The 57,110-nt window shown below is 40.3% G+C and overlaps 3 protein-coding genes and 1 long non-coding RNA gene across 4 annotated transcripts; all 4 read right to left on the bottom strand.

Moving 5' to 3' along the window:
* Positions 1-5,249: 5,249 nt before the first annotated feature.
* Positions 5,250-17,995, bottom strand: crbn (cereblon). The gene is made up of 11 exons (XM_056404003.1): positions 17,855-17,995; positions 17,466-17,578; positions 17,100-17,302; positions 16,411-16,560; positions 14,609-14,771; positions 13,682-13,744; positions 13,488-13,572; positions 13,225-13,340; positions 11,726-11,790; positions 9,262-9,393; positions 5,250-7,656 (listed from the first exon to the last, which is right to left on the bottom strand). Exons 1-11 carry the CDS (start codon positions 17,925-17,927, stop codon positions 7,473-7,475), a joined length of 1,347 nt encoding a protein of 448 aa, XP_056259978.1. The 5' UTR covers positions 17,928-17,995; the 3' UTR covers positions 5,250-7,472.
* A 1,772-nt stretch (positions 17,996-19,767) lies between these two features.
* Positions 19,768-22,664, bottom strand: LOC130161560 (uncharacterized). The gene is made up of 4 exons (XR_008826178.1): positions 22,595-22,664; positions 22,468-22,494; positions 20,943-20,965; positions 19,768-20,095 (listed from the first exon to the last, which is right to left on the bottom strand). It is a non-coding gene; the product is annotated as an uncharacterized LOC130161560 (long non-coding RNA).
* A 991-nt stretch (positions 22,665-23,655) lies between these two features.
* On the bottom strand, positions 23,656-31,157 carry pa2g4a (proliferation-associated 2G4, a). The gene is made up of 13 exons (XM_056403588.1): positions 30,960-31,157; positions 29,539-29,667; positions 29,139-29,244; positions 28,191-28,260; positions 27,985-28,077; positions 27,577-27,640; positions 27,264-27,342; positions 26,287-26,365; positions 26,026-26,159; positions 25,789-25,883; positions 25,565-25,692; positions 25,400-25,453; positions 23,656-25,203 (listed from the first exon to the last, which is right to left on the bottom strand). The coding sequence occupies exons 1-13, from the start codon at positions 31,039-31,041 to the stop codon at positions 25,141-25,143; spliced, it is 1,176 nt and encodes a 391-aa protein (XP_056259563.1). The 5' UTR covers positions 31,042-31,157; the 3' UTR covers positions 23,656-25,140.
* A 1,567-nt stretch (positions 31,158-32,724) lies between these two features.
* On the bottom strand, positions 32,725-52,172 carry erbb3a (erb-b2 receptor tyrosine kinase 3a). The gene is made up of 29 exons (XM_056405587.1): positions 51,796-52,172; positions 44,274-44,431; positions 43,706-43,892; positions 43,197-43,322; positions 42,800-42,865; positions 42,092-42,210; positions 41,703-41,844; positions 41,435-41,548; positions 40,974-41,091; positions 40,758-40,831; positions 40,554-40,644; positions 40,355-40,369; positions 39,267-39,487; positions 39,044-39,176; positions 38,788-38,881; positions 38,394-38,548; positions 38,256-38,309; positions 37,964-38,105; positions 37,760-37,879; positions 37,567-37,665; positions 36,766-36,951; positions 36,493-36,648; positions 36,233-36,308; positions 35,968-36,114; positions 35,355-35,452; positions 35,065-35,268; positions 34,892-34,957; positions 34,446-34,707; positions 32,725-33,931 (listed from the first exon to the last, which is right to left on the bottom strand). Exons 1-29 carry the CDS (start codon positions 51,890-51,892, stop codon positions 33,156-33,158), a joined length of 4,296 nt encoding a protein of 1,431 aa, XP_056261562.1. The 5' UTR covers positions 51,893-52,172; the 3' UTR covers positions 32,725-33,155.
* Between the last annotated feature and the right edge of the window lie 4,938 nt (positions 52,173-57,110).

The following is a 57,110-nucleotide window of genomic DNA, read 5'->3' as shown; positions in this document are numbered from 1 at the left end:
TATATATATAACAGTATGTAATGAACCGATATTAGCCAGATTCAAACCTGGTGTATATCACATATGGTGTTTGCAGTAACTGCAGGGCGACACTTAGTCTGAGCATGAAGGATTTTCACATCGAAGGAGCAGCATACCAAAGACTGACACAGCCTGAAAAATGTTACACAAGCACACAGCACATATACAGGGAACATGGCCTTTTTATTTTCAGCTCCATCCAGGTGAGTACAAATGAGGATAAAAATGCTTTTATCAATGTAAAAATGATTGTGATCAGGGCTTTAGGTCAAACCTGAAAATTAGTCAATGGCCATCATTTTCTTTCAGCTGTTATTTTGTCCAATTAGGAAACTAATGCTGTGTCATTAGATCAGATTGGAGGCAGGTCATTAGTATCTGTTGCCTTTGTGATAGTGTGAATATGTCCCACAGCAGCGAACAGATCAGTCTGCAACAAGCTTATGGGATGGTTTTTGTTAGTGTCACTGGGGCAGCTTCAGTTTCATCCAAGAAAGTTAATGTGGCTCATTATTTTGACCTTCGTGACCAGCAGTTATATAATCTCCTTACTGTGTGCAGTGCTATTGTTATTTTTGTCACTGCTATTGTTACGTGTCACCTGTTTTAGGTGCCACTTAGGATTTGTTTCATAAAGGAATGTTTCAACATCTTTATGATTATTAATAATCAAAATGTCAAAATAATCTGCAGCATATTACAACATGTTGTGCAGATGTAGCTTTTAGCTTCCTCCTGGTGAGGAATCCTTCTGATACCTTCTACACATGCAAGTCAGCGCTCTCGACTGGTTTTAGTACTAGAGAGGCAAAAAAATTGTTGAGCAGTCCTGAGGTTTGTCATTATAAAGGGCTTGAACCGAGATTGTGTTGCTGAAGAGCAGTCTACCCACAAACTACATTACTCTGCCAACATCAGTCTAATCTGTCTCCAGTTGCAGGGACACTGAACAGGAGAGGAACTGCTGACCTCTTGTAAATCAAATGAAGTCAAGCATTTCAGTGTTCCACTCCAGCGAAGTCAGGCACTTGTTGTAAGGAAAACTTGAACACCCACTGAGAACATGGATGGGTTATGAGAAAAATCAGCCCCTAGGCACAGACAGGCAAGAGACCCCAGAGCCCTCCTCCAGAGAACCCCCAGACTGATGAGGTTTTTGTCGTCCTTTTGTGTTTCTTTGTTGTTGTTTTGTGTCTTTCAATTGAGCTCTGTGACTTTCAAACACACCTGTTTGGTATCCATCCATGTTTGAGAGTAACTCCAGTCTCGATGATTTTGGTGGTTTGACATGGTTGAGGTAAACTTGCAGGATATGATTCACACAGGTCTGCACACAGGTAGTATGTGAGGTTTTGAAACTGTCCCTCTCTACAGTTCATAAGCACGTTCTGCATATATACTGTATATGTGGTACTGTGCAAATGTTTTAGTCACTTGAGATGAATATAACATTTATCTTATTTTGACTAAACTTTTTAGCTGTAGACTGGTTGGTTTCTGGGTATCTGGGGAAATAATGACACTGCCATGTCTAGTGGGGCCTTAACAATGGGGCCCCTTGACCAGAATGTTAATCCAGGCCATGCACCGACTGACCGGAGCTGCATCACTCTGTTGTTTCCCACACTTTGTTTTGATCTGTACGGTGTTGACTTTGCACAAGAAAAAGGTGAGAGCCTGGCAGTTTTGAAACCTAGTTTCAGAAGATAAAAGTTGAACATGGCCTTTTACCGGCTCCAAATAACACTCCAGTTACAGCCATGAACAAAACACACACTCCAGCATCCACTCACCATCTCCAGCGCTATCTTCTTCTTCATCCTCCTCTTCATTATCTGATGAAAGTCACGAGGAAGGTCCTACTTCTGCCGTGCTCGTCCTGCTCCTTTTTGTCTGCAGGGGCAAGGAGAGGATGCTGAAGACGTGAGACAGTTTCATTTAAAGACCTTACATCATGGCAAAAGTGAGTGTCGCAACATGACACAAGCTGGTCAGCCACCATCAGCGAGGTCTCTCACAGGTAGAAATCTCGCAGCAGACAGGTGTTTCCAGATGTGACATTCAAGCTGTTCTCCAGAATCACAAAGAGACAGGAAAGGTTGAGCAGATGAGAGACACATCAAGCTGACTTCTACAAGGATAAGAGTCTGTAGGCAACAGTGATGCACATGTGGAGGTTCCTTTGGGGCTGTATTTCTGTGAATGGAGGTGGGGGTCTAGTCAGAATTAGTGGCCTCCTCAAGGAGAACAGGTAGCTTCTTATCCATCACACAATCCCATCAGGGAGACGTATGATCCAAACACACAGCCAGAGTGATAGAGAGCTATCTTCAGAGACAAGAAGAACAAGGAGTCCTGCAACAGATGGTCTGGCCCTCACAGAGTCCTGATCTCAGCATCTCGGAGTCAGTCTGGGATACATGAGGAGACAGAAGACACTGAGACAGCACCATCCTAAGTTTGTGAATAGATGTCTCTGCCGTGTTCACTGTTCACTTTTCAAATGATTTTTTAAAAGAAACTTTGACGAAAACCTTTCCCCTTACTTTATTTTTTTTGTTTTTGTTAAAAGTCAGATTAAAGAATTATTAAATTTGAAAGTGACAAGTTTGTGTCTTTGTTGAGCTGCTTGCTGAACTGCTTACTGAGAGGTTTGTGTTGTCCACTGCCACCGTTTACTGTTGTCTTGACCACACAGAGAGACCATAAACAGCTGATTGTGCTTTTTTCACATTATTATTATCCTCATCAGACCCATGTGGTCACAATCAACTGCACATTCAACTAATTATATGTCAAACAAGCAGGAAATGTGACTGGATATACGTTTCATAATCAACAGGTCCAACAGACTTCTAATCCCTATTTCAATTTACTGCTCTGGATTGAGTCACGTTGTAAAGATAATTGGCCTTTTCCCCATGTGGATCCCTTTTTTTACATGGGCTGCTACCATTACCTGATTTCCCCACAGACATCAGTAATGTTTCATCTTTCATCTTTAAATAGCTGCTTTAAATAGCTAGGTTCAATCTGATTAATGAAATAATACAATTCAGCCTTGTGTCCAATTACTGGTAACCCCACACTCATAAAAAACACAAAGCTGAATAATGTTGTGTGGAGAAGAGAGCAGACAAGTCGACTATGTAAAGGATATTTCTCTAACTATTTGATCTCATTCCAGACATAAAACAGCATGTATTACTCAAGTTTGTTTCGCTGTATTAGACACATAGACATCTTTAGTTGGGATTAAATTGACAAGAACATTACATAAGCCCAAATAATTGTATCAGCCTGGCTTAAGACATTTTCTACAACATGCTCACTGGCTGTAATTGAAAATAATGATGCCTAATATGTGCTTGCATCACTTAAACACACGCACATGTTCACATGGACTGGTACAAATAAATGAATACAGTGACAAACATCTTACATCACACATAAATGAGCTTGTTAGAGCACACATCATCTTTATCAGCAGATGGAGTTTGCTCAGTTGTCACTGAGCTAAATATAGTCAGAGCACTTTTTGGATGTCTCCACCGTGCAGGGGGACATATTAAACTTGCTGTGTGATATGACCGAGGGCTTAAAGTGCGCAGAGAAACAGAGAGGTCGGTCATCTAAACTGCTCCATGACCGCTGAGGGAACTCTATCTGCTCGTGAAGACTATGAGATACAGTTGAGGGCTCCACAACAGGTGAGGAAGCGGATCTTGAATGTTGTTTTTGTTTTTGTTTCGCAAGGACAAGAAGGAACAGTTAAAGGGGAACTGCAACAATTTTACACATCAAAGTTTGATTCTTGGGGAGTACCACTGCATATGTGAAAAGAAGTAGTGTAAAGCCTCCAGTGTCTCCAGAGCTACATTGGATAGTACATACATAATACATTTTAATATCGCATCTGAATCTCTGACCAAACTGTCAGAGCTTGAGTTGCATTATGGGTAATGTAGGCACCATGTTGTCACAAAGTAGAAAAACGTGTCTGCTGCAGATATCTCTGCCTACCTCTGCGTCCAACACCCACCCCCCTTTGTTTTTTTTTTGTTTTTTTAAATGGTCAATGTTAGAGAAATGCAATGTTAAATCTGTGGAGTGGGCCCACTATTTTAAACCCAACATATACTGTATGTTGTTCTGGTTCTCCTGGCTTTTGTTGTTTAAGCCTCTAGAGCCATGACAGAAAAAAGTGTCACACTGGCCTAAGGAATAAAAATAAGCAAGCAGCTGTGGTAATGGTTAACACAGAATTGATCCTAAAATGTAAAATTACTATAGTTAGACCTGAGAAGACCAACATCAAAGAAGATCAAAAGTAGATCTTGAACAATTAGTCAGTTAAGTTAAGTCATCATTAAAATCATAGTTTGAGTAGGCTGTACAAGGCGCAGACACGTACCTGTCAAAAGCGGACGCTGAAGGAGAAGAGCAATGGCAGTGACACTGTTCGGGAAATTTACTCCATGGAAAAAATGATGGATCTGCTGAGAGTTAAAAGAAATGTTTTTGACCGGGAAATTGGAAAAGCGGGTAATTTGCATGAAACGTGATGCCAAACAAGTCACAGTTTAACTGTGGAATACCTGGAAAAGGGCTCTCTAATAGTTCAAGGTAAAGCACTAATTTAACAGCAAAAACACATACAAACTGTTTCATAAAGCAAGAAACTTTACTCGAGAGAAACAGATACAAAGACCGCTGAAGCCACAAAACAAGTCAAGATTATTATTGAGATATGAGAAATCACGTGTTGCACGTCTCAGACATTATCTAACTCTTTACTATAAATCCTCTTCTTTGAGGGACCCTCACGTTCAAGTCATCAGTGAAGCACAGTGGTCGACATGTCTCCTCTCCCACTCACAGAGTCTGATTAGACTCTCACTGTGTGAGCATACAAATGATCCTCCATCAACGTGTACCTGCACGAGAGATTAATACACTGCAAGCACATCGTATGCAAACACATGGAAGCACACAAGCACACTGAAGGCACATGTTGATTTGTTTGTAGATGCGAAGATTTACAAATTGTGAAAAGACATCACAGATCTCTGTTTACCTGCTTGTTAAAGCTCAATTCATCAGCTGGACAAGGGCTCTGACTTTACACACACACACACACACATACACATATTGCACTCCCTGCTCTGAGTGCCCTGCTGAAATATATTGAACATCTCTGGTGACAAACACATGAGATCAGAGGAGGGTCACAGGATAACTGCATGTTTATTTTACTCTGTGGTACAATGAGGGTCATGGAAAAACAAGCAAAGGCCTTCTTTGGAACCGGCCCACTGATTTTCCTCAGTGAAGCGTATATTTTATTGTTGGGGATGAATGAAAGTCTGACAGCCTGGCTAACACTGGCTCAGTGATATGACAGAGAATATAATTAACAGAGGCATTACACAAGATTTTAGATTTTACAAGTTATTCTTATGGCGAAAACCTCTCCTTTATGAAACAAAATGGTGTGATGATATGACAGTGAAGTGAAAGTGATTTAAAGAAAAGAGAGAACGATATCTGTTCTGAGGAAGCTCACAGTCTGATTACTGAGGTACTACCACGAGAACATGTAGATCAGTGAAAAGATTAAATCCAAACAAAATGCTTGAGATGACAAAGTGAATTATATTCTTATTGAGCATCTATTGAGTGCAACTCAAAAAACTGTAGACCTACTGTATGTGACACTGAGCTTAAGCCGCAACAACAACACATGAGATTTTCTAAATGGGTTCTCTTTAAAAGGAATAGGTTGACATTTTTGGAAATATACTTTGATGCAGAGAGTTAGATGAGATGTCTGTTGCAGCCAGCAGACAGTTAGTTTCATATTCATCCTAAAGATAAGAGTGGGACCAATCTTCTCATCAGCTCTCCCAAACAGCCTTAAATTTACCAAAATGTCAAACTTTTCCTTTAAGAAAATATCCAGACACATTTCATTAGACAGATTCAAGACGTTTTCTTATTGCGTTCAATTACTCTGCTCACTGATGACAAGATTTTTGTCCAATAATTCCCTGTGTCATGATGAGATATAAGAAATAAGAGTCAGATTCTACCAACAGTAGAACGCCAGTTATATTACGCAACAAATGCTATAATTGCCTCTTATTTACAGTTACATTTATACAAACGTGAGCCAGCACCTTGCAACAAAATCGCAAGAAGTAGAATCCTGAAAACTTTGAGACTACAAGCCAAAGAGAATCCTAAAAAACGAAATCCTAAAAAAATGAATTCAAAGCCTCATCACCACTTTGCCATTCACAATCTTTCATTCACGTCTGCGCTTCACTGCTTCCTCAAACTTGTCAGAAGACACAGAGCCGGAGTGTATAGGCACACCATTTTAAAATGCCACACAATGTGAACAAACCAAACGACAAAGGGTAAACTTCTCTTCTCACTCTCTCACCGTTTTCATTCGCTTTGACCTTTAAAACAAGCAGTCTGCCATGAGGCACCAAGACATCTCAAATTTTCACTTCACAGAGATAACACTTGTTTCTTAAAGGACATCATCTAAAAAGACAATGAGCTTTAGTTGAATACAAAACAGACACGCCTATATCAAGTATAGTACACATTATCATTATTTTCACCTCAGTTTTTTTTTATTAAACAAAAACTGATGTGATAATAAATTTAAAAAAAAAAGCACTATTTCTCCACACTTGAATGAGTATGTTGAATTAATCCTCAATCTTCTTGCATACAAAAATACATCCAATTAAATTCAAAGATTCAAAATATCTCCCATCACGACAGATCGACACATACTACATGAGTGCAACTCTCATTCAACCAGCTTCCTCTACTGACCTACGGCAGCTGAAGACACAGAAAACATATCTGATAAACCGCACACACGATCTGAATGCTAAGTGAATTCACTGTATGTTTTTACAACAAATTAAAGTAGGGTAACGGAGCCTACTTGTCGATGATATGTCTATCTCAACTACATGCAGTCACACTCTGCATTATATGGAGAAAAGGAGTTGAGGGGAAATTATACATCAAGCATAGCGTTTGTGTGTGTTTGTGTGTGAGTGTCTGCAGCTACCAAGAAAACAGCTGGACAGGGGAGCTGCATGCTAGGATGTTACCACGTGTCATGGAATCAATCTGTTATTCTTCATCTCTTTCCCACTTTATCACAACGCACAGAGTCGTCTCACCACTGCCTCCACAATTAAGGAACCTTTAAGAACAATCACTGCCTCCATCCTGTTCTAATTTACTCATAGAGTGCCATTTAGAGGCCGCATGACCTTTTCACTAATATGATGGATTTGCTGCCAGGGGTGACAGGTAGGGTGTGATGCATTGATTACTAGAAGTAATCATGGCCAGAGAGTGGCTGAAGATCCAGGCTTTGGGGGCGGGGGGGGGGGGGGGGGGTTGATGGTTGGACATCACAGGCAGAAGAGGCGAGAGCCCTCCCTCCCCTCCTCCCCCTCACCCTGGGGAATGCGGGGGAGCATCGCTGAACGGGTCAGACCCCAGAAACGAGGTGGAGACAAGTCCTTCTTGGTGGCAGTGAACTTCCAACCCATGTGAGACCCACAGGTTCGGCACTGAGCGATTGTCCACGCGTATCTGAGAGCAAAGGAAGAGGACAACATTTTTCACAATCTCATCCCAACACGTTTTAATAAACATAAAATCAAATTAAATTAATTTGGAATAATTTGGAATAATCACTTGTGATTGATTTTTTTTTTCCCACAAAAAACCTTTGTTAAGAAAACCACTGATCAGTGAGGCTAACCGATAAAAAAGGCTTCAATTTGCTAGGGAGCATAAAGATTGGACTCTGGAGCAATGGAGAAGGTCATGTGGTCTGATGAGTCCAGATTTACCCTGTTCCAGAGTGATGGGCGCATCAGGGTAAGAAGAGAGGCAGATGAAGTGATGCACCCATCATGCCTAGTGCCTACTGTACAAGCCTGTGGGGGCAGTGCTATGATCTGGGGTTGCTGCAGTTGGTCAGGTCTAGGTTCAGCAACAGTATGTGCTCAAAGAATGAGGTCAGCTGACCACCTGAATATACTGAATGACCAGGTTATTCCATCAATGGATTTTTTCTTCCCTGATGGCACAGGCATATTCCAAGATGACAATGCCAGGATTCATCGGGCTCAAATTGTGAAAGAGTGGTTCAGGGAGCATGAGACATCATTTTCACACATGGATTGGCCACCACAGAGTCCAGACCTTAACCCCATTGAGAATCTTTGGGATGTGCTGGAGAAGGCTTTGCGCAGCGGTCAGACTCTACCATCATCAATGCAAGACTGGATGGAAATAAATCTTGAGATATTGCAGACGCTTATCGAAACAATGCCACAGCGAATGCGTGCCGTAATCAAAGCTAAAGGCGGTCCAACGAAATATTAGAGTGTGTGACCTTTTTTTTTGGTGGCGACTTTTTTTTGGGCAGGCAGTTTATATATATATATATATATATATATATACTCAATGCGCTCTTTGCACTAGTACTTTATAAATGCAATAAGCTACTGAGAGTGTTCCATGATTTCACAGCCTCTGATAGCTTACTAATGACATGAAGATGTAAAAGTCTGAAGCAAACATTCTCAAGGTGCTTGATCTACATGTTGATCCACACAGGTCAGTTTAATTCACATTTATTCTCTAATTATAAACTAAATATCTCACAAATTTATCAGAATCCTCTCAGGTCTCTTGAATCTTCCACTAGTGAGGGAAACTAATCTTTACACAGTCACAACTGCCTTAAATAACAAGAAACTGCTACCATTTTATTAGATGAGCAGTTTAATTTGATCCAGAGCGCAGGGAGGTCTCTGTCCCCTGCTGCTCTCTACAGAAACCCGGCGTTGTACATTGACCCCAGACCACTAACAAGCTGGCCACAGACGCCCGATTGATGAAAAAAAATTGTTTATGACAAAACACAGTAAGGCCAAAGGCTTTTCATTTCCGGACAGTGTCACAATGGATTACAGCTAAACCAAATATGGTATTAAAGCATCTTTATGACCTTCGGTGCAACGTGTCAGAGGTATAGCTCTCATTTAAAAAGATGTATTTATAAAAGCACTGAAAAGCACAGAGAGGGGTCTAAGTCAATATATCTACTGCGTGTGTTATGTGTTGTATTGTTCATTAGTCTGAGGTGGGAATGTGAGCTAAATGCCATGAGTATCGCAGCGTTACCCTGGAAACCAGCTATGCAGTGTGGATGGCCTGCCGACCAGGTTGAGGTTGTTGGCTTTGTAGACAGTCAGGGTTTCATGGACGTAACCGTGAGGGTTGACGTACGCAGCCATGGGGCCGTACAGAGACAAGCTGCGGAGGGAGAAAAGGCAGGTGGAGAATGTCATCAGCAGCGATTACGACATTATTAAACAGTGTGGCCAAAAACAAAACGCCAGAATGATCCTGTGGGAGAGACTGAATGGAGACTGCATAAAAGGTAGAACGGCAGCAAAACCGCCTTAAAATGCCTAAAATGTAAATTCAACTTCTGCAGCCACTCTGAACCCACCGCTGAGTTCATCATAACTAACTGTTATAACTAAAAATGTTGTAACATAGCATTCATGGCCACTCTGGAGACGAAGAAATATCTGATGTTAGCACACAGCCTGGGAATCTTTTTTTAAATTTAAAGCGCTTAAATCGATATCTTTATATTAACAATGACCAAATGACTTGTTACAGGTGTCGCTGATAAACCCACAGAAAACAATCACTCTACAGTTCCTTCAGCTCCTTATTTTGGCTTTAAATCACCTCTTCTGTTTTGGTTCACTCTCACTGCTCATCAGCACCGTTGTCAAGTTTTCATGAACCCACTGTACATTATCTTCTCAGCACCAACAGCAAATAAACAAACTGAACTGTGGAGCATTTTGCAGCTAAAGCACAAGATGTTTCTTTAAGGAGTTAGTGGCTCAAAGGGGAACAAAATGTGTAAATAGGCACCTGTTTGTCAAGATATTTTCCACATTAACTTAATACAGTTACTGTTGAAGTAAAAACTCTTGGTCCAAGTAAACTTTAAAACAAATCTGACACATCAATACATACTTTTCATCAACTTAGAAGAACAAGTCTAGTCTTCAATGACTGTTGTAATTATGGGAATAAAACAACTACAAGGGTGAAAATTTTAGATTTCACTTCTTTAAAATAATGATCTAACCCCAGAGGTCCTTGCAGACAACACAACCACACATAAGAAAAACATAACTTCAAAATATACAGTTTTGAATATACAGGTGGACTCTGATCACGGTGTAGAAACATTTCAAAGATGATCAAGATAAATGAGAGGCACCTGAGCTAAATTTCAAGTGTAATAGCAAATGGTCTGTATACTCATGTCAATGTGAGATTTCAGTTTTTACTTTTAAATAAATTTGCCAAAAAATTGTCTAAAATTGTGTTTTTGTTTAGTCTTTTTTTGTCATTATTGAGTGTAGATTAATGAGACAAAAAAATGAATTCAAAAGATTTCGGCTAAATGTGTGAAAAGTGAAGGAGTCTGAATACTTTCTGAATCTGCACCAGAAACTTTATTCTGAGTCATCTTCTCAAGTCGTAATTTACCGTATTCCAGATGTCATTTCAGTCCAAAATATAAAATGCATTAGCTACGTACGGAGTTTATTAGTCAGAGAATGAATGTCTCTTAGAAATCATATTAAACACATAATGACTCATTCACTTACATTATCTGGATCTCAGACAAAACCGTTAATGCGCTTTTCACATAAAATACTCAACAGTGAAGATCAGGCCAATTTCATGGGTGTTAGGGGTTTTGTTTGTCACTCATGGACAAACACATTAACCACCACACATCACAGACAGTTAGAAAATTACATTACATAACAGTGTGTGAGTGTGTGAGTCTAGAGCCACTTATCTTCATGATGTAACCCCAAACTTGATGCAATTTCCAGACTAAATCTTCGTCGATTTTGACATGTTAATAATTAGAGTGATTACAGTGATGAAGGCAAACACAGAAATACAAAAACGCAATCATGAATGGGTAGCAGTTGTGTTCCTGGTAGAGTAACCAGCCTCAGACTGTTTAAATTTGTTGTTGGTTTTTTTTTTTTACATTACTCCAACTGCTGCAGGAACAGTTTTTTTCCTAAAAATAAAAAAATAAATAAACTAAAAAGGTAAAATGCAGCCTAAAATTTAACATATCTGTCCTTCAGTAAAATAAAAAAAAGGTGCCTCTTCATTGCATTAACATTAAAATTAGGACTAACAAATACTTCATAGATAGACTGTTGTGAATGAGTCTAAAAAAGCTACATGAAGTTATTTTCGATATCACTAAATCAAATGACTCCCTGTGTGAATTGAAAGGCTGCTCGTGCTGCTCTTAGACCTTTTCAGCTCTTTGTTTTGGTCGCCTGCCAGATGGGGGAAGAAAGTGCAATATATAGTGCACAATAAGTGTAATATTCCTAGTAATAAATTACTTATTTCAAACAAATGTCAATTCTCTTGATGTTTACACTGACACTGTGCTGAGAAGCACTTATATCAACTGAGCTACAGCATGAAAAAGTAGTGAAGCGGGTGGCCTTTAAACACAAAGGCAAAAAACACATTAACATGACTTAAAAAAAGACAAAGGAAAACAAATCCTCACCTGAATATCTCATTTTTTGTGGTGATTTCAGTGTCCTGGCACTGCTTACAGCAGAGTGACGTGCACTGCGGAGGAGACAGAATGAAGTGTTACCAGGATATACAGTACGCATGTTCCTTTCTTTATGGTTGCACAAAAGCCACTAGCTGAATGACATGAGTTCAGGTCTTCAGTGTGCCCAGTGAGACTCTCCATTAAGGAGGATTATTAGCCTCAATCCGACGCAAGAGAAAAAAACAGATGATGGGAAGACACATTTAAGGAGCAATTTACAAATCCATTGACAGCTTTACAGCTTCTGGCAAGCACTTCATGGGCTTGTGTGTGTCTCTGTGTGTTTATTTTCATCTTAATGTCTGTGATAAGGTAAGAGCGACTCTGGCCTTCCTCACCCAGAAATATCTGTATATCTGGCGGTATAAAATTCAAACTGAAATCTTACTCAATGCGTATTTACATAATTTCTTTGAATTGCTTCCAAAAGGTCTGTTTTCTCTGAGGTAAATGCAATAAGAGATTTTCATCCAGCAAAAATATCTACAAAGTGTGAGAACACAGAACAGAATCTGTTCGACAGCCTCTTGAGAGCAGAAGGAATAAAATGTGTTGTTCATCAGAGAGAGGGACTGTCTTAAAAAAAACTGCTGAAGAGAGAAACTATTATATTTTCAATTTGATGACTTGTTATATCTGTGTTTAAAAGGAAATAAATAGATTATTAACCCTTCTTATAAACAATATTCTTAGTTGTACCTATTCAGGGGCTGCATCATCTTGAGAGATATGGCCATTATTTTTGTGATATTAATATTTTGATATCATTGTTACAGTCGTGTTCTCTGTATCTGTTGGTTATTTCACTCTAGTTTATGTCTGATGTATTGTCTATTTAGTCCAGGTCTGTTTTTACTATTTCCACCCTGATGAAGACCCAGTGAGGTCGTGCCTGGTCAGCATTTTAACCAATATGCCCGACTAAACTTCTTTCCAGCCTAAGAGTTCCTGGAGAATGTTTTCTTTGCTGTAAATTTTTTTACCTATTGATGGTGCAAGAGGAAAGTTAAACCAAAGTTATAATTCATCATGATACTGACATAAACGTCTGTGCCAAATTTAATGACAATCCATTTAGTAGTTAAGATATTTCAGTCTGGACCGACGAACGAGTGTCTCATCCCAGGTCTCAGAGCCACGATGCTATCATGGCTAAAACAACATGTGTCTGCCCTGACACACAGGACTGAGTTAAACCAGGAGGACAGAGGCCAGACTACTTTGTGTCCCAGCAACAACGCATCTGTCAGCTCCTGTCAGGCATGGTTAAATACACCAAAGAACATCAGAGGCTAAAACAGACTCACTCCACTCAGTACAACACCGGATCTTATCACACAAATCACGCCACGAGGGAAATGGTAGCTGAGGCTGCAGAGACAAAGGAGACTGAAAGGCTGGTGTGATGGAGCAGGGAGGCGGGGCTAGTAGTGACCTTGCCTTACCCGGTCCATGATGTCCAGTTCACAGCGAAGTCTCTGGATGGCACTGCCGATCTTCAGCAGCTGGAGCCGCAGAGCGTCGTCTATGGGCAGGCAGGCCGCCACTCTGTAGGAGAAGTCTGACAGAAACCAGACAGAAGGCAAAGAAGGGGGGGATGAAAGGAAGGAAGGAAAGAAAGCACAAAGAACACAAACAAAGAGACGAACATGTTCGTGCGTGTATGTGTCTGTGATCCATCTGTAAAAAAAACTGAACAGAGGCTGACCTACGACGTTCGTGGGGAGAGAGTCATCCTTCAGATTCTCGTCCCATTCGTGGAGCTGTTTCTTCACTCTGTTCATGAGCGACTCCTGCGAGGTGAAACACAGGAAGAAGAGACAATGTGGTTTACATTCACATCGGTGTGCTGTTTATGTATGGAGGAAATTCCAAGCAGTGTACACGGGCTGCAGTACTCACAGAGTCGTAGAGTGCGTAGACCCAGGGTGGCCATGGTGTCAGACTGGCACAGTGAAACTTCCTCTGTGATGAACAACAGTCAGACCGTTAGTGAATTCAATCTGTGTGTGATCGTTAGCACCCCAACATCCATTCAGTTCGTCTTCCCTTCCCTCACTTTCTCACTTTGCCATTACTGACATACAGAACACAACATGGCCAAAAGTATGTGGACACCCAAACATTATGTGTCAAAGCCCCTGTGCACAAATTCACATGATGAAATAGGAGAGGGTCTTTTCCCTGTCGCCAAAACGCTGGAAGAACACTGCTGTCTAAATGTTATTTTATGCTGTAGTATTAAGATTTCTATCAATTATAACTGACTTTTTGAAGATATTTTTTGCTAATTTTGGCAAATTACTCCTGTAATTTCTGTTTTGTTTTTTCAAATAATCTTTTTTAAAAGTTACTTCTAAGTCTTTACAATTTGTTATGTTTTTGTCTAAAATCTGTGTATATTTTTTATTAGCGTTGGCGTGATTACTGACAGCTAGTCTGATAATCAATTTTTCAGTTGTTGTATGTGTATAGCAGTAATAAATATGTGTAAATATGAGTTTGTTCTTAATTACATAGCCAAATTTGAAAGATTAAGAAAAATTCCCAAGTATATTCAAATAAATTTTTCATGTACAAACACTTAAACATCTGCTTGGACTAGAAGGGACGTTATCCGCGATGTTCTGGTATTTTATTGACCAAACAACTAATTGAGAAGATAATCAGTAGATTAATTAATAATGGAAATAATTGTTGAAGCCTTATTCTTTACTCTGTGTGGAGGATTAACTTTCTCTAAGTCTGATTCTGAAGTGTGCAGTATCAAAAAATGTCGCTTGCTACCGCTGCACAGTTATGCTGTGTGTAAGTGTTTGTGTGTCTGACCTGCTGGTAGTTATTCCACCAGCACTGGGCTTGTTTGCAGCTCTGAGTCGGGGGCTTGGAGGAGGGGTGCATGTGGAGCCTGGTGAGGGGTGTTAGCTGCACGGCAGAGAGGGGATCTGGAAGGATTCGTTCTGGAAGAATCTGTACCTTGGCTTGTCTGATCCTGGAGGAGAAACACACAGAGAGAGACAATGACACCGAGAGGAATAACGGAATAAACAAATGGTGTGCTGGGTGAATGGTATCAGGTGTATGACAGGATGTTTGTAAATGTGAGGTGATTATAAAAAGGTGCTGCCTGTACATTTTCCCTGTCAGCAGCACAAAGTAAACCTCCAATTTCTCACCCATGATGCTCTCAGTGAACTCTCTGGAGCTCAGACATACAAACATGCACAAGTGAACAGACATTGCAAACATATACCACGTTACACCCACATCAGAACCTACACCAAACTTGGCATATAGTTCAATCCCCCCAAAAGACGATTTGCAGTGTTTAATCTCTATCTATTTAAAAAGCGACTGTTGAAAGATAAAAATGCACTAAACTGCTGCCAAAATATGCTTCTACTGAATTTCTTTGTTTCTACAATCTGTGTTAGACATTTAAAAATGTTTTACAGATACAACAGAGAGGAAGAGAATGACACTGAAATATGGAAAACATATGAATATTCAGTAAATAACGCTGCAAACAGAGGCCACAGCAGCAGATTCCACTTGACTGATTATTATCTTAAATGCTGTATATTTATAGTCACTTGGAGCACAAGAAGGGGGTCAACCGGGTTATGTCCAGCCTATTTGCGTGCATTACATAATAACAACCAGAGAAAGATGGAAATCTGTCTTAATGAAGTCAGTTTTATGGACATATAAATAAAACTTGATGATTTCCTGAGGAGTGGAGGATGTGAGCAGCCATGAGCTATAGTCCGACTACAACAATTAAACAGGCAACATTTCTCCATAAATGCTCCCATGAGCTACCTTCCGACAAGAGGAAGCACAAAGAATGTGCTTTGCATTTTACCGTGAAAGACATTTATTAAAAGAACAAACTAAACCCTCTCGAGATGAGAGGATTACAGTATATAAGGACAAACCCTACAACTTGAACGCATCTTTAAACAACAAGTCACAGCTATAAATCTGATATAAAAACCTAAAGGTGCATGTTTGCAGTAATAACTGCTGCACTCCACAAATACAGTTGGTGGAAATTGGCTGATATTAATAGTTCACTTTTTGAAGATGACTGTATGAAGACTTAGCCTGCCCTCTAGCTGTGGACGATGGAACCACTGTTTGAGTCATTATGAACAAAGTCCAGACTTTATACTGGGCTCCAAGAAATGGCTGATCAAAAACCGGTTCTTCTGAAGTGAAATCGTGATGAACGAGCAAATACACATCCCTGAAAAATGACACTTCATTGTTGAATTTCATTGCATAGACTTCATGATTCAATTTGTCAAGCTAGAACAAACATGCACACAGTGTAGATAGCTACAATGATTTGCAGTCAGAGTCCAGAGTTCTGCTGCGTTTCGATCTTATCAGGTCGTTAATTACAGGTAATCACATTCAGCAGATCCCTTTTTAAACCAGTCCCTGAGACTAGATAATGTGGATAAAAACCTGCATGGCTTTGAGTCCTGAAGACAACCACAAACATAACTCCATGAGAGAACAATGGCACAATTTTTATGTCTTTATTCATAGAGGGCAACTCTCATAAGAGCAAGCCTTTAGTGCTGACCTTTGGTTTAATGGTTTATGAGGCAATTTCAACTTACCCATCTGCTTGAGTTCTTATCTCATGGACCTTGAATCTCTGCCTCCCAACAGCTTTCACTTTGACCGTTTCAATGCCATATTCCTGCTCCTCACGGTATGCATAGATTTCTGCTGTTGTCCCAAACTCTGGCTCTGGCTCACCGGCATCACTGCAGAAACAAATATTAAATTAGGCCTTCAAAATTAAATATAATTCAAAGGGGTGCTCCAGCGTTTTAGCATTGCACGTCCATGAGGTTGGGGACTCAAAAGAGACAGATTTTAAAAAGTCAAAATGATCTTAAAATATCTTGACATTTAGTTCCTACTATGGATTAAGCTTCAACGTGCTGGATCCTACATTTCCCATAACGTAACTCGGTGGAATCTTTTATAAATAACCTCATCTTTGAAAGTCACCACCACAGGATTTGCAACGCAGGTTTTCTGTTAAAAATGTGACCATTTCCAGGCTGAAGCAGAGGTACTCCCGATGACAGCTCTCAGAATTTACAAAAACTCCCTAAAGTGTCACACAAGACTTTATACACATGTTTTTACAGGCTGAGTAAGTATACAAGTATACTGATTTTAGTGTGTGTGAAATCAGTGGAGTGTCCCTTTAACCGATATAAAAACAAAGAAATGTTTGCCATTTATCAGATTAATCCAATCTGCGATCTGCAGAGGAAGTTCCATGGCCACATACCTGTGTGCGAGCACAGCAAAAGTGCGGTCTCTCTGGATGACGCTCCTCATCATGCTGACCTCCTGCGGCCTGAAGAGCTGGAGAGGCAGCGTCTGCCCCGGCACCAGCATCACAGCCGTGTGTGGCAGCACAGGAATGGTTTGACAGCTGTCGTCATCGTGAACTGTACGGCCGTGAAACTCCTCCATGTCTGAACCCAGATACTGCCAAGGCAGGGGTCAGCGTCAACACAACACAAAAAGACCACAACAGCTGCAGAGCACTCACAACACAACAACACAGCTCTCTGACGACTACAACATGTTACACACATGAGGCAGCAAGCATGTACAAAGACATGATCTGTTAAAGCGTGGCATCACTCACTGCATGTGATGTGGGAAGACTGGGGTCAAAGGTGATAATGTTGGGCTTCTCTGCCTCCTCACTGTCTCGGTCTTCAGTCTCCATGTCATCTTCCTCCTCCTCTTCCTCATTGTCTATCATGACACAAACACATTAAGGCACTCAGAGAGGCTGGTTAGCCCTTTAGGTATCTCCTTGCCAAAACTACAGTAGCAGCTTTATGAGCTTAACAAGTCACTAAAATGGTAAAAAAAGAAAAGAAAGCGAAAGCACTGGTTTCAAAAATGTGCCAGTCAGGATCTTCACAGTGGCCTGTTGTTTAGACATGTTAGCTAGCTGTTAGCCGGATAAAGAAATAAACGCTCTGCTTGTGAAACCCCGAGCGGTGTTTTGGTGAGTTTCATTGTTACCTGGTAAAAGTTGTAACTGGTTGCCCATGTTGTCGTTGATGTTGTCTTCGCCTCCACCCCTCTCGTCAGCCATATCCCTGTGTTTACAATACTAATTTCTTCTTCTGCGTCCCTCTGCGGCGTCCTCGGTGTGCAGAACTAAGATGGCTCCCGAGCGCCCCCTGCCGACCAGAACTGGGTCTGATCATGTAAATATGGAATAATAGAAAAAGATCCATCTAATTTATTTCCTTGAGAAGCGCCATCTGGTCTTCAACGGGGTGGAAATCAACAGTCAACAATAAATACATAAATAACAGTAATAAAATTAATCAAGTGACACAAAACAGTCAACATGACATCAACAAAAACTAAATCTCTGCTACAAAAGTCACCTACACAAAGTCAATAAATACATCAGTAAAAATGACGGTAAATACAATCAAAAACAAGAACAAGTACATTTGAGGTAAACAAGCAAACAAGTCTAGGTGAGTTAGGCAAATTATTTTGGTGCAGTACATAATATTCATGGTACTTGAGCACTTGGAATATAATGATTGAAAAAATCAGTGTAAGGTGCATTTACTTAAGCACCATACTTTAGTGTTGCTTGTGTCTTCCCACGTCTTGCTACCATCACATTTGTTATACTGTAAATACTATATATGCTTCTTTACTCCACAACATTCATCTGATAGCTTTACTTATAGTTACATGTGATTGTGTTGCTTGAACTACTGTATATGACAGTAGAGGCTTTAACAAAAGTTTTTGACATACTGAGGAGAAACTGGACACAAAAAATTAAGTCATAAAACAAGTTAATTTATTATTTGAATCTTTTAGACAGATAATAGTTGATATTTTGTTTATTGTTTTACTTCAATCCTAAAGGCAGTAAGCTGCTATTACCAATGTAATGGTCCAAAAAAAACAAAAAAAAAAAACAAACTAGAATCTGTATATAAAATATCCACTAAAGTATAATCTAACATCAAATACATTGCTATTTGGATAGATCCTCTCAGTTCTTTGATAAGACTTCATAAAATGACAAATACTATTGATTGGTATCACAAGGCAAGGTGAGAGTAATGAAACAACCAGAACAAGCAAAATTGCAAATACAGCAATTAAAACTGGAGATAGAGATCATGTCAGCAAATGAGTTGCTACAGCAAACACTTTGGTTTGACTTAAACAGCAATCTGCAGTTACTAGAGTTTCAGAAACCGTGAACAAAAGACTGTTTGCATCTTGACTTGCCTCAGATTATGTCTCACTTATCTGACTGTTTCTCTATTGGGCAGTGATAAGAACAGGAGCATGTGGATGCTGTTAAGATATTAGCAGATTCTGTGGCCTTAAACATGTTCATACGGGAGTCAGTCTTGACCTTGTCTCCACGAGGGTATTTTCTGTTGGAGGAACGGGGTTAAACGTCAAAATGACCGAGACACTAGAGAAGTGGTCCGACACCTGAAGAGGGAGACATGTCTGCAACTTGTTCCCCCTGGATGATCCATTGATGAAGAAATCACTAGTTGGTTGCAGTTGAACATACAATCATTCCTCACTGCAATTAAGCCAGTGCAGCAATGTGTCGTCACTGTACAGCACATTGGATTCGTTTTAAGGGTTTTCATATACTTCAATAGTAAAAGGTCATCTACCCTATACGTTAGTGCAATTTTTAAGACTGAAAGGTCACTGGATAACTTAACACTAAATGCCTCAGCCAGTGGCTGTGCCTGAAAGACATCCCTAACCACCTAGTTTTGCATACTTTGTATATGATACAATCTAGTTGTTTACATTTGCTTCATACACCTTAAGTAATGTTCCCTCCGTGCTGTGCCATCAGTACATTTAAGTTGATGTAATTCACCGACTAACCCTGCAGAATCAAATTAAGAGGCTGAAACCTGTGGTAAATTTTAACAGTGTTCATTTATTGTTCAATACACCAAATGACAGTTGTTGGTAAACATGTATTATGGTCCATGAACATGGCAGCTGTCGTTCTGATGTTGAGAGATCTGTCCAGCGTCTTTGCCATCTTCCAGTCAGGCGTCCACAGCTGACTCCAAGAGACAGGCTATCATCTGAAAGCAGCGTTTGTTTCACTGATGGCGGCTCCGAACGATCCACTTCAGCCACACACGTCAGTCATCTGAAGAGGCGCCGACGGGATCACAGCTGGCAGTGATGAGGGCTTACTTTGACCTCTGCCTCATCTTTCTCCTTTTACGCTTCAGCCTGTTGAAAATAAACAGCAGCTGTCAAGAAAATGCAGAGGTTTCCTGCCCATTAATAGAGCACATATCTGGACTGAGCTTTACAGGTCATCCACAATTAATGGATTGTTTCACATGTTTGCAGCACCAGTCCAGAGCCACAGGTATGACTTTATAATTTGGGAATTTAATAGCCAATTGAAAAACTAAATTGGGCGTGTGAGGTTGGAATTAGCAAAGTATATATATTATAAAAAAAGGTACTGCTACATTCAGTGTTAACTGATAGTTAAGTCTTGAGAGCCCCAAACCAAAATTTATTTTACCTTATATGTATGACATCATGGACTTCGTATTTAAACAGCCAAACTGTAGTAACACTTCTTTAGCATTTTAGTGTTAAGACAATTTGCAGCTCAAAGTGAAGCACATGGTAAGCAATAGATTCTCAAATTAAATTATGAAGAATACTCCATCCTGCTGCAAGGCTCGTCAGGACCTGCCACTCTCTCCTACTCCATTGGTTTTATACTATTGTTAATTTCGGAGAGCCAAACAAACATTTATTCTGGACTGAAATTTCTGCCATTTTTTTCATGACTCTGAAGTGATCAGTAGCCCAGGTGAATTTATACTCACATATTAAATGTAGGTCAGAGAGGCAGTGGAGTGTGGTGTTTGTGCATGTGTGTACAATTTGACATTGATTGGGATGTACAGAGGTGTGTGGAAGCCTGTATGGTTTAACACATCTGATTTTTGTTCTTCATTTTGAAGCATACACTACTTTTCAGTATGAAGTCTACACAAGGCTGAGTACATGACATCCCAGGGGTTTGTAGAACAGGAAGGGGACTATTAATGCTTACCTGCGCATACGCTTCTTCCTCCACTGAAAAGACAAAAGGAACATTTATTATTATGCAGTAAGTGCAGATAATGTATTTATACAGCACTTTTCATAAGTGCTTGAGAAAAATAAAACCATATAAAAAGGCCAATGGGTCTGAGCATAGAAGTGAAGACAATGAAATTAATAAGCCATAAATATCAAACATAATGCAAAAGGATCTGACAATATAAAACAAAGATGCGTTTTAAGAAGGAATTTAGACGTTAAGAGTCTCATTTCAGTTGGGAGAGAGTTCAGGAGTGTGGGTGCTCCAATAGCAAAAGCCTGGTCACCCCTAGTCACAAACTTTAACCTATAGGGAGGGGTTGTACTTTGTCAGCAAGTCTGAGATATAATTGGGACGAGGCCATTGACAGCCTTAAATCAGTTTATAAAAAAAAAAAAAAAAAAAAAAAAAAAAAAAAAAGATTCAACAGGGTGCTATTGTAGGGACGCAAGCAGAGTAATGTGATTGTACCCGTTTGTTCCAGTTATGAGATGAGCGGCAGTATAACACTTGGCAAGGGCAAATACATGCAAGTACAACTTTTAGTAGATCAGAGATTGATAGAAATTCTCCAATATTAGATACTGATTACAGAATTAATAACCTTGAACAGAGCCTTAGTTATTTGGTTAAATAATGGATATGCACTGATGAATGAATTTAACATTGTTTAAATAGAGATGAAACTGCAGAATCAGCATTAAGGATGCAGAAGCATGTTGTGGGTCAAAGACCGAGTTAAAAGCTGAATGGCTTCTTTACAAAACAGCTTTATGATCCGTAACAGGCAAAACTACCAAGATAGGACATTCAGGAGAGATGCCAGATAAAAGCACCAGACTGAAATATTGTCTAGATTGTGTGGCACATTTTAAAAAGAATCTAAGATCAAAGGGAATGGGGAAGGCAACATAGGTGAATATAAAAAATAAAAAATGAGCACCCACATTTGCACGTGACATGAGCACGTCACATTTACTCATGGCAATAGATGAAAGCCTGAGAAAAATTAAACAAATGAGAACCCATTGATTTAGGGGGCCTACAAGTACAACATGTGTGCCCTCCCACTAACCACGACAGACCCAATGGTTGTTACGGTGCAGAGAAACTGCTGCAGACTAACGTTACACTAGTAATAAATACATTCATAAATATAAATACACAAGTGGCTAAATAAATGCTCCATTAACCAAAAAACAGCTACATGAGTCCGGAGGTTTACTATTGCTAACACTGCAGCATGCACCAAGAGGGCCTACCAGTAGCATTAGCATTAGCACTACTCTGCACATATCTTGTACTGTAAACAGCTGAAGTTAATGTTATTAGCAGAGTTACACAGACTGGAGAGGAGACACAGAGGAAAGGCATTTTAAGATAAAAGACAAGGTAAAGAAGCACATGAACAGCCATTGATACGCTAGCTAGGCAGTAGCATAGACTGGTGCGGAAAGAGGAAGATAAAAACCCACTAAACTACTGGTTATCTTACCTTGGCTCTCATCGTGTGGAGAGGTTTCTGTGAAAATGAAGCAAATAAAATTATTGGTAAATGCGGATGATAGATAAAATGTAATGATTAGTTTGGATTGTATTGGCGGCGAAATAGTTTTCCATACCTCAAAGCGAGAAGAGCAACGGAAAGAGGATGTGACGACGAAAAATGGCGGTATTTATATAGATATTGACGTCATTTGTTCTTAGTTCAATGATGGGAAATGTAGTCCGAGAAAGATGTTCAAAGTTCAGCACAGAAGCCACACACATATGTATATATATATATATATATATATATATATACATACTGTATGATAAAAAAGCAGCAAATCCTCATGTATATGGAAAATATAGCTGGAACCAATAAATATTTGGCATTTTATGAAACTGATCTTAGTAATTGATTGTCAAAATAATTTATGATTAATTTTCTTTCATTCAAAGAATCAATAAATTAACTAATCATTGCAGCTGTAGACAGTCAAAAACATTAAAATCCTGACCTTGAAATCAGCAGCTGACAAAACAGTCTCACCATGAGGTGCATTTACTAGCCTTTGTGGTACTTTCATTACCAGTGAGCTGCTGAGAAGTCCTACAGGTGCTCAGAATCATAGGTATGAACATCTCGTTTGATGGTGACTGAACAAACAAACTGATTAGGACCGTGTGATATGGTCAACAGCTCCAGAACAGCTGCTAAGTGGACTTAGAGGTGAGGTTGTTTCAAAAAATCTAAATTTTTTTCTAATTGATCACAGGATAGTGGCTCAGCAGAAATTCGTCAACCTAAAGTGGTCTTGGTTAGTTTTATGCACAAAACAATCCTGATGCTTCAGAGAGGGTGACATGGATAAAAATCCTCTATCAAGGTATGTGTAATTAAAATTGTGTTGTTATTGTTATGTACTATTATATGGTCATTTTTAGAAAGTAATTTTAATGCAAAAATCATAATCATATTCTGCTCATTGATTTGCATGATTAGCAACAATAGTCTAATACAACCATATATATTAAAGGATAACTACCTTTGTATAAACAGCTTGCACACGCTCTATCTCAGCTCTTCTCCATTACACTCCAACACTACTAGACATAAATAAACAGGCAGTCTTGATATTTCAGTGCAGATATTTCAAATACGGAACTTTATCAGAGATTTTCACAGAAAACAAACAAATGTATGAAAATGTTTTTATTTCATTAGATGTAAAGTTCCATCAGCCACTGACTGAGCTACAACGCAGGATTTTACTTTGCTCAACAGATTCACTTGTTGACAAATGTGACCCAACACTGTCACAGACCTTTAAATGAAACTCTCACTCATCGAACTCCACTGAAGACACCCACAAAACCTTTTTTCTTTTCTCTTTTTTTAAAAACCTGATCAGCTTCCGCTTTCACGATTCACAAGATTAATGATGTAGTAAAGCAAGTTACAGGTGTCACAAATAGAAAAAAGTCTTTCAAAATTGGAACATAAACATTTCTATCTTTTCATAAAGTTCAAGGGGAATGGCAGTAAACATAGCAATTTGTTCCCTAAAGTCAAGCTGATTACAATTGTATGTTTTTTTTTGCTTGTGCTCTTAAAAAATACTCTGGTCTTTTGCTCTAGTTATTGCTGTAAAAAAATCTTGCGTGGTTAAAACATTGTAGCTTCAGCCAAAACTGTGGTCAGGTCAAGATGATAGAAGAGTACCCATAAACCCTCACTACATTTAACTCTGGAGCAAAAGCCGTCTATTATATTACAATACATGTGGTCACGGTCAATTTTGAGTTACATTTTTGAAATTATTGTAACAAAACTTCTAATTTCATTCTTTATGACTGGGTCAAATTCATAATTTAACCCTTTACTGCATGGTGTAGTCAAGAAAAATAGTTTTTGATGACATGTTTTTAAATGCTTTAAGGTCTCAGCTGTGTGATAATACAGTGGATGACTAAAATCATCATTCCCACCGATTCACACACTTATGAGGTGAAAAGGTTCTCCTTAACTTTCCAAAAACATCTGGATATTCATTTTCACTGTAAAGTGAAAGATAAATTGTTTTAACTTTGTTGCCAAAGGGAAGCAACATGTGACAGTTCAGTCAAAACATCCCATTCAAGCTACAAGCTACCCAGGTGGACTTGGATACACTGATGCCTTTACATTGAAATGACAAATATAAAGTGACAAAAGTATCCATTTACAAACCCTTTATAGATGTATGTCAAAATCAGACCGATTTGCTCCCATTAACACCCACTGTAAGCTACACCTTTACTGAAAAGGAAATTTTCAGCTGCAAATAATACAAGCATGATGATTTTTAAATTTACAAAAACAGGCACAAGTCGCACATTTACCATTTGGCAACAAGTCTTTTCAAAGATGTAACTATTTGCAAATAGTCTTTATTTCCTACTCAAGTTAGGCAAGAAAAACACAGCAAAAATCCTCCCATGGTACTTTTCTTCAATGCAGTAAAGGGTTAAGCATCCATGTAGGATCCTTCAAATATTCAACTGATTCCAAAGTTCTCATGAATTCATCAGTTTAATTTGTGAAATCAACTCTACTATGATAGGCAGAGAGTTTAGGGCATTTTATGTCTTCTCTTGCTTCTCTCTGGGGTCTCGCATGTGTGGAAAGGCAGTATTCATTTGTTTATCCTGCTGCTTCTGTGTCCTCAGTTGGCTGTCCAGTTGCATTTTCTGCCGTCTTTGAGGCCTGGGGGAAGTGAAAAAGGAGGTATTAAGGTAACGTTAAACCAGCTATACAAGCTCTGCAGGTAGAGGAAGACACTCAAGGAGGTAAATGGTAGGACAGCGAGAGATTTTAAGTCAAGTTTTCTTCATGGTATACATATGAGCCGAAGGAGCTGTGGTGGATCGGTCCTACAATCATTGTCAGAATAACAATTTACCTTCTTTTTCTTTTTCTTTTGTGTTTTACGGCTTGCAGAGCTCTGTAGTAAAGTCTGAGGAAGAGTGAAGACATTTTAGTATAAAGTGAGAATAATGTTTAATGCAGCCAGTTTCTGTGTGTGATGAAGGAGCTTGATTCAAAGCCAGTCATTTCACAGTCTTACCCTTAGCTCTGGGTCCTGAACTTCATGCTCTGACTTGTAGAAGTCTGGGTCGAAGGGTCCATTGGTGATTCTGTGAGGCCCGTTGGCCATCAGCAGCACTGTGAACTTAAACTGAGCTACAAACTCTCCTGGAAACAAAGACACAAAGAGATTGAAGCGGTAAATAAAATGCAGCAAATGTTAAAAAGAGCAAACATCTTAAAGAGGATGGTAAAAACACTCACCTTCTTTCTCATGGAGCACACTGAAGGGCTGTAGCAATTCATGTTTGGCACATTCCACCACACCCAGACGGGCTTTGGCCTCATCCTCAAACGCCCTGATGGAAAACGGATGGTGGTATTAACTGTGTGCTTCAGCCAAAATACATTACTATTCAAGCTGCTACTAATCTATTTAAAACTTCAGCAAGGGGTGGACTATGTATGATAATGGCTTCATGTAAAGTGTGATGTACATACCTAAGAGTGAAGGGCATGGCATCAAAGCGTCGTTCAACTTCACTGAAGAACGTACGGGAAGTTTTCATCTTCAAGCCATACTGCTTACTGGGGTCCCTCTTATAAATGGTGGTCCTCAGGCCTCCATCTCTGGCCTAATTGTAAATGACAAGAGGGTAAAAAAATAAATGCCCGTCCTTTACACTAAAGTGGTTATTAGCTGCAGTGGAAATATGCACTTTCAGCAGATCTGAGTTGAGAGAGACAAGAGAGGACACTGACCTTCCCTTCTCCGCTGCTAATCAAGACGTCCACAGCATAGACTTCATGCACCTCAAACTCTGCTTTCTCATGGTCCTTCCTGAAAATTAAATGTCAGCAGCAGCCAGTAAAAAAAAAGGGGAGTAAAATATTTTGCAGTCTGTTGATACTCAAGGTTGATACAGCCACTAATGATAGTTACAGTGCATCACTTACTCAGGATAATGGACAGATCTGACTGTGAATAGCTTTAAGAACTTCATTATTCCACTGAAGAACTTAAGTCAAATGTCTGCAACTGTTTTTCCAAGTGTAATTTTAGTTGGTTGGTTTCAGTACCATAAACCACATTGCATTCATTTCCATTGTATTGCTGTGGTGGCATAAGTGTAGCAGTCAAAGACTGAAACTTACTGGCTGTCTAGACATGGTTAAGTGGGGAATGTGCACTTTTGTTATTTGGGTGACTCTTGACCCTAATATGGTCACGTCTGCAGTCATTATGGTAATACAAGATTACAAGATTAGAACATGTAATGTATCCTGATCAAAACAGCTGTGGACATCTAAAGGTTTCTTCAAATGCATAAACACTTTCCATGCACATTTTGGATGTTCATTTCTATGTGAGAGTTGACGACTGCACAGTAACTTACAATTATTATTAGTATTAGTGAAAAGTACCTCAGACATTACAGGTCCAATTAGCCAGATTCTTAGAAAACTATTCTTAAGTTTGTGGGCAGATGGTAAATTGAAAGAAAATTACACATAAAAAAAAAGAAAGCTATTAATATTTCTATGGGAAAGGTTTTTTTTTGTAAATATATATTACATGTAATATCAATTGACAGGACCTATTTCATGTTTCAGTTTTAATGTTTGTCAGTATAAATATAATTATGTACAGAGTCCGAGTGTTTACTAAATTCAAACCCCCACAGAATGCTTCAGATTTCGGTCCCTTCTTCTGATGTGTAAAAAGTAACAAAATGTACCTTTGCTGGTCTGTTGGGTTCTGGATGATGGTCTTCTCTCCATCTATGACATGCTGCTTTAGCTGATGAGACAGCATACCTTCAAAACACAGAGGAAGGCAGAAAAACTAATGTTTAAACAGGAAAAACAAACAAATTTCATCAACTATCTGACTCCATAACTGTCGTCTTGCTATTATGTGAACAAATATGACGGATTCAAGAAGAAAATTTAATATCAGAAGTCAGCCAAACATTAACACTCGTGGTTGCCCTGAATACATTTTCCATGACACAGCACACTGAGGGGCACAAACTTTTAATAGACACTTACCCTCGATAGGTGAGCATTTGAACGACTGAGCGATCTTGTTCCAGGCTTCTGTCACTTGAGTGTTCTGAGAGAGAGAAAAGAAAAAATCATTACTTTCACATGCAAAATACAGTTTTAACTGACCAATCAAAATATACAAAAAACTAAGAGCTAACATGCTATCTGAAGCCAGCTATTTATTTTGGGTTGTATTCAAACCATAGCCTAAATAATGTGAATGTCAGCTGAGCAAGACTGTTGGAGGATAGGCAGTGAAAAACCCAAGAGAAAAAACAGCTAAAAATGATGTTTTTCAAGCATTCACACATGTAGCCAAAGTCTTAAGACCCATCTAAAACATTTCAAGTGACTGTAGAAAAGAATTATTATGACAGATAGAGAAGACTGTGAGGAGGTGGTTGAATGTACCTGGTTACCAGGTTTAACAAGGCGAAGAGCTGCTTCTGCACACAGATGGGCCGCTTTGATTACATCAGCTTTGCGGCCTGTGATGGGGTTCTCCTACAGAAATAAGACACAGTGAGAAGAGCACCTGAAAGTGTGCTCAAAGAAAAAGATGCAAAACTGTGGGTACTTTTTTATTTTTATTTATTTATTTATTAAAAGGTCCTTACCTTACTGGCTCCCACAACAAAGCTGTGAGCAACATTGGCAATGAATCCGTCGACATGAACCCCTAGATCTCTACACGAAATAAGACGAAAAGAAGAGGGGATGATTTAACAATAAATCAAAAGGAAATTGGCCATGTGTCAATTCATTGCAAGTTTAACTGCCACACAGCTGTCAAGATTACTAATGTTGATGCAGGAGCCAATCAATCAAATCAACTTGGGAAGGACAAAATGTCAACTATGTTCCACTTTGGAAAATGAGACTCATAAAAGACTAAACAATAAGAGAAGGTCAGACAAAAATAAATCTACTTAATCTGTTATGGCCGTTAAACAGCAGATATATTCCAAGGTGAATTTCTTTTTGGCTGTACATCAGCTGGAATACAGTGAAGGACTTATTGTAAATTCAAGGGAGCAGCACAACAGACAGTAATAAATTGAACAGACATGCCCAGCCAGAGGGTTACACGATGAGTTTGATAAAAAATTGAGAAACATACAAACCTATTGTGTATAACGACATCAACATGAGCTACAACAAACACCTACATGTAGCACAGAAGACATTACAGAGGACGAAGACATTAGTGGCAATACAACAACTAAGATGAGCTGACTTCCTTTCTCAAAGCACAACATTGCATTAGAAAATTGTGATAAATGGGATTTAGCAGATGGATGACCATCAAAGCTAAAATCCAACATATCACTTAAAAAATCTGCAAAAACACCTTGTCTAAAAACATCCAACCTTACTTGTCGTTTGCCACACAGGACAGACAGGAAGACAAGACCTTACTGATGAAGCAGACAGTCAACAGCAGAGCGAAAACCCTCACATACAAGCTGAGATATCACATAGAAAGAAGGGATGACAACACACTGGGAGACTCAAGACACATGGGGGAAGGAGGGGGTGACATTATTGCAGAGCGTTGTGCCTACATTTTGACCAGATCCCCATCTTTAAGTGTGTAGTCAGGGTCACTCTTCAGGGGAGAGAAGTGGCAAACACAGTTATTGACTGAGACGCTGGTGGGAAAGGCAATGCCTAGAAGAGGGAAAAGAGAACCACCAAGTCTTCATTTGGAAATCATCCACAAGTTTAGCAAGAAAACTACACAAGGAAGGAGGGAGTGACACTTGGTTCACCTAATAAAGTTACACTGTCATACTCTGCCACCATATTAGTGGTGTTTAAAAACCCCTGCTGTTATTAAAGCTACTCAAGGCTGTGTGAAATCGCACACCAACACACTACCAATTTGCATTACTGCATCTAGGCTTCTTCTTGATGGATCCACCTCAGCTCAGCTCAGACACATTTGTGTCATCTTTGCCTCACCTTTCTTCATTTCCTTTTCCTTCTTGAAGACCTTTCCAGTCTCAGCCATGATGTATGCGTCCCCCTTTTCACAGAGGCTGAGAACATTCACCCCAGGCTTGGCTGCTTCCACGACCAGACGAAGAGCCTCTGGGTGAGACAAACAACGAATTGTTAAAAAAAAAGCAAATGATCAACAAAGTAGAGCAGGTGGAAACATTAATGCAGTATTGATACTGTGACATGAGACCAGATATTATCTAAGATATTGTCTTAAAATGATGTATTACAGTTTGTTGAACATTAAAATTGAGAGAAATAAATTCTGAATCCCCACACGTGAAAAATTAATTAATTTATAAAAAATAATTATGACTGATAGTGTGCAAAGTAAATAAAGATTTCAAAAAGGGCTGTGTGATATGACATTGCATAATGCAAGACAAATAGATTTGCCATTGCTCAGAGATTTTGTAGTGCCATTTATACAACTTTAATGTATCAGCAAGCAATGTTGCAAATTAAAAACTGCTTTAAAAACATTAGATGCTTATTCCATTTTGATTTATCAAATATTCAATGTTCTGGATTTGCCAATAACACTAATTACTTTCTGCTTATTATCATTATTTCTTAACAGTTCCTCAACTGATTTTCCTGAAACTGTACTACATTACAATACAAATGGACCCTGTGCCATAAAATTACATAGACTGTGATAGTAGTTTATCAATATCTACCACTCCTAATGTCAAATAACCAAGTCATCCTTTACTACCAGTGAATGACTAAGTATTTTCATCATGGTGCATTTTAGACAAATAAACCAGAAAAGTCAAACTACTGGGCCTGTAAATGCACAGAGGATATAAAAAAAAATATCACATGAATAACGTTGGAGTGACATGCATGTAAATAGACCCCATATTATGCCCGTAGCAGACACATCAGCATGTAAGTTATCTGTCAGTTAAAGACTTAAGGAGAAGCTAATACAAACTGCTGAGCTTGGTAGTGTAAGACAAAGATATGAAATGACGAAATGAAAATAACGGCTATGAAGTGGCTTCATATCTGCGGCTGTCTGCTTATCTTTACATGTTTTACACTGTACAGCTTGGACTGCATATAAAGAGGGTTCACAGGCTGAGCTAGCTTGTTAGTTAGCATCCCACAATAGTCAAACATACAGACAGCTCTGTCCACGAAGCCTAACGTCAACGCTAAGCAGCTAACAGAGGAGCTAGCATTAACTGAAACTCAACCAGCTGCACCTGCTAGCTAGCCTGTTATAGCAAGATATGTGTGCCTCGCATGTAAACCACATGGCGGCTGCTGCTGCTGCTGTTGCGGGGTAAACGTGAGGTGGCTGCACCACGGGCCGAAAATATAACGGGTCATCTCGTCCAGTCACCAACGGCTACTCGATTACATTGACTTACGGTTGGCGATGTCACCCCCCATCTTGTACTTGGTGACCACCAGATCCTCGGCTATGGTCTGTTCTTGCTCGTCGTCGGACATCTTGGCAGTGAAGTTTCAGTCGCTACTCGGCTCTGAACAGCGACAGTTTCCCGTCGCTCGCCTCAGCTCTGACCGCTGCTGCTAACAGGGGCCTCCCAGCGCCACCCGCGCCCCTCCCACATCACGGTGACGCTCCCGACGTCACATCGACACGGACCCGCCAAAATGCAGGGACGCTCTGACACTTTGCGTGGCCCTGGCTGTAGTGTACTAGTAACGTGTCTATCAAGCAGTTGTTCTCCATTGTCATTTTGTCGTGTCATTGTGTTTTGTACTATAAGGATAGTTTCACAGTTTGTCTTAAAACAATAGCCAGGTGCCATACCATATGAACATTTTAATTATTAACAATTTAATTGTGTAAGGATTACTGAATGGGACTACCAAGTACAGGCCCAGGGGCCCAAAGGGTCAGAGGGCCTCAGGGCCAGAACCGCTTTTTGAAGTCACTGTTAACATTTCTTGTAAAAAAGTAAATAAAACAAGCAACAAGGGAGGCGAAATGAAAGAGACTCAAGCCAACTACCAAGAAAAGCATAATGGCCACAAAAAATGCAGATCGACTCTTAAGAAACACAACATGACCACAAAGCGACTACAAAGAGAGTCAAAATAACTAAAAAGAGACAAAATGATTGCAAAGAGAAGCAAAGCGAATGCAGAGACACAAAATGACTGCCAAGAGATACAAAATGACTCATATTACCTCCAGGTGTCTTGCTTCTATGTAGGAGGGCTGAGGGCCTTTTACATGTCTGTGCCCATCAGTGTCATAATTTGTCAATGGCTGTGATAATTCTTTCTGTTCATACCAGTCATCAGAGATCCCATCCTATTTTGCTTCTAATGCAAGTGATGTTCAAATGATTATCTGAAGTTGTCTGAGTTAGTTAAGTTCAATCAAGTGGATATCTTCCAGAGTTGGAATCCTTTTAGTATTAAATTCTCTCTTTGTGTTTCCATTGGTGTTTCGTGGTTGAGCTGCAGTGGAAGGATGGAGTTAGGATCTTCATGTTCATATCGGCACCGGACTATTGTTTTAGGGCAAACTTGAAAGATTGTGAACCTATCTGCCAGGAGAAGTTTACATAAGCTACAGATGTTGCACCATTTAACATAAATCTTAAAAGTATGAATATAACCTGGAGAATTCCCAGTTGTCTTGAACAATGACAACTAAGCTCTATCTATTGAATACATTTGCATTTCAATAAATTATCATAAATTTCTTTAGTGTGATCCTGCAGGCAACTCAGGTCGACATCATTGGGATTTGTAGATGTTGCTTTGCCAAATATAATGAAGCTGCCATATGAATGCTGAACACATGATGACTGATGGCGACTTTATAGATGAGTTCATAGTGAGTGGGAGGAATAGTGGATCATTGGGTCACAGCTCATTTTTGCCCCAGGCAGCTTGGTGGTTAATCTAGTCCTGATACACATATTTAAAAGAATATCTAAGCATCTGATATATAAATTCACAGAAATTACACCATGACCAGCATAGGAATTGAACCCATGTCCAGTCAGAGTGTTAACCACGTCACTTATTTTTCATCAAACTACTATTGTCAAGCCCATAATGAACGTTAATTTTAACTTTATTAGATCTAACTGAAGAACATAACCTACATTTCACACATTGCACACATGGTCATGCTATACTGGCAAGTTAAAATAAAAAAGTTGCTGCTTCAAAATAGCTATTCAAAATATTTTTATTGTGTATAAAATGTATTTCATGTACAGTATAATCACACAAAGAGGTCTCAAAACATTTACAAACAAATGCATTTGTTCTCAAAAACATTCTTTGTTCATTACAAAGTGTAAACAGAGAGATATAGCTTGTAATCTGTTCCTTTCTGGTAGTGTTTTCAACAGTCAGTGCTATTACTTCTGGAAATGCCCAAAATCAAAGGCCTAAATACAAGATATAATGTCAGCCTGTAACAGACAACTAAGCTGTGAAAAAGTCACACATGTTGTCAGCTGTTTTTAACTGGTCTCTTAGGCTACAGTATTAACATGGCGTTTGATTGCATTTCCCGTTTCAGGTCCTTCATGAATACATCTCAGAGGGGAAGTTCGTGAGATTTAAAATGGTCTTCACGTAGGCACTGCTTTGGGCTTCAGGAACATCCTGCTGTGCCAGTAGTCTGGATTGTCAAAAGATCTGTCGCCACCTGCAGGTTCCCCGACCCCGACTCCAGCTCGCACTTTTACATAAGGTTCAAATCCAGATCGATGTACCTCCGTGCCCCCCACTGCTCCCTCCCCGTCCCTGTGCAGGTTCTGGTACACCACTACATCTCCAGGCCGCAGAGCAGCAAAGCAGTCCATGTCCTCGTACTCATACGCCTCAGCATCGTCCCTGCCCTGTATCTTCAGCTCCTTCCTGTCTCGAAGGGCTTGTCGCAGCTTCGGCTGTCTGTTTGTGTAATGATAGTTACTGTCCTCCACATATTCATCCTCCTCTTCCTCCACCTCATCCTCCACCTGTCCTCTAATCCTTGCTGGCGTCAGAGGAGGTGGAGGGTCATGTACTGGAGGGCTTTCGTCTTTCTCACTACCTCTGATGTCCATGTATTCATATTCAACTTCGTTAGACCCCTGCTGCTCCGAGTCAGAGTTGTCTTTGTTCCTCGTGTGAACTCCTCTGACCTCCACAGACGGCGTGGTATCACCTGAGCATGCTGTCACTTGTGACGATACAGAGGAGGTTCGTTTTTTGTTCGGCTTCAGCCAGTGGCTGTTGTGCCTGAGCGAGACAGGTGTCTGCTTGTTCATATACTCATATTCTTCATTGTCTGGATCATCCAAGATGCCTGATGAATGAGACTTGCCCATCCTGCCAGGAGTGGCTCGAGATGAAAGTAGGGTATCTGAAAAAGAAAAAAGGAAAAGTGAATATGGTATGTGCATACAACACTTTGTGGCTTCTTCTTCTCTTGTGACATCTTTTTTTTAAATACTTCAGCCAAGTTTTTCTCCTTTCTTCTTTCTGTTAAAAATATAACATTGTAAAAGCTGGAAATTTAACTTCCGCATTCTTACACAAAATGATTAAAGACATAGCTTCTCATTTTGGGAAAAGATTTATTTGCTTTCTTGCTGAGAGTTAGATGAGAAGATTGATGCTACTGTAGCCGTAGTAATGAAGCTACTGTAAGTGTAAGTAAGTAACTGTATGAGAGTAGACGAGAGTAGTGTAAGATCGACACATGGCCAAGAACTATGAAGAAAAAACATATGAAACTTGAAGATTTGTAATCATTCTATAAAATAATATTCATTCTATAGAGTGGTGGTTGGGAACTAACCCAGACCTTTAGGGCTGTTTCCCATTGTTAGGGCCACATAAATCTGCAGTGATATTATTATGAACGAGGCTGTCACCTCTCTCTGGGCTGTCTCCAGGAAGCACATATCCATTCTGGTCCTCTTCCTCTATCTCCGGGGATGGAGTCTCTGGTGGCCCACCGGACATGCTGTCCCTCTGTGACATGTAAGCACTGTCCTCACGATGACGTCTTCTTTTCAGGCTCCCTGTCAGAGAGAAGTCCTCGTTCATCTCCAGCTCCACTGCTGTGCCGCAGCCCTCCGAGCTCTCAGACACAGTGCGGGCTGAGTTGAGTCGAGAGCGTGACTGCCACACGGCCTGCACAGGACGACACAAACAGACCTGTATCAGTAAAATGACACGAGTAGGGATGTGCAAAAGGATGATGTTGATTATATCTTTAAATGTGTCTTGATCATGCTCCGTTAGGGGCAGTGAATGTACATATAAAAATACAAAACAGTTCATGTGGCTTTACACCACAAAAGCCTGTTTTAGCTACCTGTCCTGGGTTGTCAACACCGGGGGTCATGGGGAGGTATCCTGCAACGCTTGAATTAAGAACCACCTTCACAAGACAAGACAGAAGATAGAGAGTTAGATCCGGGAGGTGACAGAAAATAACTTTGCAAACATAAACAGGTCATAATATTGACAGGAAGTAGTGTCCCGTACTCTGTGAGTGTCCATCCTGGAGAGGCGACTGAGACTCCTGGACGGAGACAGGTAGATAGATGGTGGAATCATGCCATCCACCACTCCTTCCGCCTCCTGGTCCTTCAGCTCATTGTCTAGATCATCCAGGTCTTCCAGGTCATCCAGGTCTGCACTCCGCTGTGCAACTTCATCCAGGGGCGGGTCCTGTTGGCTGCAGTCCTCCTGGTGGACAGTGGTGAGACATAGATCAGTGAACTGCGTGTCCACTTTTAGCGAAGCTCCAAACTCAAACACATAGTTTTTCTTACTTTGATGACCAGGTAACGAGGTGGGTCTCTGGCCATTCTGGTAAATTCATTGGCCAGTTCTTTGAATGTTGGACGTACATTTTCGTCAATCATCCAACCTGGAAATGAAGAACAACAGTCATACTAAGCCACTCACATCTATGGAGACACTAATTCACAATTAAAAGACTTCAGAACCACATTAAAATGTAGTTAGATATGAGCAGTCACACTAATGGCTCTGTGGGTCTGATTTAGGCACAGCTTGCAAATGTCAGCATGCTTGCAGTAACAACTCTAACATGCCGATGCAAAGCAGGTATAATGTCTACCATGGTCACTATCTTGGTTTACCATGTTAGCATGCTGACATCTGCTAATTAGCTCTAAACACAACGTACAGCTGAGGCTGAGGGGATTGTCATTAGTTCTGCAGGTATTTGGTCATAAACCAAAGTGTTGGAAATATAAAAATTTAATGTGATGATGACACGAGATGAAAAGTTAAGAGACAATATAAAATTCACCCTGAAGGGGGCATGAATGTCTAAAAAGCATATAGTATATTTGTACTTCTACAGCTATTTTGTAGTTTAAACCAAATGTAAAAGAAGAACAGGAGAGAGGCACTCACATTTCACCATAACCATGTAGACATCAATGGTGCAAATTTGAGGCTGGGACAGACGCTCGCCCTTTTCCAGCAGATCAGGAACTTCCTGTGGACGCATTGCTGCGTACGGCTCTGCCCCATAAGACATCATCTCCCACACTGTCACACCTAAATGAGGGCAATGTATTTAGTGTGGCATGAAGCAGCACTACTACAGCTCAAACATCCACTACTGTTTTCACGAACGCTCAATATGAACAAAACTGGGGCTTGGTTTAAAACTCACCATAACTCCAGACATCACTCTGGTGTGTGTATCTGCGAAATAAGATACTCTCCAAGGCCATCCATTTGACTGGTGTCTAAAGACGAAGACAGAAAATGTCTCTATTGATTACTTAGTAGAAATGGTCATCGAATGTTAGAAACCGAGCAAAGTCTCACAGTGTGCAAATTAAATTCATGTCAAACCCGTTTTTTAATGAACTTTGATCATTTTACTGAATGTTCATTTGTCTGTCGTGTCTTTTCTGCCGGACTACAAACCTTGGCCTCATTGTAAAAGTACTTCTTGTCATCAGGGTAAACCAGGTCTGCAATGCCATAGTCTGAGATCTGGACGTTGTAATTACTCTTCAGGAGCACATTTCTGGCAGCCAGGTTCCTGTGGACCATCCTGTTCTCCTCCAGGTAATACATACCCTGATCAGAAAGGGCCGCAATGTGTTTAAGTGCTTGGGCTATTGGTGTAATAAACCAAACAATGTGAAAAGAGTGAAAAAAAAGACACTCGAATTAAAACATGGGTCGGTCCTTTACCTTTGCGATTTGAACACACCAGTTGAGCAGCCTCTGCGGGCTGAGGTTGTTCTTGGAGTTCCTGACGTGCTCCAGCAGGGAGCCCTGATTGCTGAGCTGAGTGACGAGCTGCAGGCTGGCCCCGGGGCAGATACCCAGGATCCTGACAACGTTAATGTGGTCCAAGCTTCCCATTGCCATCATGTGCTGTCGTGAACATTTAGGTTTAATAATTAGCTCGACACAAAGTTGATCTTTAACGTATCAAATACTCAATGACTGTAGGTTTGAAAGGTAGATCTGAAGAGGTTTGGAGCTTGCTCCTTTGTGGCGGAAAGCTGCTGGATTCACAGCATTTACTGTGGATTTGTAAGGGGGACCCAGACTCACAGCAAAAAAAAAAAAAAAAAGAAAATTGTAAACACAACAGCAACATAATAATTCACCTCTGCTGTTTATGTGTATGTTCAGCCCATTTCGATGATTACTTTGCCAATAAATCATTAAATATGTTATTTGTTGCATACTGTTCCCTGTGAGGATACAATGTGGAGAAAGGAGTTTAACTTTGTTGTGGAGAACATGTATGTCCTGACTGGCGTGTTACTTATCGTACTGTGTATACATATCAACACTGGAGAAGTGGAGAGGATTACACTGTAGGAATGGTTTAAGAAGTTTCTACTCATGGTTTGATACATTTTAACATGCAACCAAGAAACATGTCAGAGCCACCATTCAAGCCCACAAACACTGAGCATTTCATACTCAATAGATAGAGATATTTTTGGTGGAGTTGCCCTTTAAGTCATGTCTTCTTACATCTGTCAGCTCATAGAAGGTCTGCCGACCGGTGCGATCCTGAATCGTCTTTATGGCCACAGGAAGCTTCACTGTATCACCCTCAGGGATCCAAATACCCTGTGAAGTACAGAAAGCACAGACATCATTTGTTAAATAAATATTTAATGTGCAAGATAAAGGTTATATAGGCAACAGTGGCAATCACAAGTACCTTATGGACTGTTCCAAACACTCCTTTACCCAGCAGTTTGATCGTACGCAGCTCTGTGGTCTTCAGCGTCCGAGCATGGACTTTAGCTCCTTTCTCTCCGGGCTCCAGAGGCTCGAAACTCTGTGGGCACGTACAGCGTACGTTAACAAACCCCAAATGAAGCATAACAGAAGGATGATGCCCAAACTACAGATTCTGACTGACCTCTCCACTCTCCATGTATCTTCTCATCGCTCGCTTGCGACGGATGGCGATACCTCGGCGGTACAGAACAGTCAGCACAAAGGCAGAGAATGAAACGAAGATGAGGGCAATCACTCCCAGTGCAATGGCCATGGTCTGTTGACTAGAGACAGAGATGAAGAGGAAGATCAAATGTCACATCTGCCAGAACTTGATACTGAATCAAAATGAAAAAGTGATTTATTATTTCATTGAAAATAATTATATCATATGTCATGTTATGTTATATATCAGAATAAGAAGAGAAACACACCCTGAGATGTAACGGGAAGACCCCACACAGTCTCCAATTCCTGGACCATCGCACCTAAACACAAAACACATAAGGGGTCAGCAAAAAAAAAAACCATGCACATGTGTGTAGAAATACAGAGCTCCGGTCCTTCTTTACCCTTGGGTACAGTTGATGTGGCATGGCTCACAGTGGCCTTGCTTGTTGGGGTATTTAAAGATGATTCCCTCCCCTCCCATCACGCCCTCGGGACACGAGGAGACACAGTGTGGACCGTCCTGATGGCTGGCACATGCTACACACTGCTCTGCTCCCTGGAGAGAAGAGGGGAGACTTTAGACAAAACGAAGCAGACAGACGTGTGTTCATATATCTTTAAAGAGTGTAGTTATGTCTGATGTAATGCCACTGGGTGGTAGCAGCGCACCCAAAGTTATTACAACAGGATTCTTGAGCTTGAAGAACTTTTTTTTTGTTTTGTGCAAATTACAGCTGTAAACCTAACCCTCCTGATAGTCAGGCATCAGTTATCACTGAATCAAGATAAGCATACCGGGCCTGTGCAGGTCTCCTTCCCCTCCTGGACCTTACACTCAGGGTGACAGGGCATACACTCCCCTGATGAAGTGGCAAACTCTCGCCTCTCCCTGCATTCAGGGCAAAAAGTCATTCACTTTCAAAATCTTTGAACAGACTGCAGATAACATTGAATCACTTGGAACGGCTACACACACAGCAAACATTACTCACACAAGACAAACTGGGGCGATATTATTATTCCTATTATTAATTATTTTGGGAAGACTGACCCAGTTAAGAACATGCAGTCCAGCACGCACGTTCCTCCCCTGCTGTATTTCTTACAAGACACACACTGGTTTGGTCCGGGACCCCAGCAGCCATCAGAGGAGCACAGGGGGTCACACACTTGACCGTTAGAAACTACAGACACAAGGGAACAAAAATCATTGTATCATCATTGACATTAACGCTGATAAAGGAGCTGTAGTAAAATGATCCAACTTCACTCACCACACTGGTCTCTTGATTGGTTGTCCTTGATGTCAATGGGCTTTGGGCGTCGCTGTGGGCGGGAGCTGCTGCTGCTTATGATACGTGTCCAGTTGACAGTATCATGGTAGCAGAGCTTCTTGTTTCCTTTGATGTAGACGCCGCCATCATTTATTTTTCGTAGCGAGCGTAAGCCCAGGGAAGTCAGAGAGGGGCTCCTCATCACCAGAAGAGAGTAGCCCCTGAAATATAAAATAATAGTCATCTATATTCTGATTGCTTTTAAAATACTTTGGAAGCAAAGAAAGTACTTTATAATTTAAATCTTACGGGAAACTGAATATCTTATTGGGAAATGTTATCACTAGGGAATTTATAGCATCAAGATATTTTACTGTGAAAACCATATTTCTGGTCTTATGAGGCTTGAATTAATTTGGATTATAGTAATTTCAAGTTTTGCAATTTCAAAAAAATGATATTATTATTCTCACAAATTCAGGCAGAAAATACAGATATTTGAACATCAAGAAACAATATTCAAGCTCAGATCCAGGTGGTCATGTTCTGATCTAAAAATTTGAGTGTCAGCTGAACTTCTCTGGTTCATATCAATGACAGAACATCTGATCAAACTGATGAAACAAATGTCTGGTATTTGTCACACTTGATTTCTTATCCTTACCATAGCCTGAGCGTTTTAATTTGAATTTTGGTGTCTGAATTTCACTAATGTAATCTGAGAAACTTTTTTTTTACTTGACTTGAATTTAATGGACACCTGTATTTCTTCTTTGAATTTGTGAACCTTAAAAAAAGTATAGATTCTGTGGTATTTAAATACCAGCAGTAATTACATTTAACAATTAGGTATTCAGTTGAGATTGAAGTCAGATTCCAACATTTCCAACCCAAATAGTTTCAGTAAGAGGATGCATGAAAACCATGTGAACTCATTAAAGAGTTGTGCCCACCACCAAATCACACATTCCCAGCAGTGACTAAGCCCTGTAAGAATAATCATACAGAAACCAGGAAAATATATTTTCAACTGAAATGTTGCACACGACAAGGCGGAGAGAGGCGGGCATGTGAATTATTCACCGTACCTTCTTGTGCTCACTCTAAATGGTGTAAAAGTGACAAAGAGATACAAGACACAAAAACACAATCAGATTCATGCCGATGAAGATGCAGTCTGCAATGCAGTCAAAGATACAACAACATGATAGCAACGTGACCTTAGTCGACAAGAGAAACAAAAACAATGTTAGAACAAAGAGGGGGAAAAAAACAACCACTGCTCACTTGTAAAGTGTTCTGCCTTGAATTGTTTGGAGGTTAGAGAAGACTGACAGGTCAGACATGTTTCCAGGCCACGACTGGATAGAGAGGATGTCTGAAAATGGAGACATAGTGTTTCAGAGGCCTGAACCAGACTGTAAACACTGTGATGTGACATTTAAAATCAAAAGTGCGATGACAGTTCAACAAATCAACTCCCATGCTCACCTGTAATCTCCCGCACCGTGTTGAAGATTTTCAGTTTTTCTGGATCGAGGGCCGGTATGCCATTGTACTCATCACTTTTAACAGAAAAAAAAGAGACAAAAATAAAGGCCTAGTGCAAAAACCACCCATAAAGTACAGAATGAAATACTTAGACTACATACAGTAAAATCTCTCGTATTATTAAGGGCAATCATTATAAGAAAGAGTATTGTTTACCCGTTAATCCCAGTTACCAGGAAGTGCAGACTGCCCTGGATCTTAGTGCAGTTTATGAAACTGTCGATGTTACGAGCATCGACGGTTTGTCTCGTTGGACTTCCTGTTCCATGGCAAGCTGGGAGGAAGATGAAGAAGAGGAGGAAGAGAGGCTTAAAAACTGAAGTAAAGCTGTCAACAACTTGCAGAGTCAGTTAGAACCAAACAGCAGTCGTGGGAAGTATAAGTACACTTCCTCAAATACTGTACTTAACTATAACTTTTGAGGTACTTCATTAGTTCCATGTTTATGCTACTTTATTCTACTACACTTATAGGAATATATTGAACTTTTAACTGTGCTGCATTTATTTGACAGCTATAGTTACTTTGCATATTATGATTTTACACAAAAAACATGATCTACAAAATAAATCTGATATTTTTGTACATTAAACATATTTTACATTTTTTTTAAATACCTTTTGGACACAGGCCTCCACAAGGCTCACATCTTTTCACTCCATTCTTCTCCACCTCCATTTTATCAGATGGACAGTTGCTCACACATGAGCTGTCATCCACCAAAAAGTTAGCTGGGAAAATAAATTACAGTAATAAGTGACTTAAATAACATTAATCAAAAACATACATGGGCAAATCAAGATAGATTTAAGCATTTTACGACAGTGTAACAACTGGAGTTTAGCCACGGTATATAAACTGTAGGTCTGTGTGAACATGACTCACTGGGGCACTGGGCCACACAGATGGAGCCATACTGGTACTTGGCATTGGGGTTGGGCTCCAGCTTGAATGTGTTCTTGTTGTAGATGAGTGTCTGAGGACACAGAGGTACGCAAGAGCCCGAGTTGTTGAAGTTCCTGCAAGCCTGTAAAAAATCAAATACAGCACGGTCAGCAACACAGCTTAAAGCACAGATTGTGACTCGTCCTAGTAGGAAACGTTCAGGTGTTACTAGTAACATTAACAAGGACTCGGTTCTATTCAAGTGTCGCAGTAAGACGTGACAGTGCACAGCTCAGTGGAATTCAGTCATCCTTAAATGTATTATTTACACCTGTGACATGACAAAATGTCTTCAGTGTAAAAAGGTCGTGTTGAAGCAGCAGACTCACAAAGCAGTCTGTATCCAGGGGCCCAGTGCAGCCTCCAGCACACTCAATGTGACAACACTCGCTGGGGTTTATACCGAAGCATCGGCCGTTACACTGAGGGGCGCACACAGTCTTTGTCACTGAAAGAAAGTTGAGAGTAATTTCATTTGTTAATCCATTACAGCACTGGCTCCCAAACTAAAAAAAAAAAAAGACACCCCTACTTGTATATGCAACTTTTTCAACAACTAATTACACCAACTGTTGTAATAATTTATGTTAAATGTGTGACATATGTATATGAAGTAACATCGATAATAAGTAAAATAATACAGACATCAGGAAAAGCAGAAAACTGTAGTTTTAGACTATGTTGCTTTGTGTGTGAACTTAAAATACAATGGATATTACTGCTGTGTACTTGCACAAATCAACTGCCAGAAAGCATGTTAGTATGTTACTTTGGCAATGACTGCATAGTTAACAGGGTATGTTAACTATGCAGTCTGTGTGCATGGTGATTTTAATGTTTATTTCTACTATATTTTTGATTTTTGGAAATGTAAAATAACGTGTAAATGTAAATGTACATATGTTTTTTAATGTGGTAAAACACTAAAAAATGGACTATAGAAAATATAGAAATCAACATGCAGCACCCTCAGCTCTTTGGCATCGACTATATTTCAGAACTGACTTGAAAAATGAAGAGATATTGATTTCACTCACAGATCTGGCAGCTGTCACCTCCTGGACCCCAACATGACACGTCTACACATGCTTTGTCACACGGCTCTGAGACAATGATTTCATTATCAGTAGATGCATTGTGTTAAACCAAGACTCACATATTGATATTTACAGTGAAAGATTGTTTGTTCGCTGTAATCATTCTAATCATCAAGGCAACATGACGCCTCAGCAGCATGACTTAGATAAACAAAGCAGGGATTTTCCAAAGTTACTTTCTTTTTTGTGCAAAATTCCCTCCCTGTATTTTACCAGACTGATACTGCATATATTGTGTTGGTATGTGAGTTGATATAGACTTAAAAAATGTGAAGCCAGCCTCTGATATAGAAGGTAACTGATGCTCATATGTGTAACGACCATCCTTTGCACTCACTTTCAGGCCCGTTGCCCTCGATCATAATCTGAGCTGTTCCATCCTTCACTATGTCCAGCCAGTTCACCTGCGGGGCGTAGCTCAGGTACTTATTCTGGATGATCTTCACTCCTCCCTCCAGTATCTCTGTGGGCGGCACACATGCATGTAAATGGCGAGGGACAATTAGCAAAGCAAGCCCAAACAGGCCCATGACTCATCCTATCACACTCTGCCATTCTCTGCTGTTTACTGCAGCACATACAGACTCAGTATAATGCGCTGGAGCTCATGTTACACTGGCGGTTGGGCTGTTGAGCACACTGAGACATTCCAGTGACTTCACATCACAGTCGCTGCACACACCGCTGCCCTCCTACGTACTATGAAGGTGTGTCTGCACTGCGTGGGCGTGGGAGCTCCACTCGTCAACCGAGTGCCACATCCATCCCGAGCTCTTATCTGCCGCACTCCAGCCTCCCACACTTTAAACACACTCACTCACGCTTACTGAGTGACTTCTTGTGTACCTGTGAGGTGTGTCAGGCCCAGTTCTTGAAGGCCATACTGGCCTTCCTTCTGGTAATTGACCATCACAGCCAACGCATACTGGTTCTCATACAGGGTGGTGCCTCTGATGACACGCAGTTGGTCCAGAGGCAGGCGGCTGAATTCGTTGACGGCAAATAGGATGTAGCCTGTCACTTCCCTGATAGACTGTGGGGTTAAAGAAATCATGAGAAAGAGACATTAAATAAAGTACAGGTGTTCAGAAAAAGACCTTCTTCTGCTTTTGTTAATCAGATTGATTGTTGCTGCAGATGAGTTGTTAGTCAGCGTGACTGTAGTGCAGTGATTAATGTAGAAAAGACCTTGGAGGGGGACATAAATGAGCTCATTGTGCCTTTGAGACAGAGACATTATCCACTACAGACAGTGGTAAACAGCTTGGTTTGGTTTTAAAATCCTTGTCTAGACTAGTTGCCAGTTCCCACTGACACATGCACTGACACATATACTATTGTTCTTTGATCCAATGATCTACTGTACTCTCTGTAAACTTGTCATTTTGATGCCTTGGTGTGTGCAAAGCTTCACCTGCAGGAAGGAGAAGTCTCTGGTGTGCTCCATCATGGTGATCTCAAGGTTTCCCATCACAATCTCACAGCCGGTGTACCGCTCCTTCATCAGGTTGTACTGGTTCTCTGAGTTTCCGGTCATGCTGAGAATGTTCTGCGTGCCGTAACAAACGACCACTGGAGGAGCAAAGAATGAACTCTCATTAACAAATGTCTTTAAAATACACACATTTAAAGGATAAGTAAATGCAATGGAAAATAGTAATAAACAAATACACTACTAACTATTATTGGTGTTGTTGAACGCTGAAAAACACAAGCTTTCTATCCTTTAACAATCACTCTTTTACTTTCATTGCATTTTACAATCGATTTTACAGTTTTACCATGAGTTATCAATAGTATATTAGTATTTGCGTCTTAGCTAAATGTGAAGAAGGGGGCATATAGTACCACATAAGTTAAAGAAAAATATTCACTGATGTTCATTCTATGATATCACAATAAAAAATAATACAGAAAAACCTAATAAATCATTAATGAGGCAACAGTGTAAGTTTTTACAAAGACTGCTTTGTGCCTCTTACTACAAGCCACTGTGTTCCTCTCGCACTAAATCAATGAATGTACTGTAACAGTGTGAAACAGGCTGAGGATTGTGTACAGGACATGTCCTTCTCTGAGACAAACATACGAGGCCTTGTTTATGATCTGTGGGAGTTCAGCCATTCACTTCTGAGCTGCTTTGCTATTCAAATGTCAGGAGAGAAGCAGAGGACAGAACTGAACTTGACTGTTGATCTGGATTGTACACGAATATAAACAAAAATGTATGTGTAGTTTTTCATGGTTTGGGCCTCTCAGTTCCAATTCAAGAGAAATCTTAAAGCGACTGCTGACCATGACAGTGAGTGATTAATAGTGAGCTTCAAAAGTAATGGCAACAGCATGGGGAAGACCTTTTTTTTTTTCAATATGACAATACCCAGTAACAAAAGACTTTGGTGTTGGAGAACTGGCCTGCACAGAGCCCTGACCTCAACCCCATCCCACACCTTTGGGATGAACTGGACAGCGAGACAGGCCTGATCACCCACCATCAGTCCTCCACTGTGCTAATGCTCTGCTCTGATCACTGCAACCAGGATCCAAAATCTTGCACTTCAGAAAAGTGGACACCGTTAAAATTGGGGAAATAGAGAGAGAGAGAGAGGATGACATACAGCAATGGGCCAAGGGTCGGATTCAAACCCATGGCTGCTGCGGTTAGGACTAAGCCTATGTGGTACGCGCTCTACCAGGTGAGCCACTGGGGGACCCATAATAACATATCAATACACCAATACAACATCACTCAAGAGTGTGATGATTGAATGTCCATGTAACTCTACACGAACCATAGCTTTAACTCTATCCTAAAAACAGGAGGGGACGTTCTGAGCCTCGGTGTATAGAGACGGTGCAACATGAAAAAAAAGATTAGAAAAGATCTCACCTATTGTTTTTCATTTACTTTTTCAGTTTTGGGACAATAATGGGCTACAACTTGAACCCCATTTTTTTAAGTTTGTACTTTAACATTTTTGCAAGCTGGCACCATTACAAGTATGACAAATTCACTTTAATCGGCTCCTGTTTGCAATATACCAGTGGTTGTACAGACAACTATCACTGAATCGCCTAAAGGAAGGAAAGGAAGGAAGGAAACCTAAAAATCTAACGATTCTCAGGCAAGCTCTGGAGTTATAAGGAGCATCTTTTTTTTCTCCTCTTTCTAAGCAGATGTCTTCACAATGGACATCAGGACAAAGATATCCTCAGAGGCTGTGAGTCACAGTGGATCTAAATGCATGTGTATCATGTCTGTCTGTTTAGATTTGACTGAGTTATCACACGAAGGAGTATCAATCAAAGTCGTTGCTGCAGTGCCAAATGCTCACCATGTTGACAAGCGGGCAGAATCAACAAACCACAATTTTTAACTTCTCGTTGTTTTCAGAAGACCAACATGAACTTGTCCCTTTCACCTCACGCAGTTTCTTTACCTCCCGGATCTATTTTATGGCTAGATACCAGTTGGCAAAAGCGAAAATTTTGTTATTCAGTTGAACTGACCCTTTGACCTTATAATCATAAGAATAATCATGACCCAGTCACCTCTGACTGTTTAGCTACTATTGTATGAAAAAAACCCAAACAATATATCTACAATATGCTTGTTGTTGATTCCTTTGTAAAGAACAAGGTGTGTTGAACAACACTCACACACAAGTATCACACATGAAGTACAGGCTCCTCGACACACTCACAAACATATTCCATCTACTGGCATCTGAGTTCAAATAGAATAAGTAGAACAACAACATCAACAAAGACATAAAAAAGGCTAATAATTATTAACCTCACAGCACGAGGAGGGTGTCAAAGCACATTGCTGAATTTGCGTGTGTGTGTGTGTCTCACATCCATAAATCCTAGTCCTGATAAGAGTAATTTTATTGTATTTCTGAGAACATCAGGTTCACAGGAAATGACTCTTATTAAAAGGGTCACTTCACTCAAATCACAAAAACACAGATTACCACTTGCATGGTGTTTGGTATTTTTAGATATATACTTCGGAAAGTCAGGCCGCCACTGCAGAACAACGAAGGCAGATGGAATTTTGTTTATGCTACTCAAGGCTTTCTTGCCAGAAATAATGTCTAACTCATAATAGAGGCGTCTGTGGATTATCAAGAACAACCAGGACATTGTTTCTGGGAAGAAGAGACATTGCTGTTGATTTCATTAAATGTCATTTTTCAGTGGGTTGAACAATACAAATACAATTCACCTCCATTTTATTGGAAGGGTGGCAGGAGGCTCAGAGGCAAATACTCTGTCGTTGCCAATTTTGTTGTGACTTGACACCACTAATGGGATGTTGAAAATATGTAGTTTTGTGATTTAGGTGAAGTGACCCTGGGAGGGGGCACTGCACTGATTCTACACATGAAGAAGAACACTTCACTCGTCATGTGGAGTAAGACTCTAGTGAGAAGCAGTTATAAAATCTCTTCTGTGGCCCTGTGGGAGCTTTCTAAAGTCTGAAGAAATAACCTCTAATGATGATCTTACCCTGACTTCTATGCGTTATTCCAACAGCATTGCTAGCATAAAGGTTAGTTAACAAATGAAACAGATACAAAGAGTGTATGGTTCCCTTTCAATTAGTTAAAATAACTGTATCAAAGTTGATGTTGGCTTTTATTTAGATGCAACCGCCAGCAATGGTGGGTGCAATTTGGACTTGGGCAGGTGGAGCTCAGCTACAGTCGGCTTCGGCCCAATTTAACCCCAAGGTGACATCTATAAATGTCTCGACCAACAAAAGTCCAAAACCAAAAGACACACAGATTACAATGATACAAGATAAATGACTGAAACAATTAATAGGTTGTCAAATAGCTGCCAGTTAATTGTCTTCCGATCGACTAATTTATCTAATCTATCTTTTTTTCTGTGTCCTGCAAGTCCATCAACCTTATGCAAGTGAAAACTCTGGAGTGGACTAGGACCACCACAGAGGGGTCACAAGATGAACATGAGTGGTCATGGGATGATAACAAGTTTAAAGGAGAAAAAAACATATTTATCCTTGTCTCTCTGTCCTCTAATTTTTTTCTAACTCTGATTTTACTTCTTGAGGTCTCTACAAATGACTGAAATAAAACGAAATCACTCTGTTTGAATCACTAGGCGTACACAGTCGGGGTGGAAGGGTCACAAGTAAACATCCCTTCTTTGTGGGGGGGGGGGGGGGGGGGGGGGGTCACAGTTCCACTTCCTTCCCATGCACAAGTCGATTCTTTATATCAGATTCCCCAGTCTGCTTCATGTGGCGGTTCTGTTGTTATCACACTGAGCTGCCATGACGGAGCCGACTATTTGCTTTCAGAGACTTCTGCTGACTAAAATCCAAGGAATCGAAAATGTCAGTAATGTCAGTTAATGAGCAGCTAAAGGGTGAAGCTCTTTATCAACCCCACCTTAGTTAAGTCCTGAGAGCAGCTCAGTGCTATCAGTGGATGACTTGAGCTGTTGACTCTACACTGTTTGAATTGCCTGTTGGGAAATATTTGTGAACACCTGCGCATGTACGTTCAAGAACCTTCCACACATAGCAGTATGTAGAGCATTTGTACAGTACAAGCACAATACAGCACACACAAGGCAAACCTGTGTGTACACATGCAATACATTATGTGAGAACATGGTATGTCAGCCGTACAGACAAGGCACAATCGGCAGCTGTGGAAGCTGAAAATCTCAACTGGCTGAGTGGGTTTTCTCTGTCAAAGCAGGACTTTCAGTGTTGGCAGATGGATGATGGAGAAAAAAGGAATGGGGTGGAGGGTTTAGAGTCAATGCACACACACACACACACACACACACACACACACACACACACACACACACACACACACACACACACACACACACATCAACACACAATGGCCCTATTTAACAAACAACTCAAAAAGTGCAAAACAAGTGTTGCAGTGCATCAAGATGTGCCTCCAAGCCTCTCTCTGTTTGCGCTGACACTTCAGTGTGCACTGTCAGTGCTTCTCCTCACTCTTCACAAACACTGCAGTATGTCGGCCTCGCCGGTTATTCCATCACTAACTATCACATACAGTGCATGAACTCACTGCAAAATGGTGTCATTGTCCCCGCCGCTCAAGTGCAACCTATCACATGACGAAAACATAACACGGATCAGGTTCAGCTGTTATTTCCATTCGTCTGTTACTAAGGTTTCAATACTGGAAAAGAAGTGAGGGAGAGAAAGAAAACAATAGAGGGAGGAGGAGATAAACAAGCCCAATAAAGCGGTTTAGGTGATGACTGGAGTAAACAGAAACTTGGCACAGGATGGACAGAGATTACTGCATACCTCACAGGTGAGCGCGCTGACACACACACACACACACACACACTCACAGACACACACACCCACACACACACAGACACACACGCACACACACACACACACACACACACACACACACACAGACACACACACACACGCACACACACGTGCACAAACACAAAGACAGACACCTGAGCACATGAACTACTTCATTTCATGGTGCATTCACTGGTTGGAGGTTGTGTACAAACCCAGTCAGATCTTTTTTTTCCTGTATTTCCAGGACTGATCCCTCAAACTTTACAGAACACACTGAGTCTGGCGCTGAGAGTTGCTCACTGTCATGATTTGGCAAGATGAGCGACAGTATATTTGTTTTTCGACGCATCAGTTCTTTGGATAAGTCACACCTGTTAAAAGTACAGAAGCTACTGAAAAGGTTATTGTGGTTCCCTGGAAAGATAATAACACCAATTTTCATCTGAAGCGTCAAACACCACATCACAAATCTAACACCTGAGCCATTAAACTAACATTTTCTCATGATGATATTTGTTGATAAAAATTAATCCCTTCATCCTGTTGGCACAACGGCTGTATTTGAAAATGAAACTGCTACAAGTTGGGATTACCTCTGTTTTTTATTTATATTGTCAATGTAATGTAATGTAATGTGAGTCCCTCTGGTGATTTATGTGCAAACTAGCATGTGAAAAACATTTTTTCTTTATAGTACAATCCATGTTTTATTGATGAAAGGTGCAGGAAAGATCTAATAAAAAAAATGCCTTTGATGTTTTATATAAAAAGAGACCATGAATGCCTCCAGTACACCACAAAACTATATCACCATCAGTCATTCTGTTTGGACGTGAAGTTAATCTCATATTTAACAACTGATATGTTCGTATCAAAGGTTGGTGTACAGCAAGTTCACCTCTGCATCTGACAAACAACATCAACCTCTTTCATAACTGCCTGGTTACTGCACAACAAAATCCTGTTTGGCAACTAGATAAAAGACCAGGACTGATGGGAAAACAACATCAAGTGATACCTCTGAAATGTCTTTTATAGTTTTTAGTTGAAATATTGTTTAATGTTGCAGCACTCGATTCATATAAGCAAAAACTTCAGTCAGTCAATCAGTTCTACTCATGCAATGACATGGTTTATAGTTTTTTGTATTAGCGATTTGTTGGGGTTCTCGTGTGTGTGTGTGTGTTTAATTCGGATGCCAGAGGCTCTGTCATCTGAATATCAGCTGCCTAAACATCGATGAACTCATTCACATTGCTTTTCTCAAACTAAGTGCGCCTCTCGACTCACCTGCAGCCATGTGACAGCGACAAGCACATGAAGTCAAAGGTAACACAGAGAGATTCAAATCACAACACCTCTCTCTGACACAAACACATCACAGTGCTCAGTGGTGGAAAGTAACTAAGTAGATTTACTCCAGGAATGTACTTGAGTCAAGCTTTGACACACTTGTACTTGAGTACTTGATGCGACAGCCAGAGTTACTGGTTACTTTTACAGCTGAAGCATTAGTCAGGTTAACTGATTGGTCATTAATAGATAATCAATTGGAAACTATTCCTTAGTTGTGAGGAGATGTTGCTTTGCTGTGAATTATGTCATAGCAAAATGAATACTTTTGAGTTTTGAACTGTTCGTCATACAAATGTTTCTACTTTATCTTTTTTTTGTATTATCTATATTTTCTATTTTCTGACATTTTAAAGGCCAAACGATCAGTTGATTAATGGGAAAATAATTGGCCGATTCACAATGTCCATAATGAAATTAACCCTTAGTTGCACCTCTAGTAAAGTTTAACATTTAAGCATGTGATCAGTTACTAAAATGTTATATAGTGCAATAGATTAAACCACCCAACAGCCTATACAAGCAGCTCCACCTTAATCAGCTCCAACATTGAAATACGCTGTAAATGTTCACACATCAATAATCCTAAAATATGATGTAACTATACAATAACACTGACAGTAACTTTTACTTATCTTGACTAAAGCGTTTACTTGTAAAAGTTACATTGTGGTATCATAACCTTTAGCTAAATAATAAATCTTCCGCCAGTGACTACAATGACAAAAGACAGATTCAAACATAAAAAAGTTTCCCATGGAAAAGATCTATTGGCCTGGTTGTGGTTAACAGTCAACAGGCTGTGAAAGGTTGGGCCGCATGTCGCAAAAACTTGAAACAACTGAGACAAACATGATGAAGCACACAGGATCGTGGGAGAGGTGCAGGTGACTCACAGCAAACAAGTTTTACGTGTGCGGAACAGGTTCTGGTGTCTGGGGTTTGTGAGGGGAGGACAGGTGTTTACCTACATCAGAGCAACCAGTGAAGGGAGCAGTTCCAGGTGTTCAGAGGGTTTTAATCAGGGGACACCGCAAATATTCCCGGTTAAGTATCAAAAACTCTGTGTGCGTGTGTGTGTGTGTGTGTGTGTGTGTGTGTGTGTGTGTGTGTGTGTGTGTGTGTGTGTGTGTGTGTGTGTGTGTGTGTGTGTGTGTGTGTGTATGTGTGTGCATGTGTGTGTGTGTGTGTGTGTGTGTGTGTGTGCATGTGTGTGTGCGTGTGAGCCCACCTCCTTGTGTCTGAGCGCTGCAGAGTTGGAGAGCACACGGCAGCAGCAGGACGCACAGCACCTGCCGCACCTTCCTCGTGAGGGCGGTCATCCTCATTCAAATTTCCAGGCTGGTGTCGTGTCAAACAAACATCACCGTCATATTAATGGAAAAGAAACGAGTCCTTTTATCGTCCAAAGTCGTTCTCAGTCGTTTCAGACCGAGAGAGTCCATTTAGACCACAAAACTGTAGTCGAATCAATCCAGATTTCCCTGCGGGTTCTTACTCCTTCCTCTCCACTCCCTCCACAACTCAAATGAAGACGTAAATCCACCCTGTACTGAAAACCTGTTTGCGTGTTCTCTCTTTGACATTTGACTGAGCCTCAACTTTACGAGCCGCCCGCTCCGGTCTGTGTGAGAGGAATCACTACAACTCAGTGATTGGACCCCGGCGCGGAGCCAATCAGCGGCGGGAGCGACTCTTTCTCTGGCACTGATTTATCTGGGAGGGCCCCGCCTGCAGCCACAGGACCATACGCACAGCACGTAACTGCTTACGGAAAGCTGCAAAGCCAGTGGGAACTTTGAGAGCAGCTTGAAAGATACACATAAGTGTCCCTTTTCTCATATTTGGACAGAAAATATGGCGACAGTTTTTGTCAAGGAAAATAAGGATGGATGCACTCAGGGTGTCTCAGGAGTCACAACATTCTTCGCAAACACTTTTACTCTTGTTAGTTTATTTCTATTGATCAATAGTTATTAGGCTGATCAATGTTTCGAATGCCTCATTTCATAGAATAAAATTATGAATCATGATCTATATGCAGTGCCAAATAGTTTACAAGTGGGAGGCTTTGGGTGAAAGAACAGACAGCAGGTTTGCAGAATTTGAGGAAAGAAAATAGATAGGCTAAAGATTTATTTAGAAAGCATTTTTCAAAAAATAATAGTCAGTCTATGAGGTTCTTCACGATAAAAGCATAATATATGGGCGACCTATGTGGTTAGGGTGCATACAACATGGGCGTAAAAGCCCTGAGCAGCAAGTCATTTGTCAAGTCAGCAGCAACAGAACATTTAAACCAGTAAAGCAGAGGTGAGGGACTATAGGTCAAAACTATAGTTGAATTGGATGATCTAAACTGTTCCAAGGTTTAGGGGCAAAGACGGCAAACTTGGTCTCACTTCAATTTAAGTTCTGGGAAAAGCATAAAAAACTTGTTTGGAAAGAAATAATTGTAGTACATGATCCAAATGTCCACAAGCACAATAAAAACACTGTAGCAGCAATTCACTTCACAGCCGCCAATCACTGTGTCCATTTGTGCAACAGAGCTTTAACAACAATGTTGACAGTCGCCTTTATCTGGAGGTATGACAGTCAAGACAGACTTGACAGAGGAATGTGGAGAGGCAGCAAGAGTGATGACATGCAACAAAAGCTCCCAGTCAGAGCTGACCCACAGACATGTTGTGAACATGGCACTTTGGTCTTCATATCCAGGGGGAGGGCCCACAGATGGCCTTTCTTACATGATGAACCGGTGTGATTTTTATTGACTCCATGTGAATAAAGTGAGTGAGATATCCTAGAGTGTGCTTTCAGGCACTATGCCACCTGTACCTAAATGTATTAAATCATTGTTCTCGGTACTAAAGTGATTCACAACGTGAGTGACGCCATACAGAGGTGGTTGTTTATCTTTATTCTGCATTAGTCATACGTTTGATAAGTGACTGTAAGTGTTCACATTCCTGTGCTTAGCCAATGTAAAAATGCAAATATGGAGTAGATATGTTGCTTTCGTGACTTATGTTTTTAACTCTCATATTTCAAAAAATAGTAATTTACTAAGTTAATTTCCATTTTAAGTTCAGTACAATTCAGGTCCCTTTAGGCAGTCACATTAATGAACTGGACATATTGAAAACTTTAAGTCCCACCTTGCCTGCCTCATTGTTCCTTCATGTTTAAGTAGCTTTATCATTAGAGCCAGAGCAGGTGAGTCATTTCCTCAGTCCCCCTCATAACCTGAGAACGTGTCACCTCAACAAAGAATGGGGCACTTTACACACCTGAAAACAAGGTCATATCCCCACTAATAAAGTCCACTACTCCCACAAAAAACAACAACAAACAGTTGAACATTTAAACAATCTCCTATCTTCCTATGTGTTAACATTTGGATTACATCTGTTGTCTAAGCGAGGAATCTTTGACCCCTCCACTCCTTCATGCTGATGCTCGAAATGTAAGATCATTTTATTGCTGCGTGATTTTACTGCTGCACTTAGGACAAATTTGATTGAGTTATGCATCAACCTCAGGTGCAGTAACTGTCAGACACTTAGACGTTATCAAACATTCGTTAAATAAATCAGGTCAGGCTGTACAGCAGGAAGTGTTATTCTCAAACCCAGAACAACATCTGGTTTGGTTAGAAAATCTTATCTCTTGTCCTCTTGTTATTTTGTCACTTAAGCTTCACGCAAACATTGTCTGCCTGTAAGAGTGGGTGAGCAAGCTGAACTGCTCTGAAGAAACTGGCTCTGCCTGCAGCTCCAGTCTGTCTGTCTGTCTGTCTCCGACACAAACACACATGTACAAGAAAACGTCCACTGCTCTCTCTCTGGACAGGTCTGATTACACAGAATTATACGTCTGACAGAAAAATGTCTCTATTCTGCTGCAAAGATTGAACTTCTTTTCCCCTCAGAGTCAAAGGAAATGTGAAAGCAGTGTTCAAAACAAATGGTTAATATTTCACCACCACCAGGAAGTCATTTTCAAAAGTATGTCTTTCTTTTTTGTCCTCACAGAAAACAACCTGCTGAATAACAGATGAATTTCAAAGAAACTGTAAAATTGTAGCAAACATGTTTCCTCATACCCAACCTAAAACAAACTTCACTGTGGTGTTTGGACTAAGAATATTTCCACATCTACAGTATTTGTGTGAATTAAGAATTTATTTAAACCAAAATGAAGTTTGTGTTTGTCAAAGTATAAGATGAAGATGAACTAAGATGGTTCTGGTAAGTTGGTTACCACCTGTGACAGTCTGTATATGTGAGTGTCATTATAGCAAAATGTGGTCCTGGAGGCACAGAGGTGGTTTGGAGGACTCTGGCCTGGTGCCAGTCCAGCCCTGTTTTGGCTGGGCCAGTGTTGTCTTGTCTGTATGATTCAGGTCAGTCTCATGCTGAGAGTTGAACTGTTGCCCCGGTCTCAGGTCATGTGCACTCTGGTGCTTCCTTTAGGCCCGGAGAGGTCTTGATGTTTCCATGCAAAACAAGGTAAAATATATATTCTGACCAGCTTCCCCGGTCTCTGCTGATGAGAAGACAAACTCCAAGCAGGCTGCTATATTCCTTTTACTCGAAGTGTATTCCTTCTCACCACTGGACCATAAAGGCCTGATTGATCGAGTGCTGCTGAGATGGTTTTGTCCTTCCAGCAATTTCGTCCTTTTGAAGCTCTGTTTGAGTGGAACGAGCTGCTTGTCCACAGAGGAACACAGAAACATGAAACATACAGAAACATACAAACATGGCAAGGAACTAAAATGTAGAATAAAGTCTGTGAATAATGTAATGTTAATTAATGTTTTAAAGTAACTGGAGTGAACAATAAAAAAATTTGGATTTCAGAGGGGACGAACAATTTGCAATGTCCTCATGGCAACAGAGAAAATTCACTTACAAGACAATGTCCACAAAAGGCCAAAACACTCGTTGCTTCCCGGAGGATTTATTGGTTGAAGAAAAAATTCAAGTCTTTGTTTTATTCAGATGATTGTGGAACATGTTTTATTTATTTTATTTCCGTGGAACCAGGAGATAAAAGAGAAGCTGATAAAACTGACATCTGAAAGATGAATTCCCTGTTGCCCCCGCTTCACATTAGCCTCAGTGTTCATGTAAAACTTGATCATGGTCATCAGACACAGTTCCCAGATATATGTATGATGTGACAGTTTCTACATGTTCATTGTGTATTATACACTATTTGGCTGCATCTGTTACATCTAAAATCAATGATCAGTTCTTGGATTCAAGACACATTTAAATCTAAAAAGTTATCACACTAAGAAATAAAATCAGCAAGGCATCCCCCGGTCTGGTTCTGAGGAGTGTTTTCAGACTGTTCGACCAAATATCTGCCCCTCTGACGGCTCCTACATCCACAGGTGTACATAATAAAGAGTAAGGGCAAAAGGACGCGCCCTTGTGGCGAGTCTGTGGACAAAGCTACAGAGTCTGAGAAAACAGGCATTTACTTGATCCTCTGATCTCTGTCTGTCAAGAAGTCCAAGATCCATATTACGCACTGGTGAGGCAAATTAAAATCACACAGCAGTCTTTCTATTACAAGATGTGGCCGTGACTGCCGATGAGAAGTCTGCAAACAAAAGCCTGGTGTGTGTGTTCGGCTTTTATCAGTGTTTATAAATGTTAAATAATAAAAAGTTTTGCATCCTCCACACAGCTCCTTACCTGATAAGCAAATTGCAGCGGATCAAGTTGTCACCGTTGACAGAGCAAAACAACTTTCTCAGGGTTATTATTAGTGAAGTCAGGGCGACTGGTCTAAGATCATTGGGGTTGGTGTGACAGTAGAAGACTTCCAGATACCAGGGATCTGGTTACAGTCCAGTGACATTTGGAAAATATATGTGATATGATGTTGTTATCAGGTTCCTGGCAGATGAAAAAATCACCATCAGAACAGAGAGACTCTCTGAGGAGAGTATTTTGAAAAGAAACTCTGGAACGGTTGCTTGCCCATTTCAGCTGAAGCCCATTTGGCTGAAAAACATCTGAAAGCTGCTAAATGATAGTTTTGTGGTAAAATGAATAGAAAGTGTTTAATTGTTGAATTGTTTTTCATTTGTCGATTACATTACACAAGTAACAAAACAATATTTGCATCTGCCTTTTAATTCTGAAGTTTTTGTTTTGTGAATTCAATTTACTTCCTTTCTTCCTTTCTTGTAAATATTTCCCTTTTTTTCTTACTTGTTTCAAACACTATGTAGAAAAGCACTGAAGCGGTTACCCTACCATTTGCCACAAACTTGACTGAATGACTAAATGAAGAAATATCTCACATCTTGTGAGAATATATCTTGAGAATAAGAGAAATTGTGTGTATATGTTATGTCAGCTATATGCATGGACAAATATATTCCAAACGATCATTCACAGGCAAATGAATGTGCAGTGTTGTGTTGGGTAGTGTGTAAAAATGTACAATCATAGATATAGAGCAAATGAAAATGAATTGTAATTACACAAACTTTTGTCTCTGATCCCCCAAACAGAGGTA

The sequence above is a fragment of the Seriola aureovittata genome, chromosome 2 (assembly GCF_021018895.1).
Source record: "Seriola aureovittata isolate HTS-2021-v1 ecotype China chromosome 2, ASM2101889v1, whole genome shotgun sequence".
NCBI lineage: Eukaryota > Metazoa > Chordata > Actinopteri > Carangiformes > Carangidae > Seriola > Seriola aureovittata.
This window is presented reverse-complemented; position numbering and strand designations above follow the sequence as displayed.

Excerpts from the sequence above, each read along its gene's own strand:
- crbn (XM_056404003.1), bottom strand. The coding sequence starts at position 17,927 with ATGGCTGACGAGAGGGGTGGAGGCGAAGACAACATCAACGACAACATG. Across the intron at positions 14,772-16,410 it reads ATAAGAACTCAAGCAGATGG|GATCAGACAAGCCAAGGTAC; the intron begins GTAAGTTGAAAT and ends TTTCTCCTCCAG. Across the intron at positions 7,657-9,261 it reads CTGCATAGCTGGTTTCCAGG|ATACGCGTGGACAATCGCTC; the intron begins GTAACGCTGCGA and ends CTTTGCTCTCAG.
- pa2g4a (XM_056403588.1), bottom strand. The coding sequence starts at position 31,041 with ATGTCCGACGACGAGCAAGAACAGACCATAGCCGAGGATCTGGTGGTC. Across the intron at positions 27,641-27,984 it reads TTGTTAAACCTGGTAACCAG|AACACTCAAGTGACAGAAGC; the intron begins GTACATTCAACC and ends TCTCTCTCTCAG. Across the intron at positions 25,884-26,025 it reads GCCATGCCCTTCACTCTTAG|GGCGTTTGAGGATGAGGCCA; the intron begins GTATGTACATCA and ends GTTTTCCATCAG.
- erbb3a (XM_056405587.1), bottom strand. The coding sequence starts at position 51,892 with ATGAGGATGACCGCCCTCACGAGGAAGGTGCGGCAGGTGCTGTGCGTC. Across the intron at positions 36,649-36,765 it reads GGTGTGTTCAAATCGCAAAG|GGTATGTATTACCTGGAGGA; the intron begins GTAAAGGACCGA and ends CTTTCTGATCAG. Across the intron at positions 34,708-34,891 it reads GTGTTGACAACCCAGGACAG|GCCGTGTGGCAGTCACGCTC; the intron begins GTAGCTAAAACA and ends CGTCCTGTGCAG.